Source organism: Quercus lobata, chromosome 12 (genome assembly GCF_001633185.2).
Source record: "Quercus lobata isolate SW786 chromosome 12, ValleyOak3.0 Primary Assembly, whole genome shotgun sequence".
Classification (NCBI taxonomy): Eukaryota; Viridiplantae; Streptophyta; class Magnoliopsida; order Fagales; family Fagaceae; genus Quercus; species Quercus lobata.
The window spans coordinates 17,868,151-17,938,797 of record NC_044915.1 but is presented as its reverse complement, the minus strand read 5'-3'; the positions used below and the strand labels follow the sequence as shown (position 1 = coordinate 17,938,797).

General features: G+C 36.6%; 5 protein-coding genes across 15 annotated transcripts; 3 read left to right on the top strand and 2 right to left on the bottom strand.

Moving 5' to 3' along the window:
- Positions 1–14,965: 14,965 nt before the first annotated feature.
- LOC115972107 (transcription initiation factor IIE subunit beta-like) lies at positions 14,966–21,174 on the top strand. 2 transcript variants are annotated; one of them, XM_031092269.1, is made up of 5 exons: positions 14,966–15,167; positions 17,154–17,438; positions 18,070–18,201; positions 18,323–18,439; positions 20,639–21,174. In XM_031092269.1, the coding sequence occupies exons 2-5, from the start codon at positions 17,181–17,183 to the stop codon at positions 20,984–20,986; spliced, it is 855 nt and encodes a 284-aa protein (XP_030948129.1). In that variant the 5' UTR covers positions 14,966–15,167; positions 17,154–17,180; the 3' UTR covers positions 20,987–21,174. The 2 variants fall into 2 exon arrangements, with proteins under 2 accessions (XP_030948129.1, XP_030948128.1); XM_031092268.1 differs by having other exon boundaries at positions 14,967–15,167; positions 17,181–17,438.
- Positions 21,175–21,951: 777 nt separating this feature from the next.
- LOC115971940 (stress-response A/B barrel domain-containing protein UP3) lies at positions 21,952–26,158 on the top strand. 8 transcript variants are annotated; one of them, XM_031092053.1, is made up of 11 exons: positions 21,952–22,114; positions 22,218–22,335; positions 22,970–23,097; positions 23,370–23,509; positions 23,634–23,702; positions 24,060–24,198; positions 24,484–24,546; positions 24,626–24,669; positions 25,230–25,331; positions 25,408–25,463; positions 25,775–26,158. In XM_031092053.1, exons 1-9 carry the CDS (start codon positions 22,030–22,032, stop codon positions 25,314–25,316), a joined length of 873 nt encoding a protein of 290 aa, XP_030947913.1. In that variant the 5' UTR covers positions 21,952–22,029; the 3' UTR covers positions 25,317–25,331; positions 25,408–25,463; positions 25,775–26,158. The 8 variants fall into 8 exon arrangements, 7 of the variants coding, with proteins under 7 accessions (XP_030947913.1, XP_030947912.1, XP_030947914.1 ...); XM_031092052.1 differs by having other exon boundaries at positions 25,769–26,158; XR_004087369.1 differs by having other exon boundaries at positions 21,978–22,114; positions 23,370–23,523; positions 25,769–26,158.
- An 11,848-nt stretch (positions 26,159–38,006) lies between these two features.
- Positions 38,007–43,733, bottom strand: LOC115971965 (probable DEAD-box ATP-dependent RNA helicase 48). The gene is made up of 10 exons (XM_031092093.1): positions 42,551–43,733; positions 42,177–42,283; positions 41,441–41,496; positions 41,130–41,354; positions 40,759–40,965; positions 40,558–40,644; positions 40,218–40,313; positions 39,891–40,106; positions 39,028–39,210; positions 38,007–38,444 (listed from the first exon to the last, which is right to left on the bottom strand). The coding sequence occupies exons 1-10, from the start codon at positions 43,612–43,614 to the stop codon at positions 38,214–38,216; spliced, it is 2,472 nt and encodes an 823-aa protein (XP_030947953.1). The 5' UTR covers positions 43,615–43,733; the 3' UTR covers positions 38,007–38,213.
- Positions 43,734–45,362: 1,629 nt separating this feature from the next.
- LOC115970955 lies at positions 45,363–55,108 on the top strand. 2 transcript variants are annotated; one of them, XM_031090596.1, is made up of 8 exons: positions 45,363–45,689; positions 46,606–46,749; positions 46,850–46,951; positions 48,122–48,247; positions 49,766–49,861; positions 50,097–50,243; positions 52,864–52,927; positions 53,061–55,108. In XM_031090596.1, exons 1-8 carry the CDS (start codon positions 45,606–45,608, stop codon positions 54,803–54,805), a joined length of 2,508 nt encoding a protein of 835 aa, XP_030946456.1. In that variant the 5' UTR covers positions 45,363–45,605; the 3' UTR covers positions 54,806–55,108. The 2 variants fall into 2 exon arrangements, with proteins under 2 accessions (XP_030946456.1, XP_030946457.1); XM_031090597.1 differs by lacking the exon at positions 50,097–50,243.
- A 1,390-nt stretch (positions 55,109–56,498) lies between these two features.
- On the bottom strand, positions 56,499–59,137 carry LOC115969971 (elicitor-responsive protein 3). Of its 2 annotated transcripts, none has more exons than XM_031089614.1 (5): positions 58,930–59,137; positions 58,184–58,249; positions 57,860–57,986; positions 56,980–57,094; positions 56,499–56,758 (listed from the first exon to the last, which is right to left on the bottom strand). In XM_031089614.1, the coding sequence occupies exons 1-5, from the start codon at positions 58,994–58,996 to the stop codon at positions 56,684–56,686; spliced, it is 450 nt and encodes a 149-aa protein (XP_030945474.1). In that variant the 5' UTR covers positions 58,997–59,137; the 3' UTR covers positions 56,499–56,683. The 2 variants fall into 2 exon arrangements, with proteins under 2 accessions (XP_030945474.1, XP_030945473.1); XM_031089613.1 differs by lacking the exon at positions 58,930–59,137 and adding an exon at positions 58,636–58,840.
- Positions 59,138–70,647: the final 11,510 nt, after the last annotated feature.

The following is a 70,647-nucleotide window of genomic DNA, read 5'->3' as shown; positions in this document are numbered from 1 at the left end:
AATGTTTTTCTCTTCAAATTATACTTCTCAATCACTATAGCATTAAACCAATCCATTGTGACTCATACTTGATTCATTAAGTCTTTACCTATTAAATCTACTCTCTAACAAATCTATTATTGTGGGCTTATTAGGCCATCACTGTCTGTTGGGCTGAGGGTCAATTTCAGTCCATACAATTGGAGCCGTTTGTGGGAAGAAGGTAAGCACCCGTGGTCTTGTTCAGTCATGGTGGGTTCAAGGCCAAATCAAGAAGAGTCTGTGGGATCTCAACACCAGGACCATTTTCTTAACTTGGAATGAAGGAGTGATCGTCAAGTAAGTTTGCACATGACTCATGCCAGTAGGAGTCACTCAAGAACTAGGAGCCATGTCTCACATGGGGAAGAGACTAGAAACGTGCAATTAGAGATTGATCATTTACATAGAAAATTACTTCGAGAGCAAAGGAGAAAGTCTCCTTCAAGCTCAAGATTCGAGTCTGGTGATGATGACAGTTATAGACCAAAATCAAGAAATACTCCTAGTGAATTCTTTTCCTATAAGGAGGAGCGTTACCATAGGCGAAGGAGTATAAGTCCGGCCCATAGGGGCTTGGGAAATGATGCAATGAGTAGAGCCCTACGCCAAATCTTAAAGTCACCATTTACATGGAGAATTGAAAAGGCAAAACTTCCTCATTGGTTCACACAACCTGCTTTTACCATTTACAATGGGAGGTCAAACCCGATGGAACATGTTAGCCATTTTAATCAAAGGATGGCTGTTCATTCGAGGAATGAGGCCTTGATATGCAAAGTATTCTCGTCTAGTTTAGGGCCTGTTGCGATGAGATGGTTTGATGGATTGGATGAAGGTTCTATCAACTCCTTTTAGGAGCTTACCAGGGCCTTTGGAGCTCAATTTGTTACATGTAGCAGAGTTCCTCATCCCCAAGATTCCTTGCTATCAATGGCAATGAAAGAAGGGGAGACTTTAAAAACTTATTCAGATAGATATTGGAAAATGTTTAATGAGATAGATGGAAACTTCGAGGTCGTGGCTATAAGGACATTTAAGGTTGGTCTCCCTACTGAGCATGAGTTGAGAAAGTCCTTGAACAAGAAGCCTGGGCAAAGCATGCGTCAGTTAATGGATCGAATTGACAAGTACAAACGGGTCGAGGAAGATCAACAGCAAGGGAAGGGTAAAATTAAGGTAACTCCTACTGACCGAAGGGATTTCAAGTCGGAGAGGTATAATAACAATAGACCTAGGAGAGATTTCCCTGGACATGCAGGGCATTCTACTCCCCAGACAGTTAACACAGTTTTCAAGGAACTAGTACACCAAATCCTTGATAAGATAAAGAACAAACCATACTTCAAATGGCCGAATAAAAAGGGGGGAGACCCTACCAAGCATAACCAAGGTCTTTATTGCTAGTATCATAAGGATCGTGGACACACTACGTAAGAATGCTAAACTTTATGAGATTATCTTGAGAAATTGGTCAAAGTCAAGAAGCTGAAGCAATTCTTGCCAACCATCTGTGTAGGGAAGTCAAGCTGGATCAATATATCAGTGAGAGAATCCCTTAAGACCTTCCTTGGGGACAATCAATGTAACCCTAGCAGCTCTGAGTTGGATGGGCATGTGCTCATCCAAGGTCATGTCGGTATCAAGTCCACACACCGAGGATCCATTCCCTGAGCCTAAATGGGGAAAGATGCAATCCGGACCTATTTTGAGCTTCTGTAACGAAGATAAGGTAGGAACTTATCAACCACATGATGATGCTTTAGTGATTACTCTTCAGATAGGAGGTTACGATATGAGGAGGGTCCTGGTAGATCAAGGCAGTGATGTTGAGATCATGTATCCTGATCTATACAAGGGACTTAAGTTAAAGTCCGAGGATTTGGTTAGATATGAATCCCCTTTGGCGGGGTTTGATGGGAAGACCGTTGTCCCAAGGGATATGATTAGACTGCCCGTTTAGGTGGGGTCAAGAGTAGTGGAGGTCAATTCCATTATGGTGGATGCTTATTCACCTTATACTGCCATCTTGGCAAGACTGTGGCTTCATGCCATGGAAGCTGTATCTTCAAATCTACATTTGAGGGTGAAGTATCCCTTTAGGGACCATGTTGAGAAGCTGATTAGAAGCCAAGTCATGGCAAGGCAGTGCTTGGTTGCTGCTATCAACTATCAAACACCAATCCGAGGTAGGGATGGCAATTTTTCCCCGCCTAGCTTGACCCACCCCTTCCCATTTCGCCCCATGCGGATTTTCCCTGCCCCACAAAGGTGGTAGGGTGGGGATGGGGCCAGATTTTTGCCACATACCACAAGGTAGGACGGGGATGGGTTTAGACTTTTTAGACCCAACCCGCCTTGCTCCGCCCTATCCCTACCGTACCTCGCATTGATAAGGGTTAAATTGTAAATTTTTCATTCCGTAAAACCCTACTATTTAAACAAACATATCATCAATTTATTTTGTTCTACCCAACAAGACTTTCTACCTCTCTTTTTTTCTCTAGCAAGGTTTGAAATAAGGTACCAATTTTAACATTTTCTTCTATCTTTATTATAAACAAAGTTATATACTATTGAATCATCGATTTTGTATTATGAGATTTTTGTTTTTTTTTTTTTTTTTTGTGATATTGTCTTGTTAAACACTTTAATAATATTATTCAATTTTTGCTAAAAATTATTTTGATTTGATGGGATAAATTTATTTGTAATGTCAAGTATATTTTTATTAACAAAATAGGTTTTATTAAAAACAATTGTAATAGTTGTGAGAAAATTAATAAGAAATAGAGTTTTACGAGGTGGGGCGGGGCTTCGTAGGGCCCCAAGGGTCGGGGATGGGGCAAGAAAAATTAGATAAAACTATGCGGGGCGGGGATGAAGACTCCATCCTTCTGACCTGCCCCATCCCATCGCCATCCCTAGTCCGAGGATGAATCCTTAGGAATCCCTGAAAAGGCTTTGTAGCAGTTAATGGAGGTGGAAGTATCCTTAGATGCCACAGATGAAGAGGTAAAGTGCAAAGAGTTAGAGAAGGTCACAATAGATACTGATGAAGAAAAGTTTTTCTAAATTGGAGTCAGTTGCCTCTTCAGGAGAAGGAGGAATTGTTAGCTTTCCTTCGAAAGAATGTGGATGTTTTTGCTTGGAGTGCTTATGAAACTCCTGGAGTGCTTATAAAGCTCCTGGAGTGGATTTGAATTTCATCTGCCATGATTTGAATAACAACCCAACCATTATCCCGAAGAAACAACCACCTCGGTGCTCTTCTAGAGAACATGCCAAGGCTGTTAAGGAAGAAGTGATAAAGCTTAAGCGTGTAGTGGTAATTAAGGAGGTTTTTTATCTCGAGTGGTTAACCAACACGGTAGTGGTGAAAAAGAAAAATGAGAAGTGGTGAGTGTGTGTAGATTTCACTGACTTAAACAAAGCTTGCCCCAAGGACCCCTTCCTGATACCTTGAATAGATCAATTGGTGGATGCAACAGTTGGTCATTCTTAGATGAGCTTTTTGGACCCCTTTCAAGGGTAACACCAAATACCACTACCATTATCGAGTTATGCCTTTTGGATTGAAGAATGCAGGGTCCACTTACCAACGAATGATGACTAGAATGTTTGAATCTTAGCTTGGCAAAAATATCGAAATTTATATTGACGATATGGTCGTAAAGAGTAAGGTGGTGTCTGAGCATTTAGGTGACCTTGGAAGTATATTTGAGGTGCTGAGGAGACATAAATTGCCTCTCAACGCTTCCAAATGTTCATTTGGTGTTAGTATTGGTAAATTTTTGGGCTACATGGTCACCCATCATGGAATTGAAGTTAATCCTAATCAGATTTGATAGGCCACAAACTGAATGACCCCTTGTGATAGAGGTTAATTAATTAATTAGCCAAGTTATTAATTAATCAATTTATCATGCAAACGCGTGGTAGCACAAACAAATCACCAATAAACTAAAGTGATTTGTTTACGAATGGGGAAAACCTAACGGCAAAAACCCCACCGGTTGATTTTCAGGTCACCACTCTCAAAACTCCACTATTATCATAACAAGCGGTTACAAGTAAAGGAATCCAAGTTCCTTACCAACCTACAGTTGAACCCTTACCCCAATACCCAATTGGACTTGTTCTATAGTGACAATTCCTCTTTCAGATGCATGACTCCCAAGTACGTGACTAACCAATTGCGCGGATCCTAGTACGTAACTTCAATCACCAACTAAGAAGGTTGTTGGTTGCAAAGTTCTTCAGTTCATTCACACGATGAAGATCAAGAAGATGCTTGGTCACAAAACCCTACGGTGCACATACACAGCAACTTCTTCAAGAGAAAGAGATGAACTAGGACAAGAATTTTGTCTTTGGTCACAATTTGCTTGAACAGAGTTTGCTCAAAACTTGTGCAACTTGTGAACTCTTTGACGGCCCTTAAACTGATCCTTTTATATGTCTAGGGTTAGGAGAAAAAAAAGCCCAAAGACACATTTACGAATCCCAAGAAAATCAGATTGGAATTTTGAGAATCTTAAATCTCGACAAATAGCAAGTGTCGAGTAGCTGTCGAGCATACCGAATGCTGAACAGCTTCCTTAAGCTCGATAGATGCAGTTGTCGAGCTTTAATGATTTTGCACTCTAAACTTGTTTTCTTGAACAGACTTGAAGGTTTCAATACTTGACCTCGAAATAAGGTTTTTTGAAGTATTTAAAGACATCTTAAATCTACCCAAATACAAGTAAAGTGCGTTTTGTCAAAGGATAAGCCAATTACATAAAATCATGACATATGTTCTTAACATGTGAAACACATATGTCCTAACAAGATTGAAGCGATCAATGATCTACAGCCTCCTCGAAATCCTAAAGAGGTGCAAAAGCTGACCAAAATGATTGCAACCTTGAATAGGTTTATCTTCCAATTAGCAAATAGATGTAGACCATTTTTCTAGCTCTTGCACAAGTGGGAAGGGTTTGAATGGAATGAAGAATGCATTCTTGACTTCCAACAATTGAAGGAGTATCTTTCTCGGCCACTAATTATGTCTAGATCCAAGAAGGAAAAGGTCCTCTTCGCCTACATTGTTGTGGCCTCTCATGTAGTTAGTTTAGTTTAAGTAAGGGTGGAGAATGGAGTGCAGAAGCCAGTCTATTATGTGAGTAAGTCACTGCAAGAGGCAGAAGTTCGCTACTTATCCTTGGAAAATGCCATTTTGGCTATGGTGCATGCTACGCAAAAACTCCCCCATCATTTCCAAGCATATACGGTTGTAGTTTTCACTCAACTCCCTTTGCAATTGTTGCTTCAGAAATCCGATTATACAGGGAGGGTTACCAAATGGGGGACAATTTTAGGTGCATTTGATATAAAGTATATGTCTTGTACTGCGGTTAAAGGGCAAGTTCTTGCGGATTTGGTGGTAGAGTTTACTGAAACTCCAATAAGGGTTGGAGCCAAGGAGCAAGGGTTTGGGGGAGAACAAGTTTTAACAGTTTCTCCCCATGGACATTCACCTTGGAAGCTATATGTTAATGGTGTGGCTAATCAAAAGGGATCTGGAGTGGGAGTAGGATAGTGTCTCCAGATAGAATCACTATTGCTGGTGGGGTAGCTATGGTTAGGAAACTGGGCGGCAAGGTCATCGAGGTCTTCTCAGACTTAAGGCTGGTTGTTGGCCAAGTTAAAGGGGAATTAAAGGCTAGGGATCCGAGAATGTAGGGATATCTGGTTAAAGCTCAACAGTTACAATCTGGTTTTGAGTCTTTTTCCATACAACAAGTCTCGAGGAATAGGAATGCTCATGCAGATTCTTTGGCAACATTGGCGACCTCTGCCGGACAGGACCTTCCTCGAATTATCCTCGTTAAGGATCTGGTGAGGCTTGTCGAAGAGGACGCGAGAAAAGTTAGCGTACTTTAGATTAAGGCTGTTCCTAGTTAGATGGATCCCATAGTTTCATTTTTTAAGGAGGGGATATTATGGAAGAAAACTCCTCACTTCTGGTTGTCCGAGGAACAAAAATTGAATAAATGCTCTTTTTCAAGGCCGTACTTGCTGTGTCCATCCTAAAGCAGTGGAGCCACTCTTGGAGGAATTGCATGAAGGAATATGTGGAAGTCATACAGCAGACAGATCCTTATCGCACAGAGCTCTCACTCAGGGTTACTGGTGGCCCAGTATGCAAAAAGAAGCGCAAGTGTATGTTAAAAAGTGTGATCAATGCCAAAAATTTGCTTTGAACATTCACCAGCCTAAGGGTGTACTCAATCCTTTGTCTAGTCCATGGCCATTTGCTCAGTAGGGCTTGGATATTGTAGTGCCTGGATATTGTAGTGCCATTCCCCAGAGTTGTGGGAAATCGAAGATGGCTTCTTGTTGGAATCGATTACTTCACAAAGTGGTCGAGGCTGAACCATTGTCCAACATTAGGGATGTTGACACGAAGAAGTTTATTTGGAAGAATGTTGTCACCCGATTTAGGATTCCTCATACGCTCATTTTGGACAATAGGCTCCAGTTTGATAGTAAGAACTTCAGGAGATATTGTTGTGAACTGGGTATTGGGAACAGATATTCAACCTCGGCCTATCCGCAAAGGAATGGACAAGCAAAAGCAGTCAACAAAGTTATAGTCAGTGGGCTTAAGAAGAGGTTGGATGAAGCAAAGGGTAGGTGGGCTGAAGAGCTCCCACATGTTCTTTGGACATATCGGACAACTCCTCATCGGTCAACTGGGGAAACGCCTTTTTCTATGACGTATGGGTCCAAGGTTATGATCCCTTTGGAGACTGGGTTTCCAACATTAAGGTCAAGCTTGTTCACCCCTAATAGTTATGATTAACTGTTAGAGAGGAGTTTGGACTTAGTTGATGAACGAAGAGAAGCGACCATGGTCCAGTTGGCACACTACCAACAAAAACCCAAACAGGGGTATGATACGGGTGTGAAGGTTAGACCATTAGCATGGGGGGATTTGGTGCTAAGAAAAGTAGTGGGAAATGCAAAGAACCCATCTTGGGGGAAATTAGGACCTAGCTGGGAGAGGCCATACCACATCACTTCGGTGGCCGAGATAGGAGCTTATTTTCTGTAAGATTTAAATGAAAATGTTATACCATGTTCGTGGAATGTAAATAATCTTCGAAGGTACTATTATTAATGAAAGGCAATCTAGCCATCTTTTGTCTTTACGATTACATGCCCCAATTTTATTTGTTTAAGTGTTAAACAAAACCTTGGTCATGCCTGGTTCCTCGAACCACATACCTTGGGTAAATTAATACTTCTTACTTTTCTAAGTGTTAAACAGAACCTCAGTCATGCCTGGTTCCTCAAACCACATACCTTGGGTAAATTAATGCTTCTTACTTTTCTAAGTGTTAAACAGAACCTTGGTTGTACCTAGTTCCTTGAACCATATACCTTAGGTAAATTAATGCTTTTTACTTTTCTGAGTGCTAAATAAAACCTCAGTCATGCCTGGTTCCTCGGACCACATACCTTAGGTAAATTAATACTTTTTTATTTTTCTAAGTGTTAAATGGAACCTTGGTTATGCCAGGTTCCTCGGACTACATACCTTGGGTAAATTAATGCTTCTTACTTTTCTAAGTGTTAAACAGAACCTTGGTCAGGTTTGATTCGTCGAATTACTTACCTTGGGTAAATTAACACCTAACTTATCATTGAGGGCTAAACAGAAACTTAGTCAGGTTCGATTCCACGAATCACCTACCTTGGGTAAATTAGCACTTGATTTACTAGTAATGGATAATATAGACTCTTAGCACAACACCCTAATTGAAGAAATCTCAATGAGCATCACTTAAAGTATTTAAAAGTATATTCATGAAATATTCTTTAATGATAAGCGTAATTTCAGTATGCATTGCTCCTCGGATCACACACCTTGAATGCATTAATATCGTTCATTTGATTCAATCTCAAGTACATAAGTATTTTATTAAGCATTTCTTTTGCTTTATTGCTTGGGTATTTGTGAATATACAGGAATGGTTTTGTGCCAATTAACAATCTTTGGGGACTTACAAAGTCATTTCTATACATTCAAATGTAGCCATTATTGAGATAAGGTAGATAACAAGGTGTATTATGCTTAAAAAAAAAAAAAAAAAAAAGGAATTGAAATTTTTCATTAATTAAGAACTAAGACTTTTCATTGAGTTATAGAATTTTTCCTTGCAAAAACATGGGAGTACATTACACTGTAACAAAACAAAAAAATAAAAAACAAAAAAAAAAAAATCAAAAAAGGTTGATGTTAGGACATATGTGATTCAGTGTTAGGAACATATGTCAATATTTTATGTAATTGGCTAATCCTTTGACAAAACACACTTTACTTGTAATTGGGTAGATCTAGGATGTGTATAATGCTTCAAGAAATAAGGTTTCAAGTTCAAGTGTTAAAGCCATACAAGTCTGTTCAAGAATCAAGTAATGAAGTGTTGGATTTCAAAACTCGACAGCTAGCATCTATCGAGGTTTAAAAGCTGCTGAAGCCCGTGGCTTGATAGCTAGCTTGATAGATGGCTATCTATCGAGGTTTATGAAACTCAGTTTTTCAGAACTGTTTTTCATCCAATCCATGAGTATGTGTTTAGGCTTTCTTTTCTCACAACCCTAAACATATATAAGGATTATTTTGAGGGCTGTCAAAGGTTACACAAGTTGCACAAGTGTAGAGCAAAGTCTTGTTCATGCAAATTGTGACCGGAGACAGAATTTGCCCTAGTTCATCTTTCTCTTAAAGAAGCTGTTGTGTTTGTACACCGTAGGGTTTTGTGACCAAGGAGCTTCTTGATCTTCATCGTGTGATGAACTGAAGAACTTTGCAGCCAACATTCTTCTCATGTTGGTGATTAAGTCGCGTACTGGGATTTGCGCATCTATTGGTTAGTCACGTATTGGGAACCGTGCATTGAAAAAGAGAGATTGTCACTACAAAACAAGTCTAATTGGATATTGAGGTAAGGGTTCAACTGTAGGTTAGTATAGGTACTACAATTCCTTTACTTGTAACCGCTTGTTTTGATAATAATGGATTCTCGGGAGTAGTGATCTTAAAATCACCCGGTAGAGTTTTTGCCGTGTAGGTTTTCCCCATTCGTAAACAAATCCCCATGTCGATTTAATTTTCGCTGCATTTTAGTTTATTGGTGATTTGTTTGTGCTACCACACATTTTGCATGTTAATTTGATTAATTACTAAACTTGGCTAATTAATTGATTAATTTATCACAAGTGGTCAAAATATTCTTGGCCTATCAGTTGAAGTTCATAAAAGTGGTGGGCTAGCGAGCATAATGAGGAAGAGTAGAGTCCTAATTGCCTTTGGATGGAGAAGGGTCAGCCTTAATTGTTAGTGGTGGATTTGAATGCTCAACCTCTTTCCCTTGGGAAGCCACTTTCTCTTTTGGTGCTTTTGGAGGCCTCGAGGTAGTTTTGGAAGTAACCTCTTTTCCTTGGGAAGCTTCTTTCTATTTTGAGGCTTGTGCTGGATCAGAGATAGCTTTTGTGGTACCCATGTTGGTCGGTTGAGTGGCTGTAGAAGCTTTGGCCATGGATAAAGCAATGGCAAGGGCCTTGTCAGTAGGCTGGATAGTCAGGGGAACCTTGGGGGCAGTGGTTGCCTGGGAGGCCTGAGAAGTTGCTATTCGTAGGGCTGGAGGGTAGAAAATGTTCTCCTTCTTCCTCAGATCCAAGGAAGCTTCTACTTTGGCCAAATTTAACGCCTCAGTCCACACTTGTAGGCAATAACCTCAGCAAACTCTCGTGACTTGGGCCCTGAGAGCATCCTCCATTTCCTTCACCCCTATGTCATAACCAAACTATTCAACTTGGGCGATAGCCTCTTCTTTTTTATCCAGCTCTTTCTTTTGAGCCTTGATCTACTCACAAGCAATGACCAATTGTTCCTCAGTTTGGCGAAGCTGTAGACGTTGATCCTCGGCCTACTTCTCAGTGCCAGCTAGTGCAGCTTCAACACTCTTCCTCTCTCTATTGGCCTCAATCAGCTTGGTGTTAAGGTCTTTAATTCTTTTCTCCACCACAGCTAGAGTTTGGACAATAGCTATACACCTTGCTTCCTCCTCCTTTAGCTGAGTGTGGGCATCATCCACCCACTCCTCAGCAATATTTGTTGTTTGGATGGCCTAGAAGAAGGTAACACAGTGAATCCATCAATATATATATATATATATATGATAATGAATATATGTAACGATGATAGTAGAAGAAAGATGCACATAGTAATATAAGAAATGGACTAATGGGCATACCTTGGCCAAGTCTCTTTTTAAGATCAGGAACACCTCGTGCCTTTTTAGAGTTTTCAAGTCGGCCATATCCTAAGGCAGAAGCAGGGGCTATTCTAGTGCATTGGCCACATAGCCAGCCTTGCCCTTCTGCAAGTCCCTATTGGAAGAGTCTAGGGGAAATGGGGCTTCGTCCAGCTCGAGTGGTAGGTTCCAGGTTGGAACCCTAGGGTTGCGCTCGGGTACTCTCTCTATGCCTGTACCTTCGGTCGAGGGCTTCTTTTGTGCCCCTTTTGCAATTTTTGCCCCTTTTTGGGGTTTAAGCTCCTTAAAAGGTACAACCTCGCCTTCTTTAGACATGTCCTTCCCTTTTTTATCCTTCATCCTCTTCTTGTCTGCTGGTTTGGAATAGGATATATGGGTAGGAAAAGGTGTAGGAGGGCGAGATTGAACAGCCACTTCAGGGGTAAACCCTCCAACATGTGATTCCAAGAGCTCTAGCAGATTGATGTTCTTTTTCCTTTGGAGCACCATAGCTTCAGGAATGTTAGAGGGCTCTTGGTTGCTGCTTACTTGAGCAGGAGGTAAATCGGAGAAGGAAGCTTGGAGAGATTTGATGGGGGATGACCAATCAAAGATCTTGAAGTCCTCTTCGGAATCTATAACCTCAATTACTTTGGTCACCTCTTCCTCAGGAGCTTGGTGCGAAGAGGTTGCTTCTTCCCCAGAAGTTCGTTGAATGGGTAATTCAACTAGCTGAGTGCCTACAGGAGGAGGACCGCCAAGGAAGCTGGGTACTGCAATATGGATTTGTTGCAATAGAGGAGGGTCTTTCACGGTTATGATGTACTTGGGAGATTGAAAACTTGTGGAGATCGACTTATACCCCAAGATGATGTGGGCGGCCCGTAGTTGTTTGTCCGTATGGAGGAAGATTTCGGACTTGAATATCTTGGTAAGGTCATGCTCGTTAACGAGATTGAGATTAGGGGCTGTGAAGTTTTTATCTATAAAAAAAAAAAAAATAATAATAATAAATTAAAAAATTAAAAAAAAATTCAAGAAACAAAGACATAATTAGAGAAAAGGGTTTGGTAAGCATCTAGGAATAAATTTTTGAGTTAGAAGAAGAGAAACAACAAGCTAGGAAGTTAAAGTATCCATTTTTAAAACAAGGAACCTAAGCTTAAGTACCACACCTGGTTTCCCCTCTCATGTTGGGCAATGAAGTTTATCATGCCATTCTCTCGGGATAATCAAAAAATCCTGGTCCATGCCCTTGTTAGATTCAGGGAGACACAAGTTGAGTTTGACTTCAAGGACCCTAGTTTTAAGATAGTATCTCGTACTCTTAAGGAGCTGACAATTATATACCCAATTAACATCATGAAGGGTGAGATTTACACCCATCTTTTCATTGAGGGTGTCCACACAACCTAGTATCCTAAATACGTTTAGGGAACATTGGGTCGGGCAGAGTTTATGGGCAATTAAGAAATTCCTAATCACTCTACCCATAGGGATCCTTATCCCTCCGTCTATGAAGGCAATCATAGGGATCACCACCTCCCCCTCTAACCTTAGAGCATGCCATTCTCCTTGAAGACAATGCCGAATAGAGACCCTAGGTGGTATATTGTATTGGGCCTTAGAGTTTTCTATACCCTTAAGGGTATCTACCAAACTAGCAAACCTACCTATCTAGGAAGTCAAAAAAGGGTGTTAAAAGAATGAGGCGAAAAACAAGGGGCTGAGAAAGATAGGGTCCTAACAGTCAATATGTGGGCTAAAGGGTACTTACAAAAGTATAGGAAAGGAACACCTCGGACCATTTCTTGAGAGTTTGAAGATTCAAAAAAATGGAGGATTTAGGTTCTTCGAATGTTTTATATAGGAAGAGAGAGTGAGCGGGAAAGTTCCCGCTTAAGTCCCTATAAAAAACCTCTGCCATAATATTCTCATCACACCATAGAATCTGGGGGACAAGATGCCATACGAAGTAATTAATGAGGCGTCTTAGATGCCGAAGTGTCAAGAATGTGCTCATTGTAGGTGAAAAGACACTCACATGTGAGAAGGTTCCATGAGCGTGGGAAACTCAATAACATAAAATCAAAACCCCATTTTTCTCAGAAGAGAGAAAGACTGGAGTTTCGAGGGGCTATTGTGGGGATAAGAGAACTGAGTAGGGGTATTGGGTCGTGGGCCATGCCCGAGGATGCTAAGGAGCTCGAGGACAACCAAGTACTAATTAGGGAAAGTGGGTTAGTGGGCCGAGGACAAGGGCCGGTAACAACAAACAAGTAACGTTTCCTAAGGAGCCAAACTTCCTCGGAAAGTAGAGTGGGGGTCTGAAGCTCAACCACCCAGCAAATACTAGGTAAGAGGCAACCATACTTGGGATGATAAGTTTCAAAGAGAAGAGTCAACAGTGAACTAAGAAATATCTAAAAAGAAGGCTACTACCATCACATTGAATGCTCTACACCTAATCAACTAGCCGCATTTATGTGGAAGTGATACCTGAACAGTGATATTTAGCCTTACAACTACACACAGAGACTTCAGGAAGGTTTTGATGGGACAAGCATCCAGAAGATCACTTACTTGATCAACAAGTGGAAGGCTAAGATGGGGAGAAGAGGAATGAGTATATAAGGGAAGGGATTCCTTGACAGAAAGGGGGATCTAATAAAAAAAAAAATAGAAGAACTCTGTGTATTCATGAGAATCTAAAATTTATTTAAGAACAACCTTCCTTGGATTTGACCGATGAGTGTTTTTCTCTTCAAATTATACTTCTCAATCACTATAGCACTAAACCAATCCATTGTGACTCATACTTGATTCATTAAGTCTTCACCTGTTAAATCCACTCTCTAACAAATCTATTATTGTGGGCTTATTGGGCCATCACTCACATCTGTTGGGCTGAAGGTCAATTTTAGTCCATACAACTACATTGTACTACAAATTTTACTATATAAAACTTACAAATTAACATGTAGTCAATTACAAAAAAAAATTATCCAAACATTCATTTATTAAGTTTATGTAATCCGCCAATTATATTCATTGACATTACAATATAAATTTGTAATTTTTTTAATAATAAAATTGGTATTAGAATTTCAATTTTCCTAAATGAATGTCTAAATTATTTTTTGAAAAATGTTACGGCTACTACAAATATTTTTGATGAAATTACACTTTACAAATTTTACTATATACCCCCTTCTACATTTACCTGCCTAAACTATATGAATGCATACTTACCCACTAAACTATTACTCGTGCAATACTTTGCACCTCATCACATGAGTAATTGTTTAGTGAAATAAGTGTATATTCTCAAAGTTTAGGGAGGTAAGTGTAAAATGTAGCATAGTTTAGAGAGGTAAGGGTAAAAATGAGTACAGTTTAGGAGGTAAAATGTGCATTCAAATAATTTATGTAAAATAATGTATAGTTTAAGGGATAAAATGTAATTTTCCCATTGTTTTTACAAAAAACTTACAAACTAAAGCGATAAGTACATATGATTGGTGCCATTTTATTTTTTGTGATTGGTAAATTTTTTTTTTTTTTTTTTTTGTGCGATAAGTATATGTGATTGGTGCCATTTTGTTTTTTGTGATTGGTAAATGGTTGGTGAAAGGTTATTTAGTTTGTAAGGATCTTTCATGTAACACAATTTATAGTATATATCCTTAGCATTATTATTATTATTATTTTTTTAATTTTTGTTATTGATATCATATAGTTTATAAAGGTTATGTAATAAATTAAAATGAATCTATCTCTAACTGGATGATAATAATAATAATAATAATAATAATAATTTTTAGTTTTCTTAGTCCTACTACTAAAAAAAAAATAAGGGTATTAAATTGGATATGATAGAACTTCAACTTATGATATTGTTCTATGATGATTTATATTTATTATCAGGTTAAGATTTCAATCCATTTGTTTATGTAGATGAATTGAGTTAACTGGAACTCACAAAATTAAGGGGATTGAAGAACAATTAAATAAGAATCATTTTTAAATTTTAAATACTAAAAGTGAACATTGGACGCATTGCCTATACCAATAACATCATTAGAATTTAGGACGTCTGTTTATAATTCGCTTATTTTGCTTTTACTGAAAATATTGTAGATAAAGGTAAAAATTAGTTAAAATAGTACAATGAAATCCATAAATAGTACTAAAAAGTACAGCGAAACTCATGAATAGTAATAAAAATAAACTGAATAGTAAAATAAGCTGACTTTTTAATTTGGAACCAAAGGCATAGTTAAAGTGTGCAAACTTGCCTTTACCAATTAAATTTTAAATATTAAAGTTTGCATGCTTTTGGCCAACCTCTTTTGCCCATTATTCTATTTTTACAAACATATTCATATAGGTATATATATATTGTTTTAAGTTCTGAACTCAAGTCTCATATTTCCAAATGACGTCTCATGACTGATATGTTTCATTTGAGACCACGTAAGGGATATGTTTATAAAACAAAATAATTAAAAAAAAAAAAAAAAAAAAAAAAAAAAAAAAAACCTTGGCCAATGTATTTTGGTGAATGTCATTAAAAATAATATAAATAAATAAAAGTATTTAGGACAATGTAAAGTAAAATTTTGTTTTGTTTTTTTATCCCAATAAATAAAAATTTTGCGGACTGAGAGCTGTGAAACCCGTTGAGTTGCGGATCGGACAGCCCTCCTTTCTATGTTCTCTTCAGACTTCAGCTTTGCCTTTACCAAAAATTCGAAATTCTCTCTCTCTCGCCCTTTTCCCTCACACCGTGACCTCCTTCTGCCTCCCTGCTCCGACACCGGCACTCAAACCTAAAAGGTATTCTTGCAATTTTTCTTTTCTTTTTTGTTAATTTCATTTTTCACGAATTCCGTCGAAATATTTTTCTTATTATCACTTTTGATGCTTTGATTTTCATAGTTTCTTGGGATTCATTTGCCTTATTGTTGTTGCAATGTGATCAGTGTTTATACACCCAATTAGGACTTGCAGTTAATTTTTTATTTTCATTATGTGAAATTGCAATCAATTTTCGTTCTAGAACATTGTTTTACCAAGTCAAAACTGAAATTATTAGCAAAAACAGCAACTTCCTCAGTTTGTGAGAGAGAGAGATTTGGGTCAGCTCAATAATGCTACCTTATAATATAACTATATAAGTAAGTTTTGGCCCTAAGCAGAGGGGGAAGGGTAGATTCGAACTAGTGATCTCCGTTTCATGCGGCATGGTTTATGTCCGATTGTGCTACCCCTTGGGGTTAATGCTACCTGATTAGTATATTTTTGTTCTCTTTTAACTTCATCATTGGTGCCTCTGGCCAGGGTCATTTCTATGTTGGCATGAGGTTCGTTTATTAATTCAAAGAGAACACTTTATAAGGGCTAAGTATGTTGTTGTATGGGTGTTATACAATAGATCAATGGAGATGGTTGGGATAGTAGGAACTAGGAAACCGCTGGCAAAATCCATCGAGTCCTTTCAAATGTGGAGAGAGAGGATTTCAAATATAGCCTTGCTTTATCTTCCTTTTCTTTATCATATAAAACGGGATATTATGCATATGTGCTTATTCTGCCATAATATGCTTGTCAATTGTCATACAAGGAATGAGGATTCTGAAAAAAGCAGACAACTTTCCTCCATATATGTCTTATCCCTTTCATACTTTATCACTAATGCAAATTGGTAGCCACCAAATACAACATAAGAGCTTAGGTGCTCCTATCAACATAATAGCTTTTATTCTCATTTCTGTGATTTAGTTCTTGCCAACTTGCCAGAGATTTTCTGGCAATAATTCTGCAAGAAATTTGTTTGTAGTTATGCCTATAAATGAACCATTTAGGGGCTTCTGCTAGTCATTTCTTGGTTGGAGAGTGAATTTTGATTTCCCAAACTAGGGTTTTGGTTATTGGCATTTTGTGTATGCATATGAATTTTTTTGTTGATTTATTGTCTCATATTTGTCTTTGGAAAATAGATTTTGATTTCCCAATACTCAATTTTTGATTCTTCCATTTGAGGAGCTCAGAAAAGGTTTGTTATGGTTTAAGCATATGTTTAGAAAATGTTAATCAAAGAGAAGAAATTTAGCTTTTAAATTTTCAACTTTAGAGAGGAATCATTGGAAAAATGTTGATTTTATCCTAATCGTTGATCAAATACTAGAGCTTAATTGATCAAATACTAGAACAACAATTAGTTTTTTGATCTCTAATTGTTGTGTAGCATGGTCGTTGGAAACTCAATTTCTTATTTGTCCTTTATTCTTCTAATACTGCACTTGGTAGTGAAATTGTTGCACATGTCATTGCATTAAGCCATTAGAAGATCAGATGAAAATAATTGTTATTGCATTATCTATGAATGACAAAAAAGGATCAGAGGTTTAATGTAGGGAGACTATTGAAGTTTTTTGTCATTCATAGTTAGGTTTCCAGCGAGACATGTTGATTCAACTGTGGATCTGTGATTAAAAGTTCTAAAAATATTGTCCATGAACGGCCTCATCACTTCCATTAGTGTTCTGTTAAGAAGAAATTGGAATTTTTGGAATTACTTGTGTTGCTAGTAGACTTGTGCTTGCATGATATTGTAGTATGAAGCCTTCTTAGTAACTTTTAGCTATGTCTTGATTTCTAGCTGTTTATTCTTCCTGCATTTTTCATGTTATGACTTGATTTAAGTTTCGAAGTCATTGTGGTGATTTAGTCAGTTAATTTAAACTCTGACCAATATTACAATCTTGCACTTTAAAGCACTTCTTTATCATATTTTTACATTTTATTGGTGGGTTTGAGCAGCCTTAAAGAAAATAATTTTATTTCTAGATGGCATTACAAGAGCAATTAGATAGATTCAAGAAGCAGCAAGAGAAGTGCCAGTCAACCCTCACAAGCATTGCTGCATCTAATAAGGTGACAAGTCATAAATTTACGCCAGCGCCAGCAGCACCGTCAGTCAGTGCAAGAGCCCCCGCTCCTGCTGTCAAATTTTCAAATGATACAGAGAGACTTCAACATATCAACAGTATCCGGAAAGCCCCTGTAGGAGCCCAAATCAAGCGTGTTATAGATCTCCTGCTGGAGGTTTGTACTTGATTATCCTATCCCTTATATATACATATATGTTCCCTGATGCAAGTATTTGTTTTGTTGTCATATTTACAATGCTGAATGCTCCTCATGAATGATGTTTATTCGTAATTCTCTTTATGCCAATATCTCAATTACTTCGTCAACCAGGGACCTGAGTTGGAAAAAATTCAGATTTTAATGTCTTATTTTGTGCAGTCATCAGGTTAAAGTTAATTTGGAAAAGAGCAAGATGGTCGAGTTTAGAATTGTGTTATTATCTGTGATTCTACTAATCTTTTTAAAAGAGGTATCATATCACTATGCACCTTCACTAAACTGGCCTACTTTTTCTCAATTAATTGTTGAAATTTAAACCTTGTTTGCATGGCATTGATTTTACTGGAAAACTGATACTACTTAATTAACAGATGTACTTCCAGTTGAAGGTAAGTATAAATTATAGATGCTTGTGGGAAATTTGTAGTTGTGTTTTAGTTTACTGTAATAATCGAGTATATAACTCGTCTCCCTTCTTGTTTTTTGTGACAATTTTAGAGGTCAATGTGATTTACTGACTTACAGTAGCCTGGTAGGACCAGATGAATGCTACTAACCACCAGTTGAATGCTCTCTATGTTTGCAGACAAGGCTAGCCTATACACCTGAACAAATAAATGATGCCGTTTATGTTGATATCAATTCCAACAAAGCTGTATTTGATAGTTTGAGGAATAACCTGAAAGTCCACTATGATGGAAAACGTTTCTCTTACAAGGTAAGTTTAAACTTGTTTAGCTGCAGATTGTCACGGTCTCATAGCATTTTATTTGCACTTAGTCATCTCATTTATAACTCTTTCATGGTAAATGACTTTTTGACTTATTGTTTATCTGCAGTCCAAGCATGATTTGAAGGACAAGAGCCAGCTTCTTTACTTAGTAAGGAAATTTCCAGAGGGCATTGCTGTCATTGATCTTAAGGACGCTTATCCAACTGTGATGGAAGACTTGCAGGTAAATGCAATATGTGGATGTCTCATCTTGTTAGATCAACTTTTATATTATGGTATTCATGTCTTGATAAGAGCACAAGAAATTCATCAAAGGGGTTGAGAATCGACAAGAACAAGAAAAAAACAAAAGATAAACCAAGGAATTAACACTTAGGTTTGCTTGGAATCAATACCAATCAAGAAAAAGAACAAAACCTAGGAATTAATGCCGAGGGTTACCTAGAATCAGTTTTGGAAAAATTCCATTAGGAAATTTTAGTACTGAAGCATAGTAGCAAACCTTAATACTGACCTCCAGGTTCTTGAAATAGAGTTTCGAACTTATTATCATAGTAAGGAAAGGAAACAATTATAACCGATGGCATTAATTCTATGAATCTAGTGAAAAAAAGGAATTAAATCCCCTAAACTTAGTAGGAAAAGGAAAATATGTTTAACTAATTAAGTAAAGTAAATAGAATTAATTGTAAAAATTAATTGATTAGGCCTTAGGCCCAAGTGGTAGCATATTTCTTCCATAAGGGTCACTGATTGGACGTCTTCTTGTGTCATCATCTATGAGTATGTGAAATTGCAAGCCTATGCATATGTCATTGACCTTCCACCTGATTATGGCATTAACTACTTTTCATATAGGTGTGGTTAGGATGAGTATCAATTATATTTGAATCACTCAAGATGAGTTACAGAAGATTGATCCATACTTGCTTGAAATTATATCCTTTTACTACTTGGTTTAGGGATTTAATTTATTTTCTTACTAAGTTGGTAGAATTAGTATCATTAATTAGAATTGATTCCTTACCTTATTCAAATAATAAGTTTGGAACTCTATTTAAAGAACCTAGAGCTCAATATTGTTTACAGTTTGCTTCAATAGTAAAATTTCCTATTAGAATTTTTTTCAAAGGCTCAGAGTTGATTCTTAGGTTTTGTTCTTTTTTTGCTTGGTGTTGATTCCTAAGCCTTTTCCCCCTGTACTTGTTGATTCCCAATCTCTTTGAGAATTTTTGCTGCATAACTATCCCTCATTGTGGCCCCTAGTAAAATGTTTCATGTTGCATTGAAGGCCACTAAACAAACCTTTGAATTTTATTGTTTTGATTCTGTGTGTTCGACTCACCTAATATTGTTCAAAGGTGACTGCTAATTTTGTGTATTTCTGGGATTTGAAAAAGGCCCGAAGTAGTGATTGAGACCCTTCCCTTTGACCTTTGGCGTTAGAATGGCTAATAAGTTGGAACAAGGAACTCTATTGTTCAATAACCCGTCAAGGTGTAGACTAGTGGTTAGAGGATTGGGATGAGCTTTAAACCCAAACATCCTAGGTTTGAATCCTCACAAGGAATGCCACTGGATTACTTGATACATGGTTTTGGTAGGTGGAATCATGTATCCATGGTTCAATCCTCAGGGATGGGTCCAAAGGGCCTTGCCTTGGTGAGGTTCCACGCCATCAAAAAAAAAAAAGGGAACTCTTTTTCTCAATAAAATAAAGCAAAAAGCTATAGGACTGATGAGTTTTGGTTTAAATGGCACCTCCTCTTGTAAGAGTAAGGTGAAGGGTGAGCTCGCAACTCGTGAGCACAAAAAGCATCTGGTGCATGTGTAATTTACCAATAAAAAAAGGTGTTTGAATGGCCATAATTTAATAGGATACACATGTGCAATATAGTCGGATGTGATAAAGTTGACCTTGAATATTTAGGCAGAAATTTGTTGTGTTTGAAAGAAGCCATTGAAGCCTCTGTATGTTTTCTGGCTTTGGATGCTTAAGTCAGTTTTCTCAAAAGTTTTTATTTGCAAAAGCAGGAGTGGTGGCTTTGGAGGTGTATACAAGGAATGGTTTGATTACTCAATGGTGTTTGTTTGCCCCTTTATTCTGTGACTTTGTTTTTCCTTTTCTTTATTGGCTTTCTCTCTCTTGCTTGCTCATTGCCTGCTTGGTCTTTGTTTTAGCTTTGTGGAAAATCTTACCTCTGTAATGATTTTCTTGTACCTTAAAAAAATGAAGTTTATGACCATCTTCGTTTTCCAACAAAAAGTTGAGTGGTAGTAATGTGCCATTGTCTGCTGTGAGATCATCTTGCCATACAAATCATATGACTTCATTCTTCTTCTGACTTTGAAAGCTGCGGCCCAATTAAATCAATTGCTTGTTTCTGTTGCCATAAAATTTTATGAATTCATTTTTCTTCAGGCATTGAAAGCTGCTGGTCAGATTTGGCTGCTATCAAACTTTGATTCACAGGAAGACATTGCCTACCCAAATGACCCCAGGGTACCCATCAAGGTGGATGATGACCTTAAACTGCTGTTTCGGGGGATTGAATTGCCTCGTGATATGATTGACATTGAAAGGGATCTCCAGAAGAATGGGATGAAGCCTGCCACCAACACTGCTCAGAGGAGAGCCAGGTCAGAGGTTCAAGGCATGTCCTCCAAGCCCAAGCCAAAGAAGAAGAAGCACGAGATCACCAAGAGGACAAAGCTGACCAATGCCCATCTTCCAGAGCTTTTCCGGAACCTTACTGACAATAAATCTTGATGTTAGGACTTAGGATGACCCTTTATTTAGCTATGGGTTGAAGGTATAGGGAATGATACAACATGCTCTAATGCTAGTAGCATTGGGTTTATATAGATTGGAAGTGTTCTAGCAGCTTAAATCCGTATTGATGACTCTTGCCAGATTTGCGCATAACAGTTCATTTCTGTTTTATATCTGTTCTTGTAGGATTTTTGTTTTTTTCATATTGCTGAATCTCTTGTACCATTACTTAATGAAAAAAAGAAAGAAAGAAAGAAAGAGGCCAAATTTGCAACCAAAAAAAAAAAAAATTTTAAATTAGTGGTTTTATTTTATGATTTCTGTGGAAGATTAATTCCAAAGAATTGACACGTCTCATTAATGCATTAGACAGACATGTGGCAGTGAAAAATTGAATTAAAATAAAATAAAATGGTGCGGTATTAGTATTACTCACTGTACTTAGCGAGGGGAGATTTTGATTAGTTTGAAGTTTGAAGTCTGAAGTTTGAAGCTATCCTTGTGTTGTTTGGGATGATTTTGGGTATAATAAGTTGCAAATGGCTAGCCTATATTTGAATGCTCTAGATTCACTCTGACTCTAGGCTGAAGGCCTTCAGTAGTCAGTATTGAGTAACAGTAAGTGCCTCAGCTCAATATTGGTCCACGTAAACATTATCCAAAAACGTTCTAAAATCTTAAAGCTACGATGACAAATTTAACAAATAAATCTTATTAGTCTTGTAATAGATAAATTGGGTAACATTAACAATATTAGAATTTAGAAGGGTAATAAATTTTCAATAATATTTGTACCGATAATTTTTTTTTTTTTTTTTTTTGAGAAAAAAAAGCGGCAATAAACGGCTATTTTACAGATCGTTTTTCCTAGTCCACCCATTTTCTTTTCTTAAAAAAAAAAAAGAAAAAGAAAAAAGAAAAGAAAAGAGGAACACACAGTCACACACACAGAGAGAAAGTGAATAACCGGAGAAGCAAAAGAAAAAGAGAGAAGAAAGTGAAAGGGTAGAGCCACAAAGAAAAGATCGAGAGTCGAGAAAATGCTGATTCAAGCTCCAACCCCGTCTCCCACTTCCACTTTTCTCATCCACCAACCATTATTCCCGCGCTCCGCTTCTTTAAACGGTGCGTTTCATTCCTCTCTCTCTCTTACATTTTTATTTATTTATTTATTTTTAAAAAATTGTATGAATATTATTTTATTCTATTCTATTCTATTATATTCCAGTTTCTCGAGTGAATGGAGTGATGAACACGTGGTCTTCAAGGCGGGAACTGAGTCGGCGAATGGTGGTTTCCGCTGCGGACGACCAAAGTAACTCAACCGCCAATTCGGAGCGGAAAAGGTTCATTCATACCCAATCCCTTTTTAATTCTTCTCCTTAATTTTTTTGGTGTCTGAATTACAAACAAACAATTGTCTCTATCAAATGAACCTAACCATTGAACAGATTAAGGATCAATCTTATGTCCCTCAAAATTTGATTACTTTTAAATGTTGCTTAGACCTTATAGTACCTCCAATTCTTACACTATTACACTTACAAACACACACACATAGGATAAATGGTGGGTGGCCTTTGTGTTTCCAAGGCTCCTTTTTATATGCCAATCGACAATGACGGTTATGATTGATTGGAATTACCTGTGTGAAAAAATGACACAAAGAAATGGTTTTTATTTTTTATACAACCCTTAATCCAGGAAATCATTGCAAATTGATTTATTCACCCCATATCAATCTGTTATAGTTGCAAGACCATTCCCTTTAGCATTATGATATAATTCAATTGGCTGTTTCTGTTTATTTTGTTTAGATTTTTGTGTGACATTATTACTTGGTACCATAAGCATTGCGTTAGCTAGGTTCTTTGTTGAACTTCAGCTTTCCAGTTTGGAGCATATGGTTCTTCTTGTTTGCAAATGCAAATGCAGTGTCTTATTGCCCTGGTTAAATTTGGATTGTTCTATTTTCTACAGAAAAGTTGTGGAACATATATGTCTGCTCAAAACCAAGGAGAATTTAACTGATGAGGAAGAGAAGGATATGTTGGATTATCTTTATACAACCCAATATCAAATGAGAGGCATTGTTGCAATATCATTAGGTGAGTCATATTGAATGCAATGCAAGGGCACATAAGGAATAGCTAGCATTCCTTGCCTGAATCAGGCATTATATTCTTTTCAAAGAATCTGAAGTGTAAATTCAGTTGTCCGGTCATCCCATCTATGCTGAAATGTCGGCCTACGTGCATAACCTATCAATTAATTTGCAATTTTGATTAGGTGCACAGACATGCACACTGGCACTCACACTCAGACAAGCCTACATGTTTATTGATTTATCTTTAAATATATGTTCTAATTGCTGCTGCAGGACGTATCTCAGAAGAAAATCTTGAAAATTACACCCATGCTGTCTACATGCGTTTCCAAATAAAAGAAGATCTTGCAAAGTTTTATGAGAACCCTTTCTACTTGGGAGTTCTCAAAAAGCATGTTATGCCTTACTGTCATGTATGGCTTGACATGTAAACACTGACACTCTGTTCATACTTCTCTTTCTTCTTTTGAATAAACTGTATCTCAGATTTTCATACTTGTTCAACATATTGGACTGTCTTTTTCTGTTTATATAAAGGGTCTAATCAATGTGGATTACGAAGCTGAAGTAGAAGATGATATCCTTCCCATCTTTAGGAAAGGAGAGGTAAGCAGTGATGTGCTTTTAACTCTCTGGCAGATGCTATGGCAATTCTTTAAATTTTGATTCCCCTGTAGTTATTTGTCTATAGCTCAATGCTAATCATGTAAATGCAGCAATGCTGTTGAAATGCTTGGAAATGATATTCTATATTGCCAATCATGCAAATGCGGCAAAGGCATTGAAATGCTTGGAAATGGAATATATCTGGCTATTGGCATTTATGTCTTTATTAACAAATTTGAACCAAAAAAATATTTTGAGTTTCTATTATCAGTTGAACATGTGGCAATATGGTTTTTGTCCCTGGTTACTGGTATCTAATAGTTACTTCTAAAGAGATTCATATTACTTTTGTGGCAGGAGTTCAATTATGGTGTAGAGTTTGTGCTTTTGATTTCATTTGTTGATAATGCATTTGGTGTACCCGTACAACATGCATTGGCTTCTCTGGCAAGGCTGACACATGGATTTCCGTCATTAATTGTCCAATCTACTCAAGGTGTGTGTTTGAGGTGAAACTCATTAGTTGTTATGCTGCTTAGTGGTTTTCCCTGAGCAGGCTACTGCAGATTAAGAAGTTAATTTGATCTGTAAAGAGGTTATAAATAAATGTTTTTTTTTTTTTTTTTTAAACCAAATTTCATAGCAGCTATACAGTTAACTCTTTACAGCTTGGATCAGATTTCTTTTTTCTCTATTTTTGGGCTTGTATGAAGAATTATTCTTATATATGCAATTATTTAACGATATATCGTTTCTTACTAGTATCTGACTGATTGGTCAGGTTTGAATTGTAATCCCAGCAATAAGGAATTTACACATGGAGTAGTGATACGATTTCGGTCCCGTGAGCTCTCTCTTGTGTTTAATATCTGAATATATGGCATCTCCATTTGTTGACTGCTGTGTACTGGCATGTTTTGCAGTCGAGGCCTTTGAGATATTTGTGGGCAGCTCAGAATACAAAGAAGTAAGCAGCCTAATCTATAAATTATAGATTTGTGTTTTTAAGATTTTGTTTGTTGTTCACGTTTTATGGTATCAAATGAAAATCATTTTCTTATCAAATTTTACACACCCTTGTGGTGCAGAACTTCTTGATGAATATATGCTTTTTCTACCCTATCAAATGGTTAAGGATTTCCAAGTTTTACCATTATTATAGATATTATATTACAGAATTCTTTGGCTTACTTATTTGTTTCATGGTAGTTTTCTATTTATGATCCTTATCTAATGTAAGGTTCTAATCCAAGTTTTAAATTCAGTTTTGAGATTTGTTTTAGACTTCGTCAAAATTGACAAGTAATCCAAAATTTCTGGTAAATCTGGATGTTTTACTTAGGGCTGAGGCTGAACTTCTGGAATTTGAGATCTTGGAAAGCCTTTTGAGATGAGATCACGTCCCATTGAATACTCCAATTCCAAAAATTTATTTTTCCAGTTCCAAGTCAAGCTATAGCAAATTTATCTTTGTAAAAGAGATTAATCTGCAAGAGTCTGAATTATTCTTGAATTTGATAAAAACAGATGTGGAGGTCTGAGTTCCAGCCAATCACCCAGAAAACACTTTCTATTCATTTTTCTGTTGATCCACTGAGCACTGAGATCATGTAGCAAGCATCCTTCACGGTTTGTGATCCATGATAATTTAATTTGATGAGTATTTGAACGAGAACTTGTCTTTATTTTATGTCTTATGTTCCAGGTATTGAAAAGACATTCTTGCTCGGTTTGTTTTACTTTCTAAGAGTACATGTACAGGTCAGTGTTTCTTACCCCTCATCCCTAACCCCCCCCCCCCCCCCCCCCCCCAACACCTCACCTCTTTGTTTTTTGGTTGTGTTTGTTTCCTTAAAATAAAGTATATCTGCCCATTTCTTGCTGCATGTCTCTTCAACAAGGGTAATATACTTTTGAAAACTTGTTTATTGCTTGTTTGCATATATATAAAAGCATAGCATGCTCAGCATATATGCATATACAGAAGCACGAGTTTTTTGTTGAAGGTCTATTTTCCTTGTCTAGATTAAAAAAAAAAAAATTGTCATTTATGTTGTTGATGTCAGGACCAGCTCTTCTAAACTCTGATAGGAAAGCAATCTGTTGGATGATACTTCGAACCCAATTTAGTACCATTCTTGGAGAATGCTGGAGAAAAGGGTGTACCATCAGGAAGATGTCTCCCTTTTTCTTTTATCTTTTATTCTTCTTCTTCTAAAGATTTTTTTTTTTTTTTTTAATAAATTTATAAATCATGGGACACACATTTCTGTATTGGGGCCCCTCTGACTGATCATTCTGATCTGTCCTAGTGTAGATCCTTGATTGCTAACCTTCATCTTCTATGTGATTCTCCTATATAAGGAAAATATATTTTATATATGCAGTTGCATATTATTAAGACCTTTCACATTCCTGTTTGGCTTTTAGTAAAGAAGGTCACATATTGGAATTTATCCAAAAGGCAATGTTTGACCTTGCTGAGGATGAACTATAAAACATGTATAGAATTGCCAATCGATTATTGTTTCTACTATATCTTTAAATATTTAAAAATTCACTGAAAAGCCAAACTTCTGCCCCACCATTCAGGCTGACAGTAATAAAATAATAAAGCCAAAATTAGTTGGTAATAGATTGATGTGCTTGAATTTGACTTGTCTAAACCATTACACTTCTTTAGAATTGTACATACTTTTAGTCGGTGGCTGATCTCCATTCAGGTCATCTGTTGTACTTAATCCATTGTTTTTATGCCATGAAAATTCTTTATTCGACTCACTACTGACCTTTTGATAATTTGAACTGTTTTTGCCTATACTTTCTTTATTACAATCATCTCAAACTTGAACTGTTTTTGCCCATACTTTCTTAATTACAATCATCTAGCTTGTCAAGTATCCACCAGATCAGATTGCAGCTCTGCTGAAAAAACAAAACTCCAACAAACTACATGATTAAATTTCTTGTTTTATCCAAGTATGCATGCATGTTTTATTTATTGTCTTTACTATTCAATCAAGTACGATTACATTTTCTTTAAACACTACAATCAATCAAGTTCCTTCTCAACTCTATATATCATGCATCTCTGTAAAGAAAAAGAAAGGAAAAAATTACACTACAAACTGCAAAAATTGTCTTGACCGAATACACACAAGATTTTCAACAAGGCTGATCAGTTATGAAGTGGGTTTGGTCCCTGTGGAACTGTTCGAAGAGAAACTCCATATATTGGGTCGATATCATCTTTGGCGGATCCCACCAGAGCTTTAGCAGAGAAATGCCACGAATACCGAGAATAGAAGTTGTTCTTATCTCCTGGCTTGGCTTCTTCACTATTACTTTTGTAAATTTGGCGGCAATTTGATTGCTGGCTGATTGCAAGAGTGATCACAAAGATCACAAATGAAAGCCTGAGATAATGAATCCCCATGATTCTATTGTTGGCAGAGAACAGATCCGATAGATAACTAAGGCAGTAGAAGTAAGTTTTAATTATCTTTAAGTACAGGCAAATGAAGGCTGGTGAGGACTCCTTTTATAATGGTCGAGGCAACCTGTGTCGAAGATAGAGCCAAAACTCACAATAAATTCAAATGAAATGGCATCAATGTCCCACTTGTCAATGATTTTGCAATTAAATCAAAGCCGCCCCAACTCTCTTTTGAAAAACCACTGTAATTTGAATCAACATATCAAGAGTCTTATAACTCAATGACATTGCTTGGTCTCCTTGAGATCAAGACTCGAATCTCTCTCTCCAACTTGTTACAAAGTATTAAAATATATATATAAAATAAAAATCAGCATCATTTACATTATAGTATTATACTCATTTTTGTATTCCAAATGATGATTACTTGTGAAGCAGGTCATTATACAAGAACCTTGCTCGTTGGCTGACTCAAAAAACTTGGAGATTGTGATCATATAAATATAGATACATGTATCCATGCCCAACTTTATGATACAAATGTAGGTTTTGATTCGATATATAGTGTGAGATGTTGAAGGCTAATATGGTCCTTTTGTACGCAGTGGAGTGCTAACCTGAAAAACCGTTTTTCTTGGCGTTGACTCTAACATTAAATGGGTGTCTAATCGCCCATTTGTGTTGCATTATTTAACTTATATAATTATTGTTGGGGGACTTGCGGTGTTCATGGACACGTGTTGCTAGATCATAGTGACAAGTGGCACCGTATTGCACGTATGATTTGCCTCATCACATGTTCTTGCTTCTATATATATAACTCCATTGAAGAATGACAATCAAATAAGAACAAGGCTTAGGTACAATACTTAGATGCTGTTCATAAGGTTCTTCTTTTAAGATTCTGTCATTTGGATTTTTCTCATGAGATGAAAGTGTATTTTTTAAAGAACAATACATAAGGTATTGTACTTAAGTTAAATAGCCATATAATTGAATCTTAAGGGGGGGATTTAAAGACTAATACATAAGGTACTATACCTAAATTTTGTTCATCAGATAATTATGATTTTTCAGCTCGACGGTATCTGTTATTGAGTCATGGTTGTACTATTTAGATGCAACCCGGCTTGCTCCATGTTTGAGCTCTAATTGTTGTTAAACAAATAATTAATAAGACCAATAATAAAATAAGATTGTTGATAGAGACATTTCTAACTCACACAAGGATGTATTATTTAATATGTTAATTTTAAAATAATGTGAAAATATTGTGATATGACATGCATCCAGTTTTGGACATATATTTGCATTCTAATGTGTTCAGTGCATTAATGAGTCTTTGTTGCGTTCCTAACATTATTGATAAAATAAACGTATAAAATAAAGATAATTGAAACAAAAACGTTTCTTTTTTCTTTTTTTCTAATTTTTGGAATTTGGTACTAAAACTTTTGTCACAACTTTGCCACAACATATTCATATAGTGAGTTGTAAATAGTAGAGTTGTGGATCCATCACTTTTATTCCATCACTTACAACTTGTCATATAAGTAAATTATGGTAAAAATTATGACAAAAATTGCGGAAGTAGCATTTTCCATTAGGATATAGGAATTGTGATAATAGAGCATAGGTGTACTACGTCATGGAGGAAAGGATGGTTTAGTGGAGACGCAATTAAAAAGATTGAAAGATGACCGGCCTGAATATTATTTTAAGGTGTCGGTCCACAATGACGTGGTTCTAATCTAAAAAAAGTGGCTCCTAGGGAGTAGCGTGTTTGAACGTTGAAATGAAGATTGAAGAATCCATGCAAAAACAATTTCATTTTCTAGGCAACTCTGGTCCGCACCGGCCCACCTAAGTTTTTAGCCTCCTAAAATTCTACAAATTAAGTTCCCACCAATAATAATGGTAATTTTTTAGGTTGAAAATCTGGACTTTAATAAGGTTGAGTACTATCTTAAGTATATTGGTGTCGATCGGTCGGAGAGAAGTTAGGTAAAAGACTTTTCTTTTTTTATTTTCTTGACCCTCAACCTTGAAGATTCACATCATATGAGCTTGAGCTAGTTTAATTATTGGTATTCATAAAGTCATGTTTTTCAAAGATTGTACAATATATCTTGAGTCATGAAACTGGAGAAGATCACCAAGGCAATGGCTTTTCAATGAAGCAGTACTTTGGTGGGGTCATGTCCACAGCAGTCCACGAGTGATGTCGTCTGAGATATTATGCATTTGAACTTGTGACCTAATCTGGTTTCAAATTATTGAGTCATTTTGCATATTTCTTTTTCGTGACTCTAAAGTTGTCTAACATTCTGTATTGTATAATTTTTTTTTTCTCTGGCATCCTGGGAATGCCGATATATATCCTAGCAGACTAGCTTCAAAACGGCCCAACAGTACATTCTTTAATGCCTCATTATTGGTGTATGTATTTTATAGAAAAGGCTAAAGTACTAAGAATATTATATGAAAACGATAATAAATATAATTGGTAAGTTTTAATCATTTAATAAATGAATGTATGAATTATTTTTTGGTAATTCTAAAATAGAATTATTGATAGATTTTTTTTTTCTTTTTTTTAAGAATCATTTTTTTGGTAGTTGATGACATATCAATTTGTATATGACTAAATTAATCCAAAGAGGATTAGATTATTGTAAAGTCTAAATCTTAATATGCAATAGTATTTAGAACCCATAACTATTTATCCATCCATATCAACAACAAGCAAACCTAAAAAAAAAAAAAAAAAACCTACTGATCCATCGGTTAGCTTAATTGATAAAAAAATTTGTCGCTTGATAAAAGATTTAGGATCAAATTTAGCTTGCATATTAAAAGGAAATCCATTAATGTCTTGACATGATGTTAAATTGGCTAGCAAAAAATTTAAGTCTCAAAATAAGATTGAACTTATCTTGTCTATCCTGCTAACAATGTTGATTGGATTAATTTGTTATTCAACACTAATGTATTCATTTTTGGCCCTGCAGAATGATACTTAGCAGCTGCCAAAATCCTTTTTTTTTTTTTTTTTTTTAGTTGGAGAGTCAATCCTAAACATCTTCACTTAAAACACCAAGATGTGTTAGTTGATTCCAAGGATTTTGGTCGTAGTAGCCCAACTTGATAATTCTTATGCAAGATATTATTATTGGAAATGCGAAAAAGTGATTCACTTTTTTTTACAGCTTTTTCAGTTTTTCATAAAAAGTTTTCTAAAATGGATGATTAATGTATGTCCTAAGAACACATATTAACTAGATTATTATTATTATTATTATCTTCTTCTGAGTCCATCCAAAAATCCTGGTTTTTTCTTTGATAATTATCAGAAAACGATACGCTATTGTCTATTGCCTTGTCAGCTAACCATTTTATATAACAGATAAGGAATATAGAGGACATTCCAGGAGCCTCTTAGAGTCAATATTTTGATTATTTTAAACTCTAGTGAGAAAATTTTCTACGTCAAAATCTAGGAAGACAAGCAATTGCATGACGACTCGACAGACAATCAGCTACATGCTTTAAACTGTTGCAATAATAATTGTACAAGCAGCTAGATTAAATGTTGGCTTGACCATTTTATTTTGCAGAAATACGTAACTCTCATTACAGGTTAAGAGTTTAATGTGTTAATTCCAAGCTCATAACTCTGCACATCAGCTGGGGTCTAGCTTCAGGTTTTTGTCATGGATTAGGTCTGGAATATTTATGATGATTATATATGTGATGCCCTAATTTGATTGATTGTGTGATGTGTATGGGTGTGTGATAAGTCCCACATCGGGTATTTACTGGGTTGAACTGAGATTTATTGACAACTACAAGAGCCTCAGTTGTGACTAGTCCTTTTGAGGTATAGCGCAGATGTAGCTAGTGCTTTTCCTTGGGTCATTACATATAGTATCAGAGCCGGTCTGGTAATCCCGTGTGGGCTCAGAGATACTACCTTGTGGGCCCTAGTAAGAACGTTCGGGATTTAAGTGGGGGAGATTGTGATGCCCCAATTTGATTGATTGTGTGATGTGTGTGGGTGTGTGATAAGTCCTACATTAGGTATTTAATGGGTAAATCTAGGCTTTATTAAGCCGGTCTGGTAACCCCATGTGAGTTCGGAGACACTACCCCACAAAGTAGGTCCTAACGAGGACGTTAGGGATTTAAGTGGGTAGATTGTGATGCCTCAATTTGATTGATTGTGTGATGTGTGTGGGTGTGTGATAAGTCCCACATTGGGTATTTACTAGGTTGAACTGGGTTTTATTAACAACTACAAGGAGCCTCAATTGTGACTAGTCCTTTTGAGGTATAGCGCAGATGTGGCTAGCGTTTTTCCTTAAGTCGTTACATATGGTATTAGAGCCAGCCCGGTAACCCCGTGTGGGCTTAGAGACACTACCCGATAAAGTGGGCTCTAACGAGGACGTTAGAGATTAAAGTGGGGGAGATTGTAATGCCCCAATATGATTGATTGTGTGATGTATGTAGGTGTATGATGAGTCCCATATCGGATATTTGCTAGGTAAATCTGGGCTTTATTAACAACTATAAGAAATCTCAATTGTGACTAGTCATTTTGAGGTATAGTGCATATGTGGCTAGCGCTTTTCCTTGGGTCGTTTCATATGGTATCAAAGCTGGCTTGGTAACCCCATGTAGGTTCAGAGACACTACCCCACAAAGTGGACCCTAACGAGGACGTTTGGGATTTAAGTGGGGGAAATTGTGATGTCTCAATTTGATTGATTATGTGATGTGTGTGGGTGTGTGATGAGTCTCACATTGGGTATTTACTGGGTTGAACTGGGTTTTATTAACAATTACAAGGAGCCTCAATTGTGACTAGTCCTTTTGAGGTATAGCGTAGATGTGACTAGTGTTTTTCTTTGGGTCGTTATAGTATATGAGATATGAAATTGCATAATTGTGATACTAATTCATAAACTACTTTTTTATGATGATTGTATATGAGATATGAGGCTGGAATATTTGTGATATTAATTCATAAACTACTTTTTTGGCTTCTCATGTATTTGTGTGGTAGTGTAAATAATTTTCATGATGCTGAAATACGTTGAATCAAACCAAAAAAGCATTGAGATATGAGGCTTCTCATGTAAGCATTTTATGAATTAATATCACAAAGCTTTATGCATACATTAATAACCAAAGTAACATTAGAGCATTTTCATCAGGTGTGCCAAATGCCAAATATTTGGCATTTGGCACACCAAACACCAAAAACAGCCCTTCATGAGGTGTGCTAAATGTCTCAAAATTATGAGACATGCTACAGTACGCTCTCAAATATGAGAGCGTACAGACATAAATGCTATAATTCTTTTAATTATTTTATTTACTTTTCTCTCTCCTCCCAACACATATCTCTCTCCTTCTACAACACAACTCTCTCTCTCTCCTCTCTGGTCTCCATCTCTCCGTTGCTCCTTATTTCTTTCTCACTTTCATTTTTTTTTTATCTCTCACTCTTTTCCTTTCTCTCTGCATTTCGGTATTATCGCCGCAGATCCGACCTGCCTCTGCGCCTCTTTCTCTCTCTCTTTCTCTTTTTTTTTTCCTGTCATTATCTCTCTCTCTCTTTCTTTTCCTGTCATGAAGAAGAAGACGATTCCGATATGAAGAAGAGCTTGCTGATTGAAGCTCGCCAATCTGAACCTCTGCTCGCTCAGAGGCAGTCGCCGATCTTTGCTCGTTGTCCTCCACAGCTCTCACTGCCGATGGTTGGTTGAGTTTGGTCATTGATTGATCTATTGGGTTGGGGTTTTGTTGAAGATTTTGAGTTTTTTTTTTTTTTTAATATAAATTTTGTTGAGGTTTTTGGATTTGGAATTTGTTGGAGGATCCGGTGATTGTGGTTGTAGTTTATGGCGATGGTTGTAGCAGTGGTTGTTGTTGTGGCGGTGGTTGTAGCGGTGGCTGTTGGTTCTTGGGTGGTGGCAACTACCATTGGCTGTGCATTTGTATATTTGCTGGGTTTTGGGTAAGTATATTATTTTAATGTGTAGTAAATATTATTTTAATGTATAGAATTGAAGAATAAAACATTTGATAAATGGGATATTGTAAAATGATATGTTAAAATGATAAAGTAGGTTTTTGGTGTGTCAAAATGACATTTTTTATGAGAGAGCTGATGAGAATGCTCTTAGAGTAGTTGATTCCTTTCTCTGTGGAAAAGCCAATTTGAGTTGTCAGAGTTTTCCCTTAAATCGATTGGTAATATGATTGATCCTATCCTCAATCGCTCATTTTCTAGGCTACTCCAATCCACACCAACCATTATTATACTTTCTCAATGTCTTACAGAGGACCTCCAAATAGCACTTTCACACAAAATTCATTGTAAAAATATTATGGGCTTTATAAAGATTTAGAAAACAAATAGTATCTATATTTTTTAATAAATTTAGATTTAAAATAAGTATTTTGGACAAAATGGCCTTATGCCCTTTTTGAGCAAATTAATTAGCTTTATACCCTCTTTCCCAAACTAAGTAGGGAAATGCCCTTCTTTTAAAACTCAATTTACGATAAATCGAGTTAGGCTCTATAGTGGCGTTTTAAGGAGCCTATAGTGACGTTTTTTAAAACCTATAGTGACGTTTTTTAACTCGACCTCAATGAAATCGAGTTATAGGTAAAAAAAATTGCTTATAACTCGATTTCATTGAAGTCGAGTTAAAAAACGTTACTATAGGTCTTAAAAAGGTCACTATAGGCTCATTAAAACGCCACTATAAGGCTTTAGAATTTTTTTTTTTTTTTTTAACTCGGTTTATCATAAATTGAGTTTTAAAAGAGGGACATTTCCCTACTTAGTTTGGGAAATGAGGTATAAAGCTAATTAATTTGCCCGAAAATGGTAAAAGCCCATTTTGTCCTAAGTATTTTCAAGCAAAACTTGTATATTCTTATTCTCAAGTATGTGCATTGAACTTTCTCAAAAAAAAAAAAAAAAAAAGGTATGTGCATTGAAATGAATTAAATGGATTGAAATGAACTGAAGTTGAACAAAATAAATCAAAATACTACAAGAGTATAGTAACAATAATGTTACCATTTAGTTTTTAAATATTATATAGATGAATATGTTCCATGAATAACTCATGGAAATAACTCTTTTTGGGCTCCTCTAGTGTCGACTCCATACGAAGGTGCATTTGGCATGTTAGCTGAGGTGCATAGTTATAGACCACCGAAAAATCCAAACCGGAGGAAACAATAAAGCAGGTAAAAGTTCACACTAATTGAGACATGACAGGAAAGCAGAAACAAATTGAGGCACCTTGTTCCCACCAAACAACGTAGATCGTTATTAAAGGCTATAAGTAATAAATCATCCAGCAGGCAGAGGGAAACATTGTCACTTATTTTTATGGGTCTCGTTAATGTGTGCCCTCTTATATTTGGAAATATTTTCTTAAAAATTGAAAAAGTATTGACAGTTTTTTCAATTTTCAAGAAAATATTTTCAAAAATTGATGATTTAATGTGTGCTCTTAGGACACATATTAGTAAAATCAAGTATAGGATCCTTAAGTTGAAATATAGGGACATGAAGAATGACAGAAGTATCCAAAATGGATGCTCAATGAAAAATACAGAAATATTATTTATTTCATGCACTTAAATGTTCACCATTTAGAATAATTGAGTAATACACAGTTATTCAGGCTTTTCTCTATAACCAAGAGACTCAGATAACAAGTTTGACTTGAAGAGATAATGCCTAGTCAAGAAACATCGTTAGTGAAAATTGTAGTTCAGAGTCTTCTGGCCCCCTTAGTTAAATATGCAGTAAAATTATTAGTAAATTACCTATTTATCTCAATTATGTGATTCACGAGATTATTATTACTAACCACAACTCAACAACTCACCAAATCATAAAGTAATACACACAAGATTTGGTGACAAATTGGGAAACCGATTAGGAACCTCTTCATAGGAAAACCAGGAAATTTACTATAAAATAACAAGTTTACAAGCTGGGAATAGAACTTTTCTGACTAGACTCTACAATCAAAGAGAAAACCTTTGTGCACAACAGCTTCAAAATCTCTGAACTTTTTTGATATGGATCCCTACAAATAATACATCTGCTTCATTAAAAAAAAACCTCCAAGGCACGTTCTTGAAGATTTAATCTATCATAAACTCACTAGAAAAAAAAAAAAAAAAAAACTCTGTTGTTTCAAGCACCCAAGAACTTTGATCACAAGCACATCTAATAAGCTAGCACGGTTTTCTCATGAGGGCACAAGAGAAGGAGGCATGGATTTTTCTCTCAATAGCTGTGGCCCTTCTATGGGTCTCTAACTCAATGAAAATCTTGTTTAATGTGCTCTATATAGATTCTCTAAGTAGAGTTTTGAATGACAGCTGCAACTAAGAATAAACAAAATCAGGATTATGGTTTCCGAGATCTTGCTCCAACCGATCCTCGAGCAAGGGGTCTGTGTACTAGCATGAGCAAGTTTTCATCTCGCCTGAGCAAGTTCTTATGCTGCTCGAGCGAGCTTCATCATCTCACAATTAGTCGAGCATAACAAAATTTCACACTAAATATAAAAACATCAAGACTTGAATTTGATGAAAAGAAAATGTTATGAAATGACAAACCTAACAATTAACTTTTCCTGCACAATGTAGGACCTAATACAAAACCAATAAACCAAGGAAGTAGGAAGAGAGTGCATGACATCATGGTTCTATTTAGCTTTATAACACAGCTCTACGGCCCAGCCTATGCAAACAAAGCCTGGAAGGAGATTACTTCACTTTCTCTACACACTAAAAGTCATGCTGATGGTGTCCAATCTGCTTGTGATGGTGCATCCAGCATGTAAAAGTATGATAAATCGAAGTTCTTTCTATACGTAATTTTTCTCATGACATTTCAAATTCTATTTTCATTTGGTGATGTTTGCAATTAACAAATTCATAACATCACAGTCATCTAAACTGATAAACTAGATCAAATGAAGAAATATATATATATATATATATATAAATATATCTTTCTTCATTTAGGTGACGTTTTCAAAGATAATAACCATTTTAAGAAATCTGAATCTCATGTAATGAATTTCTATTCAAAGAACTCAAGAATTTACTTTTACGAAGATTTAAGACCATATTGTCGAAATTATAAGAATGAAAGACAAAAGCAATAACTAAGTCTACTAGTCTAGTAATAATGTACTACGCTGAATGATGGGGTGACAGTCTTATAGTGAAGTTGACTGATGGAATAAATCTTCTGAAACCAATTGCCCTAAAAAATGCCAAATACAAATAGAGAAGAAAATCATGGTCATGTCCTTTTAAGGACATCACAACATTTACGTGCATGAACTAAATAAATTAAGGGGCTACTCCATCCACCAATTCCACTTATGCCTATTTAATTTCCACCATTTTTTTTGCTATGGCATTTGTGTATATGGATATATGTAATTGAGTGTGTAAAATAGATACTATCCTTTTTTGAATACGACGTACACTTTAAATACGTAACATATCTAAGTCTAAAGTCAATGTCAAAACTCATAATACTAAATGATTTTGATTATATATATATATATATATATATAACTGGGTGTGTACCGTGTGTATAAAGTGAGTGTATGCAATAAGTTGAATAAGAGATTTGAGATTTAATCCCTGCCTATACCCAAAATTAATTGGTATTTTGGTTTGATAATAAAGATCATCAAGAGCGGACGCTATAGATTGAAAGTTGAAACTCTCTAAAAAAAAGAAAAAAAAAGTGAGTGTATGTAATTGACATTTCTCTTATACTATATACTATCAGTGGCTGATATCTGGAGTTTTGAGAACGATAAGACTGCCCCCATTTATTTTGATTTCGTGACTGCTAAAGATCACAGGGGCACTGAAAAAGAATGAATGTTCAAACCCATACACAAGGACAAAAGAGTCACCGAAGGACGGGATATGTAGACGCTTGGGTTTTCAAAATAAGATAATCGTCAAAAAGAAGAAATGGGCCTCACGATTAGAAATTTAATTAGAAGCTAGTCCATTCATCACATAGATGCAGTGATACAATTCCTCAAAAAAAAAAGAAAAAAAAGATGCAGTTATACAATGATTTTCTTTTGATCTTGATTAATATACAACGTTCAATGTTATTATGGAAACTAGGGCAAATACACTTCAAACCATATGTTTTAAGGATGGCTTCAAATTTAATCCTATATTTCCAGAAGTCTCAAACTAAGCCCCTAAGTTTAAAATATTAGAAATTAAACAGTATTTGCGGTTATAGGTGAGTTGCAGGTCCTGTATTTTGCCATATTGGGCCTATTTCCAAGCCTAAATACTTCAGTATTTCACTTTTGCAAATTCCATCTTTACATTAGTACTTCCAAATTGAAAAAAAAAAAAAAAAAAAAAAAAAAAAAAAACCTTGCTTTCCAGATAATGAGTGAATCACCACTGGGCGAAAAGCTCCCGAGTGAGCTCAGACTAGAAAACAAAATTAAAGTCAACTGAATCTGTAGCATATAAATAGACCGTACAACAAAGTGAAAATTTGATGCATCATGAATGATAGCCACAAGCTGGCTCTCAAGTTTTTTCAAATTCAAGATTTTGAGTGATTCAATATTTCAGATAAGTTACTGATGCTTTCTATAATCCCCTTTCAGAGCATTGTTCCTGTCCAAGTTACTAATAATAAAACATGCATTATTTGCTGACGATAGCAATCACACAAAAATCCATCCTAAATGTTAATTAGCGTAGTCCAACGTGGTCTAGGAGATAGGAAGACAAATAAGAACCAAGACATTGCACCAAAATAAAACAAAGCTTGTGGATCATAATCACCTTGTTGCTTACAAATATCTACACAAGAAATATATTGGTTTTGGTATATATTTTGAGCTATGCCATGGGTTTTCGGGGAATTGCAACCTAATGAAGAGAGAAAGACGGAGATTTGGGAGGGGGGGAAAAAGACAAACTGTTATGCCAGATATTACCGGGAAGCTTTTGAGACATTACTTCCTAATTCTGATGCCAGGGATGTCTTTCAAGCCCATTTTAAGAGCTGTCTTCCTGAAGAGGGCAGGAGGTTTCTGTAAACCAATTGACTGACAAAATTGATTGGCTAATTTGACAAGAGTGGTTTTATCCCTGCCAATTTCCCTGATTGAGTTATAATAGCCAAGCCAAGCATGATATGCAGATTCTTTTACACTAGTATCAATCTTTGCCAATGAATCTTCCATCTGCAAGTTAAACAGATCCCAAACATTACATTTAGGAATAGAAGTTGGAAATCATCACTTCAAACTAAAAGCCTATAACCTAGCACCACACACTTCACAAACATCATAACGGTGAAGTCATAGAAGTTGGGAATCATCACTTGAAATTGGAATGGAAAATATAAGTTTAAGTTTCTGCCATCTATGGAGCTAGATGCTGTGCATCCTGCATCCACAGTGGCCATATATTCCATAAATCTGAAATGTAGCAGGGGCTAAGCCATAAAGAATCAAAAATTGCTGGAATACGATTTGATGACACATAGCTCAATGAACTTCAGCATGTAAATTACAAATACTCCAAAAGAGAGGACGACCCAAGTTCCAAACTAGTGACTTCTGCTTCATAAGTCCCTAGGTGACAGCACTACCCTTGGATGCTTGTAAACAACAACAACAATAACAATAACTACATTGCCATTTATAAGGATGTTTTGTTATAATTACATTTCACATTATATATGACTAATAATCTAGTTCAATCCAGTATGAATAGATAAGTATGGAAAATGCCACTAAATCAAGCCTTGAGTTGGTTACTAACCTGTAGCTTTATGTTTGGATCTAAATGCGGTAAAGGAATTTTCTCAAGAGGCAGGTCTCTAATTTCATCTAAAAAATATTCTTCCCATGGTGCCAGCAACAATATGCCTTCCCCTTCTTTGCCTTCCCGTCCAGTTCTTCCAAGGCGATGTATATACTGTTCTCGGTCAGAAGGAATTCCTATCTGGTAACAATCAGACCTTCACATTAGCTTTCCTCAGTAAAAGGTAACAGGAAAAATTAATAGTTCCATGGGCCTATTTGACATCTACTTCAACATTAAATGACCATAAACATCTTATAATTTTCCATGTTGCTCTTTATCCATCCAGATGATTTCCAGATTTAAATACAGATAACTGCAACAGGACATTTGCTGACACTGAATGAGTAAATTTATTATCGCAGCAAAAAAATAAGACTAAAATGTTTTGATCAAGTCCATGTGGTTCTAATAGAAATAAATTTGAATTTTTATTCTTTTCCTTTTGATAATGATTATTCTTTCTGTTTGATGAAGAGAAAGTAGACTAACTCAAATTCTATACAGAACAAAGCTGGGCATATTGAATATTGTACAAAGAATTGAGATATTACCATAATCATTAAAAATAAGAGAATGCAAACTCGAGCTCATTGGCACCCCAAGTATATTAGTTAGAACGCACATGCCTTGTTTTCCCAATATCATTCTTCCACAGAATGTAAATATACACATTATTTTCGGATGTGCATATCTATTAAGGGGCAAAGAAGTTGCTAAGGGATGCAAAGTCAATAATACATTTGAGGTTGCATACATATGCAGATCATGAATTAATACATATGCAGATCATGAATTAATATCTCAAGCTTTATGCATACCTGAGTGACCAATGTAACATCAGGGTAATTCATTCCACGTGCTGAAACATCAGATGAAACAAGAATCAGTCGTTTGGATTCCCTGAACTCATCAGATATGCGAGTTCGGTAAAGTTGAGGCTTTCTTGAATGTATCTCCCTAACATTCATTTTCATTTCCCGGAGAAGTAGACACATGAGAGATGTTACCATCCCAGTCGTACAAAAGACAATAACCTGAATGCAAAGAAGTGTTTTAAGCCTTGAGAAGCAGTTCAATTTCCCTTAAAAAGTGAGGACATACATACTAAGAAAAGGAAAAGAAGAAGCTACAAATCAAATTCTTACCTTGTAGTCGGGTGTTTGTGAGACATGTTCCTTCAAGAGATGGTGCACTATTTGAAAATGTAATTCATGGGAAGCAATCAGACAAGACTGCCTAATCTGCATTTAGCAAGCCAAAATGAGCATTAAAGCTTGTTGCTTCCCATGTCTGGCTTAGAAACAACCATAACATCCATTACTAAACAATTTACAAGAGTTGTATGCACCTAAAAGAACATCAAGACAGAATCAAATAAAATAGTGTCTACCACAATGGTATTAAATATTTTTATTGATAAGGACAATGGTACTAGTTCAAGAGCGCTAGTAATTTTCTTTTCTGATTACCAGAATAATAATATACCTTAGCAGGAGTTTCTACACAACCAAGACCCACTGTATCAATAAAAGCATGTTCTCTTCTCAAAACAAGTTGAGATATTCGGCGAACCTGCATAATTGTGGTCCACAATGTAAAATTTTTAGTTGTTTCATACAGAAAAATATAAACTGCCAAAAGTTAAATGGTTTTAGAACTTGAGATGAAAAAACAAGAGAATGTAACCTCTTTTGGGACAGTTGCAGAAAACAGCAAAGACTGTCTCTGACGAGGCAAGCAATCAACAATTTTTTCCATGTCCTTCCGGAATCCCAGGTCTAATAAGTGATCGGCTTCATCAAGTACAAGCATCTTCAATCCCATCAAACGCAAGGACAAGCTGGACTTGTTTTCAATGTGATCTAACAACCTACCTGGAGTTGCCACTATTATCTGCAAAAAGTTCAAACAAAAAACAGGAAATCATTATTCATCTTGCACTAATGTTGTAAGACACAAAAACAGGAGCATTTGAATGTTTGTAATTTAACTTTTCACTCTCTTAGTAACCATGCTCCAAGAGCACAAAATTCAACATGCATAACATATAAGTATACCTGGCATGGATCTGATTCTAGGCGCCTCTGGTCATCTTTGAAACGTGTACCCCCAACCAGTGTTTGCACACATACGCCATCGTGGTACTTTAGCATAGCATTTGCTTCTGCAGCAAGCTGACTTGCCAGTTCTCTTGTGGGGCAGAGAATAAGAACATAAATTGGAGGCACCCGTTGAATGGTACTATTACTTGAAGCTTTTAGAACTGTTTCAATAGCAGGAAGCTGTTTGTGTTTAACAACAGCAGTTGATGGGGAAAAAAACAATTACTCACAAAATTCACAACAATATAAAGGAATCAGTGATGTACCAAAAAAGCTGCACTTTTGCCTGTACCAGTTTTAGCTTTGACCAAAGCATCCTTGTCTGCACCCGCAATATAATGGAAACCATCAATTATAATCTTGCTTCTAGAATCAATAAAATAAATAAATAAATAAACATGTTTAGGCAATACATATTGACTCAGACTGTAGCTACAAGAACATAACACTTTTGCATGGAATTAGCATTCAAGCACAACAACTAATCAAGTAAATATCAATAAACCATCTTAAAGATGAATGCATCAGAAACAAGGATAATAAAGACGAACTACACATGCTGTGAGATCCAAATGGGACCCAGATGGATCCCACAAATTGAATGGTCTGGTTTTCAGCAACTCGAGGAAATTTTAGAATACTGGAAATATGAACCCTCAAAATGCATGAATGCATCATAGAGATCTACCATATGAATGTAGCACTGTCAGAATCCAGAGAAAAGCTAATGAGTTCATAGGAGATTTAATGGCTGTATGATTTTCATTTATATCTAGGAGGATGTGATTATTAATTTTGGCATGTTTGACACTGCAAAACATGATATCAATTATAAAAACATGACTACATGGTAATTGAGAGTTTTGAAGCCTACCACACACACAGTTTCACACGCATCCCATGCATCTTGAACCCACAAAGTCACATACTAAGCAATTGGCAAAGTAAACATAAAAACGGATGCAAAATACAACAAAAAGGGCAATGAAGAAGCCAGCATACCCTCAAGGCAAGCAGATAGAGTAGCCTCCTGTACTCGTGTCATTTGAACATACCCAGCAGCAGAGAGTGCCTTGACTGTCAATGGAGATATACCACACTCATCAAATCTGGATAAACAAAAACCCACAAAATTACCAATTAACACAAAGAAATTCTCCAAATTCAAAACCATATTAACTATACATCCAAAACTAAAGCTATCATTTTACACACTCCACAATGAATGCTAGGAATCAGTCACAAATGAAAAGTGAACAAACGAAGTCATTATCTCATAATTTACACTTTCTAACATTTATTTAGCAACCAAACATACAAAGCATACAGGTATCAAAACTCCCAATTCTTGTACGAAAACCAAAAAAGCCTTATACCTTTTTTGACTAAGAATTGATTCCTCCCCTCTCTTCTTCTCTCCTCCATTCTCATCCACCAAACTCTTCTTGCTAAGCTGATGCCTTATCAACTCAACCTGAAGCGGAAAATTAACCTCCTCCTCCAAAGACTGAAGCGGCACCCGTTTCTTTATCTTCACATCATACTTCCCCAAAGAAGCACTACTCCCCACCTTCCTCGCTCCTCTCTCTCTCCCTCTACCTCTCATTATTCCCTCATTCTCTTCCTCCTCTCCTCCACCAACACTAAGCCTCGGCCACCTCGAACTCCCCGCAAAATACTTCACCGACTCTCCCTCGAAATCCGAATTCTCCTCCTTAGAGAGCCTTGGCCTTTGACCCGAAATTTTCGGGATTTTTTCCGAATTCGTATCTCTCCGATTTCCGGCCAAATTTCGGGCAAAGGGCTTCGGCGATTCGTTTGATGGACCGTAATCCTCGTCATTGTCCTCGCTCTCTGAGCTCTCATTTCGCCGAAATCTTCTCCAGCTTTGCCCCGAATAATTCCTTCCATTTACGTAACTGCCACTCGGATTTGTGAAATTCACATTTTCCCGCCCTTCTGGGATCAGCTTCCTCAAATCGATCGGCGATCGGATTGATCCTCGCCGCCCGTTCGGTCCGACAAATCCTGGCCGTTCATTCGTTCCCCTCGGCGGTGGCGACTTTAAAGGTCCATCGTCTTCGTTCCACAAGTCTTCAGCTCCTTCTTTCATGAAGCGACTGGCTAGAGCTTTAATGTGGTCAGTGGGGCTCATTGGGCCGTGAACCATTGACGGGTCCGGGTTCGAATACGGGTCAGGCTTGCCGGCGAGTTTGGCCCGGACTTGTGAGCGGATTCGGGCCTGGTAGAGCTGCTTCTCTTGCTCGAGAAGTCGCTTTTCTTTCTCTCTAGCTCGTTTCTCGTGCATGCGCTTCCATTGCCACTTGTTTACGCCGCCGGGGAAGGTCCGAGGCCCGCCGCCCATGTCTCGAGTGAAGATGAGATTGCAGAGGAGCTTCGAGAGAGCTCTGGGACGTTCTAGAAGGATCCAAGGGGACATGGGTTTGTGTCAGAAATGATTGATTCGTGAAATGGGGTTTGAATTTTTGAATATTTGGAGATAGAGAAAGTGAGGGGTCTAGGGTTTAAGGAGGAGGAAGAAGATGATGGGTTTTAGGGTTTAACGAGACTTGCAGTTGAGAATATGGGCTTTTTTTGGGCCCAAAAGGCCTTGAGTTTCTTTGTGACTCAGATTTCAGGCCCTTGCTAAAATTCAAACCCGGATGGGTGATGGTTTATGTGGGGGAAGAGAAAAGGGTGTTTTTCGTTCCATTACCAAAATTAGAAGCAATTTACATGTCTCCTATCCTAAGGGAATATCCAAGTTTAATAAATCTCCCTTACTTTCAACTATGCCTAGTAAGAAAAAAAAAAATTGCCTAGTATGCAATAAATATGCTTTTAGTGGTTAATATTTTAGAGTAATTCTTAGGTACTTCTAGAGTACGAAAAATGATGCTCCATTCTCTTATATTCATATTGAAGTCCATTCATTAAAATCATGGTAGGGTACACCACGAATGTGAGAGGAGGAAACATCATTTCTTCATACTCCGGAAATACCTAAGAATTTTCCAACATCTTGTGATTATAGTAAAAGATTGCTATTATAGTAATAGATTCCTTCATGTAATAAATTGATGGTGTAAAATGAACAGTTACACACACTACACGTACCCCTCATAATAATCAATGCATAGTATTTTTGCTCCATAAAGTATCACATCACACTACACGTACCCCTTATAATATTCAATGCATAGTGTTTTCGCTCCATACAGTATCACATTCATAATGTATGGAGCCCCACACATAGGGTTGTAGCCATGCTTGGACTGGACCCCCATTTAAAAGATACTAGTTTATTTACAGTCACTAATTTTAACAATTTGATTCAATAAAAATATACTTGACCCATCTTAACAATATCATTTGTCCTTTCAATGGTGACAAAAAAAAAAATTATAATACTAAAATCAACAACAAAATTAACAAGCCCAAAAAAAATTACCCAACAACAAAAATTATCAATAACAAAACTAAAAAAAAAAATTCAATAACAAATTTTACTCAAAACAAACAACCTAACCCTTTAAAAAATTTTAAACAAAATAAATTTGCCTTACCTAGCCATAGATGCATGTCAAATTCCCTTTTTTTTATAAATAATTGGATTGTAAAGTATTAAAAAAGCAATGATTTTATGTCTTTATTGATAATATGTTAATACTAAATGTATGTTTATTTGAAATTCTATAATGATTTTTTTATATATATACTTTTGCTTTCGTGATTGTGATGTTATATAAAGCGGAAACATAATAAACTCTTAGAAGAAAAAAAAAAGAGATCATTTTAATTTGATATAAATATTTGTAGCGAAAAACTAAGGGCTAAAAAACACTTTAAAAAAAAATTAAATGAGAAAATTACAACTGAGTTTATAGATAATGAGGGTCATTTAAATTACAAGATTGTTGAGACGTTGAAAATAGGTAAAATAAATATGTCTATATTAGGTAAACAATAAAAAAAAAAAAAGAAAAAAGAAAAAAAAGAAAAAGGAAAGTAAACCTACTATTGTTGACCCGCGAAACTCTCAACACCGCGACTCAATCCAATCCCAAACTCCAATATTTGACCAAGTTATTATTCTTCACCGAGGGCTCTTTAACTGTAGTAGTAGACTAGACTCTTGAGCTTTGCCTTCTTTCTTATAATCCATAATCATTCTCTTAACAACACGTGGCCTTTTCTTCACACTAATTGCGGTCCAATTAATTTAATACTACTACTATACCATCTCTCTCTCTCTCTCTCATGTTATTACTCCTTCCCATTTCACTATCTCTCTCACTCTCCCAACCCATTTTCACGAACCTGAAAAAACCTCAAACCACTCACTGACTTTTTCCATCCAAGATACTCATCGTCGGAGAAAACCCTCAGATTCCCCTCCACTTCTCACCGGAGGCCTTATATTCCGGCGTCATGGTGGCCCGGAACTCCTCCGATTGGCTTCCTTCCGGCTGGACCGTCGACCTCAAAGTCCAAAAATCCGGTCGCGAAATTAGGGTAATCTCTTACATTTCACCTTAATTTTGGGATTTTCTTTCGCACTTAATTTGTATGATATGTAGCTTTTGTAGCTGTATATGCAGATTCAAGTGCAGTTATACTCACAGCATATGAACTTAAAGACGAGGATATTAGCTTCTGAATGATCAAATATTTGTGTTTTTTATTGCTAATATTTGTTACTTTTAGACCTAATGTTATTTTAGTATGGTGGTATGGACTATAGTGCTTTGCCATCTTTTAAATATTTTTTTTTTTTAAATTTAATTTTTAGGGATTGCATGTAGCTTAGAGCATTATTTAGGACATAATTAGAGGGTTTTTTTAAAATAATAATAATAATAATAATAATAATTAGAGTTTTTTAGGACATATACTAATTGTGGGCCATAGTGTATGTGTTAATTTAGGGGATAAAGCTGTTTCTGAATTTGGATTTTGGGTTAAATTAACCAATTAATGATGATCATAGTCTGGTTATTCAATTACATGAGATAGATATATTGTTAGTTGCTAGTTGCATGGCATAGAAAATCCAGACATGCACACGTACACATTCACGCGATTGGTAGGAAGTGGAGACCCTAATTACCGTGGAAGCTTTCTTTAGCAGCGTGTCACTTGATTTCATATCAGTTATGGTTGTTCACATCTTGTTAGAAGCTGCTACCTTGCATATAGTATGGCTACCAGAAACTGACTAAAAATGGTATACATTTCATTATGATTACCATGTTTGGACATGATCTTATAGAACCATCATGTACAAATTAATGTCTCTACACTAGTAATTCAAGTTATAGTCTTGTGAATCATTACCATGTTTGGACAAAAGAAAGATTAAGAACAGCAGAAGCAATTATCTGGTCATAGGGCTGCACTAATGCTTATGATATTTATTTTGCTTTTATAGTCATACAAGAATTTGGAAACTGGGCAGAAGTTCTTCTCCAAAGAAGATGTTCTAAACTATATAAAATCCAGAAGAAGTGACAGTGGAAAGCCTCAACCAACTAATAGACGCATCAAAAGGCACTCTAAAGTCAGTTCTAAGACAGTAAGTATGAAATTTGAACATCCTATCTTCACCGACCATTTACCACTCCAATTTGCCTATGTGTAGTCAATGATATATATTTTTTTCATCATTTTAACAGATTGTGGTAAAAACAAATGAACATCCTGACTGGTTACCTAATGATTGGAATGTGGAGGTTAGGACCCGTCACAGTGGTTCAAAAATTGGAGCAAAATACAAGGTATGATATACATTTATTGGGTGATCTTCTTGTATATTCATTGAAAGGAATTTTTCCAATTTATATTTAACACTCCCCCCATGCCATGGTTATACGTGTTCTGTTGGGGAATTCCAGGTTTTCCACTAATAATGATTTAGCTGTTAGTCTGGAGTGCATGACTACTGTCTGGTGACTGGCATGACACATGAGCTGCTAGTGATTTTTGATCCTCTGAAATTACTATCTTTGGTATTTAAATACAAAATTAGTGGAATTTTTTCCTTTATGTCACCTTTGTGTTGGTTGTAATGGGAACTTCTAGGCTGCTGCTAATAATGTACTCATTTCCTTTCTCTTTTTTATGTATATTGGTCTCTTGTAGACTTTTAATATCACTTCAATTGGAAACTTTTAACATTTTATACCTTCTATTTCCTGCTATGTTATTTATTCTTATGAATTGAATAAGATGATTACATGACATACAAAAATCAAGGTATGATTAGTTCCTGTTTTAAAATAGGTATAAACTGAGACCCATTAGGGTGCAATCTAGTGGTTGGAGGCTAGAGATGAGATGTAGACCTAGACATCCTGGGTTCAATCCCCATTAAGAGTTACCCTGGATTACCTAATACACGGTTTTGGTAGGTGGGGTCGTGTATCTGTGGTTTATTCTGCAAGGGTGGGTCCAAAGGGCCCTGTCTAGGTGAGGTTCCATGTCATCAACAAAAAAAAAAGGTTTAAACTGAGTTCTAGGAAATGTCCTCTAGCTGTTTTGATAATTGCTTATAGAAAAGCTGGATTCTTGATTGTGACGCAATTACATACTCTTTGATGTGGGAAGCCGGGAACTAAATTATATCTCATGTCATGATTCTTGTTGTGTTATATTGTACTAAGTTTCCTCCTTAACACTGTTTTGTTCAATCCCCATTCTCTTAAAAAAATACAATATTTTTCTTGTTCTATCAAACAACTCTATCGTTTGATTTTTGACTTTAGAAATTTAATTGTCTGATTAGAGGGGAAAAAATTGGTCCTTCTAATGATATGAAAATACTCTTCAGTTAATATAGTGAAAATGATTACATATTAAGAAAATTATGGACTTAGATTTATATTTTGCCCACCAACATAATGCATTTATTATTATTATTATTTTTTATGACTGTATTCTTGTTGCAGTGTTACATTGATCCCTTGGCTGGATGTAGATTCTATTCCAAGCCAGAGGTATTGCGATATCTCAAAACTATAAAGCGCAAAACCTCTACGTCCAATAAGAGGAAGACAGATAATGGCATATCTTCGGTGAGCAAAGTTTATTCTTTTAAACTTTATTATTCTTTCTTGTATTAAAAAAATAAAAAATAAATAAAAATTTATTATTCTTTAAATTAATTGTCTTATTTTTTGGGTGTCCCCCCCCCCTTTAGTTTAATTAATGGACTTTTGGCTCTCTCTCTCTCTCTCTCTCTCAATAACAATGAATTTTCAAATTTGGGTAGTTTTTGTACCTTAAAAGGTTATAAAGTTATTTCATGTTTAGTAATAGATAATAGGGCCATTTTTCCTCAGTTTTGGTTTTTTTTTTTTTTTTTAATGGATAAGATATCAGAAAATTTGTGAATACAAAAGTCACAACCAACTGAAAGATACAAGAATAAAAAGTATAACTAAGCAAATATGCTTGGTGAAACCCTATAACAAAATTTGTATGATCTCAGAAAAGCTGGGCAGCAGAGCCCAAAGGAAAATATAATCCAAACTCAGTTTAAAGTTTAAACATCAAACCACCAAAAAACAAAACATTCTCATGAAGAGAATTATATGGCTTTCTTGTGAGCTTCCACTGTATTTTCCTCTTGTCTTTTCCAGGAGGTCTCTCTCCAGTTCTTCTCAGCTAATCCAGAATATTTCTGCTTAATTTGACTACTTTGTAATAACAAATATGTTCAATGACTCCAGAAAATACGTGCAGAAAGCAGAATTGAGATTAAATTTGTATTTTCTTGTTAGCCTCTTGCTGCCTGGATTCCTCTGGACCCTGGTTTGTTTTTGGAGTTGATTGGAAAGTTATCTTGAATTGGGTTGCCTTCTGTATCTTTAAATCTAGTAATTTGGTTTTCCCCGCTCCTGATGGAAGTTTTGGTGTGAAAGAAACTGTTTTGGTGATACACAAAAGCAAGCCAACATAACTTCTTCATTGTTATAACTTATGGATCAATATCAGATCATCAAGATGAAAGTCAACCTGCCAAAAAGCTAAATAATGTTATCACCAAACCTTTAACTCCTTACTGCAAGGATTTTAGGTGTGGGACAGTGGAGATCTTACCACAGAACTTCTCTCACTTCTCTGAATAACTACCAGTGACTCAGGAAACCTCTCATAAAATATGTTATACAACTACATAGAATCTCTATTTTTTCAATTTCTATGGAGTTACAGTAGAAGAAACTGACCACAAAAAAATATGTTAAGACAACAAACGGAAGCAGATGGTTGATGCTTGGTAAAATTTTGATAAACTTTGGTGATTGAATATTAATCTTGGAGATGAAACATTTCCCAAGGCATTCCTTTGCACCCTCATGGGTGGACATCAAAAGTAAAAAGCTTTGTTTCATATCTGGAGAAAAGTCAATAATCATTTATGCACCATTAGTGAGAAACATTTGTTCCATAATATACTGAAGTAATGGTATAATTTTGTTTTGTACGCATGGATTATGTTTGTGCCATTAGTTTTATCAGATATACATCTACTTCTAAGATAAAATAAAAGTTTTATCAGATATACATCTAATAACTAAAGTATTATGTAGGTTGCGGTTGAGAAGCATAAGGTGGAGGATTTACCACGTGGGTGGATAAAGGAAATCAAGATTAAAAAGAATGCACATGGAATTAGAAGGGATCCGGTATGGAATTTGTTATGTTACTGTTTGATCCAGTTGCAGTGCTTTTCTTCCCCCTCCCCTCTTCCTTCTTCACACCTGCACACACATAAAGACAAGTGTGTATCTATGCCAAATGTGCACCCTATCTAGCGTAGACAGTTGTCAATTATGTGCAATTTATTTAACGAGTTATGTTTTAATGTTTTCAAAATATTACCACTATATATGAAATTTGATTGGTACCTACTTGCTACAGTATTACACGGATCCCAAAAGTGGATATGTTTTCCGCTCCAAAAAGGATGTTTTGCGCTATCTAGAAAGTGGAGAGATTAGTAGACATGCATTGAAACCAAAGAAAAGTTGCATTAACAATGCAGAGTTGATTAACAGTGAAATATCAGTAAGTCTGCACCTTATTTGGTGCTTCAGTAAATGAATACTGTGTTGTGCTGTTTTCAGCATTATTGTTCTCTCTGTCATTCCTTCTTTCCTTTGACAGTAAACATGCCCAGTTACCTTCATGTACTAAGTTATCAGTATTAGTATGCATACTATGTCTAAAAATTTTGAATTAATATTCATATTCTGTAAGTTTTCAGGATGTTAGAAAGGGATGATGCCCCGTGTTTACTTAGAAAAGAAAAATACCATTGACCAAAATAAGTTTGAAATATGACTAATGTAACTAAAATTTTTGTAGTAGAAATCTAAAAGGTATTCTTTTATGGTAATACTGAACTAGCAAACATGGAAATGCCATAAAGAGGTCAGGAGCATTTCAAATCAAACCATAGAGGACTTATCAGGGAAAAAATCAAACCAGAGAAGACTAAGAGTAAACTGAATTGAACATTGAATTTCATAGCTAATGTTCTGATACACATTACTTGTAGCTTATTTATTGATGTGCTGCTGAAATTTAAGGACAGATGATACCCAATGATTGCATTTAATAGCTGAATCTGTAGCATTATAACATTGGATTAAATTTTAGTTTCATATAAACTATAGAAAATGAAGGGTGAAAAAACCATCTTTACACTTAGAAACAGGAGGAATACAATGTATGTAAAACTTCTTTCTCCATCTTCAAAATTTTTACTACAATTTGGTTAAAGAATCAGAATTTCAAAAAGAATCATATATATGTATATGGACAAGCATTATTGTCATACACACCTTAGGCATTTGGTGTCAAATGTTCATTTTACGGTATTTTTCAAACAAAAACTGAGCCAAGAAGCTCTAAGTCAAATGGTTCTGCCTTCCATTGTAATAATGAGGCAGATGATGAGATCATGGGTTCAAGACTTTTTAAGTGCATATGTAGCTTACCCATAAAAATTCAAACAATAATTGAGATCAAGTTTGATGGATCTAAAATAGTATAATACATCATTACATAACACCATTGCACCTATGCATCCAATATTTGGTTAGCAAACCCTTCCTAAGTGGTTGAAGCTGATGCTGTTGCTTCAAATAACGTTTACAAAAGTAACAAGTAATGTATTAAGTTTGCCAGATCATGCCATTATTTAATTTATGCAATGAATTCCCCCATATTTTAACTCAATTTTATATGAAATTCTTAAAACTTGTCATACAATGCTCAGTTTTATAACCTACCAATAATAATATGTTTCTCAAACAATGAGACAACATACTAATTATCATTGATTAACGACCACTTCCAGTCCCAAAAAGAATAACAACCTCTTTTCTTCCTTAAGGCTGTGCAAAAACTATATGCATTACCATTTTCCATTTTTACTGTATTATTCTTTGAACAACTCTCCATTCATCCTGTGTAAAACTAATCTCTAATTCTTTCTTTGTTTTAAATTGAGGCTGCATTTGTTACACCTGAAAATATTAGGTGTTTGGTTTGATTGCAAATGCTGGTCAACTTGAAAATATCTTCAGGTTGACTGAAAATTTTGGGCATTTTACCGTAAATCATTTTAAATCCCTATTTTCAGTCCAAATGCCCTCTCTCTACAGTTAGATCAAAGGCCTAGACCAAACCCTTCTTTCTTTCTCTCTCTCTCTCTCTCTCCAGCAGCGGCTCTAGGGGGCCCACAGAGACAACCAGGCAAACGGCAACTCATGAGGTTGATGGCGGTGGCATGTGAAGCGGCCCAGCAAAGTTACGGCTGAAATCTTGGTGACAACACAGCAACTATACTGACAGCAAGGTTGTGTCAGCAATGTACTTTGGGTTCGCTGGTGTGATGGGCTTCAATTGTGGGGTTTTGGGTGATCAAGCTTGGGATCTGCAGCATCTGAAATCCTGATCTCACCCTCTCTCTCTCTCTCTTTCTCATTATTCATTTCAAATTATAGCTTCTCTTTTTTACTATTATTCTTTTTTTCTTTTTTTTCGATTGTTTGTGTTGTAATGTGTTTATTTTTTATCTGTTGGGGAGCAAAGAAAACTTGAGAAAGTAGTTGAAAATATGTTTTCCAAAGCATTTTTCAAGAATGCAACCAAACACTTGAAAATATTTCTTTTCTGGGAAATATTTTTTAAGGTCGGAAATTATTTTCAGGTGAAACAAATGGAGCCTTCTTTTGTGCTTTTAGATTTTGTTCTTTGGTATCATCACAGGTTCAATTTCAAGCATGCCAACTTTATATCCTCATAGCAAATGATGGAAAAACCATCCATGTAGTAAACAGTTGGCTCACCTCTAATGCATCCTCTTTTACCTGCCTCCACAAACACCAATGGTTATTTGCCAAAGTTCCGTTATTAAAAATATTCTGAATACTAAAATCCCCCAAATCAAGCCTGATTCTCATAGAATGCAACTATAACCATGTAGATATGGCTACTACCTTGGGAAATCATATTTATTGGATGCTAACAATGTTATAAAACCACACACACAAAATCTTGGAAAATCATACTGGGTTTGTTAGACTTTTCCATTATTTTTTGCAGTTGCAACATTACTAGGGAGGATGATTTATATTTATAATTTTGTTTTCTTCTTTTCTTTTTGCCCATTTTATAGCCATCATCTGCAGCTAAAAGGCAGAAATTAAATCACCCAGCAACCAGACGGAGGCTTTTTGCAGGTGAGAGGTCATAGATGATGAACAATTCTCATAACATGATTGTCCAAATATATTAGTCAGTCCAAGTCAGAGTGGTCCAATAATGAATCAATTATTTCTAAGCTGCATTGCTTTCTGTTAAATTTTACTGCAGGTAAGGGTAGTTCTGCTCTATCATTAGAAGGTAAGGGAACTTCTGCTCTATCAAAAAAAGGTAAGGGAACTTCAGCTCTATCAAAAAAAGGTAAGGGAAGTTCTGATAAGAGCAGCTTAGAAGCAGCTGAAGGCAAGAGCACAAACAGAGGGCAAGGAAATAAAGTATCTGCTGAACAGGAAGATGCTTTTGCTCCCACAACTCAGATTGTCCAAGACAAGAATTTGATAGGGAACACAAATGAGTTTGCTGAAATCAAGGAAAATTCAAATCCGGGCAGGTCAGCATTGCCTAAAGCTAATGGATCCCAGAGAAAAGGTCAACCAGAAAGTCTCCCTGCTAAATCTGAGCCTGTTTTAACTCCTACAGCTAATACCCTGCAAGAGAAGAATGGCTTTGAGAATGTGAAGGAAAAGAGAAGCACTAGGAAAAATCTGATTAACTCGAGCAAATCCAGGAAGAAGAAAGAGTTTAATTTGCCTTTTCGGTCTTCGAAACGACTTGCTGGGCTTGAACCTGAGCAGATTGTCAACTCAGTTTCCAGTCACCAAGCTTTTCAAGTTTCAAGTACGAATTTTGGTGAAAGTGGAACCAGTCCAGATGCATGTTTGGCCACAAATAGTTTGTCAAATGAAGCATCTCAGCAGTTCAAGGATGAGCAAGGAACAATGAATGCACCTCAATCTTCTCTGGACATGAATGATGGATTACATGGAGAGCCATCAGAAAAGAGCAAAGAGCCTCATAAAAAAAACCAAGCTGCTAACATAGAGCAACTGGAGATGCTGGAAACTGAAAAAGTGGATGAGGAGAAACTAGAAGAACAGTGCTGTCTGGTTGAGAATTCTTGGTCAGACCCATGCCTAGAATTTGCAATCAAGACTCTTACAGGTGCATTACCACTGGAGAGCACTTCTAATGATGGGCATGTTTTGATGCCTTCAGCTGACATCCCGCAAATAGAAAACTCCCTTGAGGATGGAATAAAAAAGAGCAGCAATAGAAAAACTCAGGTCAACTTGAAGAAATCCATGAATAAGAAAGAGCTTAACTTGCCTTGTCGGTCTTCAAAACGAGTTTCTGGATTTGAACTTGAGATAATGGCAAACACCATTTCCAGTGAACAAGCTCTTCAAAATACAAGTAGAGAGAATTGTGAAAGTGAAGCCACTGTACCTTTGGTTTTGGCAGATGGAGCATCTCAGCAGCTTGAGGCTGGACTTCACATGGAGTTTTCACATCATGCTTCTACCATCATAGACACTCCATTACTTGGAGATTCATCAAACAAGAGCGAAAAGCCTCCTGCAGTTGAAGTCCAAGTTGTTCCTGAAGAGCAACTGCAGTTGCCTGAAACTGAAATAATGCCAGAACCACAGGAGCTACCCTTTCCCTTCAGTGATTCTTGGTCTGACCCATGCCTAGAATTTGCATTCAAGACTCTCACAGGTGCAATACCTGTGGAAGATAATTTGGCACAAGGATACTTCCAGGAAGAACTTGACATCTCTCACACGAGGAGGGATAGTGGTTTGGCATTGCCAGATTTTGGCTCACACAACTTTTTCCAAAATGATATTACTTCTCATTTTGATCTACCAGAAAAATCTGAGACAGGACATCAACCATCCATGAGTTCTTCACTCTCAACCCCAGGAACTGTGAGCTTGCCGAGTTGCAGTGGAATTGGTTCTCAGCCTTGCTTGGAGGGCAAGAAGGACCTTCATGGAAAGGTTAACTCTTAGAAAAAAAGACACCTACTTCGTTGGGGTAATCAGCAGTACTCTACTTTTTGAATCCCAGCGAAGTGCCCCTCGCAATTTGTCTTTTGTAATGTTTGTAATTAGACCAAGATGGTCTGTTTTATATGCTTAGAAGATCTAGGAGCCATAAAAAAGAAAGAAAGAATTTGAGTCACTCTTAACTGTTGTAAGAATTTTTCTTTCGTTTTTTTCTTTGGGCCAAATGGATCATCAAGTTATTAACTCATTATTTAAATGTTACTGACAAATTCTGAATCTGAATGAAAATTAGAGTGTGTTTGAATATTGTTTATTTTGCTGAAACTTAAAAAAGGCACCTACTTCGTTGGGGTAATCAGCAGTACTCTACTTTTTGAATCCCAGTGAAGTGCCCACGATGGTCTGTTTTATATGCTTAGAAGATCTAGGAGCCATAAAAAAGAAAGAAAGAATTTGAGTCACTCTTAACTGTTGTAAGAATTATTCTTTCGTTTTTTTCTTTGGGCCAAATGGATCATCAGGTTATTAACTTATTATTCAAATGTAATTGACAAATTCTGAATCTGAATAAGAATTAGGATGTATTTAGATATTGTTTATTTTGTCGAAACTTAAAAATTATTGCTGAAAGTTCTGTAGATAAAGGTAAAAGTTGAAATAGTATAATGGAGCTCATGAATAGTGTTAAAAAGTACCGTGGGCTTATGAATAGTAATAAAAATAAGCTGAATAATGAAATAATTTTAATTTTTAATCCTTATCTAAATGCACACTTAGGCACCTAATTTGAACGCCTAGCAACTATGCTGTCTATGGTTCCAAACACAGAGCCCACTAGGACACAATCAAGTTATTAAAATGAATATTGACCAAAGTTGTATGAATGTGAAAGGGTTACAAAATGAGCACATTGGCGTCCCATGTTAACATCAATAGAGCTGAGTTATTCGTGACTTCAGCTCCGTCGTTCATATTCCAGTGCATTTTGAAGGTATGTTGGATAGACCAAGACAATTGTAATTCTAGTACACAAGGACAGTTCATTCACACTTTGATCGTAATTGGCTTGGAGTAAAGGCGATTTTTGTAATTGTAATAGCTTCGTGTAATGCATTTAGCAAGAGATTTATGCATTTATTTAATCTATAATTTGCCTAGCTGCAAGATTTGAACCTTACACTGAGCTTACCCATCTAGATGCATCCACCACCATATGCTTACATGGGTTTAATTAGTTATCTAAAAAATCTTAATTTCGTGGGTTCTAATTTGTTCAACTAGTAAAATTTCTAATGATTGAATAAGAGATTTTGGGTTCAATTTCCGCCTACATCAAAAACTGATTGATGTCTTGATATGATGATAAAGAATTATCGGTTATAATAAATTGAAACTCTTTTAAAAAAATAAAAAAAAATTCTGAGGTGTCCCGCTCCATGGGCATATTTATTTTTATCTCTCTTGACCTATTTGGATGGAGGGGGGAAGGAGGGAGAGTGAGGGAGAGTAGAGTAGAGTTAGCTAAAAATAAGTTAACTTTATGCTAAATCTGCTCTACTTTACTCTACTCACCTTCCCTCTCCCTTAATCTAAACGGACCATTAGTTTGAGAAGATCCAAATCTAGGACTATTCCATCCCCATCCCCTACCAGCATAAGCATATTAATTCAACTTGATTTGACAAAATTAGTGCAATCACAAAACACGGCAACATAATGGTTAATCACATAGTTCAAACCAAATAACTTACTCAATCCCACCATGATAGAAAACGTTCTTGAATTACAACACATTAATAAGGGAAAGGGAAAACTGAAATCAATTGAACAGCATCTATTTATTTCAATCCCCAGATCATAAAGCTGCTAAATAAGACTTGATCAGTCTGTATATGCAGACTGTTTCCATCCACCGTAGGTTTCCTCTTCCACACGGAACTCCCGGTCATGACGTTCCTATAATGAACAGGCAATCAAAGCTTCGATTAGCTTGTTAATATTATTATCATCATGCTTTTACGTTTAAGTTAAGAAAATTTTTAGTATACATTGTACTAACAATGTGAATATTACATTGTAAACTAAACAAATGTGCACAATATTGTATACATTTGCAAAAAGAAAACAGTCCTACAGGGCACCTGTGATCAATTAAACTATAAAAAACAGAGGATTACCTCAGGAGTGAAAGTGAGGCCCACCCTAATCTCTCCACGAAACTCTTGGTCCTTAACTACATTGTATGCTGTTGGAGGGAGGCTTCCTTCCAAAAACAACGGCTCTAGTGGAACGCTGCAAGGATCATAAAGCAAATAATATTTGGTTCTGAAGTGTTTTTCAAGAAAACCCATTTAATATCATCAAAATATCATAACAATGTCAAATTTTGATGATCAATGCTTCTGTCTATATCTCCATTTTCACCTACTATGTGGGCAGCAGTTAGTATCTATGCTCCAAAACAAAATTTGGTTCTTTCTAACTCTAAAACAAAGGAGCCTGAATATATCCAATCTACTTCTCAGTGCTACAAGCATTTTTTTTTTTTTTTTTGGCACGGTGATGCATTCAGATGTTCCCGAAATATTTTTATTTTTATTTTTTGCACAAGATTGATGAGTCCACTGCAGTCTTCTGTAACTTGAAGAATTTCTTACCTATTTTTTCTAGCACTTGCTAAACCAACAGTATTTAGAATTTAAGGAATTGCTCACATTATATATTGCCTGTGATTACGTTGATACAAACACAAACTACTAACTTTATTCATTCAAAACCTATTTAAAATCAAATGCAGTGACTTTTGAGTAATATCCAGGGTCAATACTAACCAAGTTTTCCTAGGGGATGCAACTCTCTGTTTTCCTATTTAAAATCAAGTTTTCCTAGGTCAATATTAATTTAATTAATACATAAATATTAAAAAAAAAAAAATGCACCATTTTAGTTCTTGCCCAACCCCAAAGTGTTTAGTGTCAGCCCTGGTAAGTACAAGAGGGAGAGCAGAACATATCACAAACTTAGATCAAAGAAAATTCTGCAGATTGGGATACTCACGTTGCTTCTCCTACAATATCGTCTGCAGAACCAGTATCACTGTCCATTATTTTCAGTGTGAGTTCTGAAGCACCATCCGAAATGGTAAAGACAAAACTCTCGTTCCACTCTGGCTGTGTCCCTTTTCCTGCACAAATCATATGTCAAAAACAGAGAGGATTACCTAGCCCATCTTCTCTATAATAAAAGAACATGAACATAACATCTGATTCTGTAAACATATCACTACAGGAATTTTTTTTGGGTAGAAATTATGTCCAGTATCTGTTCCATCAAGATGAAATGTAGACATATAAAAATCAGAGCTAAATAGAGAGAGCTTACCTGATGCGACACTGCTTTTTTGCTCCTGACTGCGGCAAATGAGAATGACATAAGGATCCATGTCATCTGCCCATATTCATTTGAAGTTTTAAACCTCATCAATTCAAACAGGAACCCACTCATTGAAAAAAAACAAACAAACAGGAAAACCAAGAAACAATTATGGCTATTGGCAAGCATATTTTAATTAGGTATGATGAGCTATATTCATCAGGATATTTGGATTGGTTTGATTGTCCGATCATGATAACTTACGTAAAGAAATTATTTCACACAAACATCATTTACAATGCTACATTTTCTTTAATTTCCTCCAGTTTCTTAGCTACCAAACAGAGCCCCAGATCTTAAAGAAGACAATATATCAAAAGGGTCCAATCCAAACCGATCAAAATTGAATATTCAAAAGAGAAAACGATGGGAAATTGAGAATTGAGAAGAAAAAAACATACTGAGAAAGTCGGTGTTTTCAAGTCCCTTAGCACTAACAAGAAGAACTTCAATTGTCCCTCGAGGCATTTCTGGAAATCGAAAAGGACAGATTCCAAAAACAGAAAAGAGATCAAAAGATTTGAGGAATAATTCTTGGATCTCTTTCTCGATCGTTTTCTTTCTGGGAACCTTTTAGTTTTACGAGGAACACGAACAAAAAAAAGACAAATAAGGGTCCAATCCAAACCGATCAAAATTGAATATTCAAAAGAGAAAACGATGGGAAATTGAGAATTGAGAAGAAAAAAACATACTGAGAAAGTCGGTGTTTTCAAGTCCCTTAGCACTAACAAGAAGAACTTCAATTGTCCCTCGAGGCATTTCTGGAAATCGAAAAGGACAGATTCCAAAAACAGAAAAGAGATCAAAAGATTTGAGGAATAATTCTTGGATCTCTTTCTCGATCGTTTTCTTTCTGGGAACCTTTTAGTTTTACGAGGAACACGAACAAAAAAAAGACAAAAATGGTATTTATGTACAGTACATGTGCGCAGCAAAACGGTCCGAGTAAAACCGGATCGGACAAGGCCCCGGGTTCATAGCCGAGGAATTAGGACGCGGTTTCTTTCATCCGCGTTAAAGTTGAAAAGCGATGGACGGTGGGGATGAGCACATGTTTGGATTGTGGGAGCCACAAGCCACAAGCGCAGGAAATGTTGTAATCGACAACTGATTGTGGAGCCACATGTTGTCCATGTGGGTCGCGTATGGTAATCACCCTAAAAAAATATTGAACACTCTACCTTAAAGATTAGAATAATTTTGGTTAAGCAAAAATAAGAGTAATGCTATATTTTTAATATTTTTAAAATAATTTTACAATAAATTATTAGTAGTAAGTTGTTATTAATTTTAATTTGGATAATTCTCTAAAAATAATTATGGCCTTCCAAACATAATTTTTAACCCCTTAAACAAAAAAGAAACTGCCTTAAATAACAACAATAAAATTAGCCAATAACAACAAAAATAATTCAAACAACAAGAAGTGAAAAATTATTCAACATAAAGCCTGTTCAAAAATAAATAATTAAATAAATAAATATTTCTAATTATTCAAGTTTGTTACTTGTTCAAACCATTACTTAAAAATAATCTATAATTTCATTTTTCCTTAAAAAATGGTATTAAAAGATAACATTGTGACTACTCTTAAAAAATTCCAAGAGTCTATTGTTGAGTTTTCCAAAAAAAAAAAAACTATGGAGGACTTTAATCCAATTTTTAGTTCCCCAACCCCCCCCCCCCCCCCCCCCAAAAAAAAAAAAAAAAAAAACTATGGAGGATTTTAGTTTTGTAAATATGAAAATTATTGTGTGGGTAGGATTGATTACGATTACTCAAATAAAAATTTAATTAGGGAGGGTTTGAAAGAATTTTTTGCAATGATGGATACTCAATCTTGCTTGTCCAAAAAACACTACAGGTGATTTTTTTAAAAATAAAAAAATAAAAAGCTTACTCTAACTTAATTTAAGTGTGTTTTTGTGTGAAACTTTTTTTTAAAAACTTGAATCTTGCCTCTTTCCCTACAAAAACTCGTACTTGTACTTAAAAATTATTATTTTCATCATTTTAAAATAATAATGTTCTGTTAAAAAAAATTTCTATAATTTGTTACTGGTTAACTTTTCGTGAGATGGATTTTCTTAGAACAAGACAGCAAGGCTGCAAAGGGGGGAATCTTCATACGGAAATGGGCTTGAGAGCAGATTGGGGTTTTCATTTTTGGGTGAGGATGAAAAAATTATAGAAATAGGAATAAATTAAAGAGGGCACTCAAAAAGCCCATCTCCGAAGCAGGCCGGCCTAAAACCTTGATGAGCTACAAAAGCTCTAAACTCTAAAGCAGTCGTCAGACTCATTACCAAAGCCCGCAACCTAATGAATTGTCATCCTTTAATTTTTTAGAAAACTAACGCAATATCCGTGCTGTACATGGATTAAACAAAAAATCATAACGTAAGTTTTTTGTTTTTTGTTTTTTTGTTTTTTTTTTTTTGAGGGTGATCATAACGTAAGTTAATGAAAATAGTTTAGTAATATAACTAAGAATAAAAATACCTAAAAAAAAAAAAACTAAGATTAAAAATAAAATACATACGAAAAATAATAAAAATGATTAAAAATTTTAAATTAAATGGTTGTATAAAATATCGTGTAAGACAAAATATTTATCAAAATGAAAAATTATAATATAATTATTATTCAAATTTAAATTTAAATAAAATATTGAAACTTCCACTAAATACTTTAAGTAATTAAGTTTTAAGATAAATAATCGTTTCATTTTTTTTTAAGTCGGTACTAGAGCTTCACTTAGAGTTGTTAATGATTTTAATATACTTATAATATATTACTATAACACCCATGACACAAGAAAGAGTGTTAGATGTATCTACGCTAGTTATACCCCAAAGCAACTAGTATAATTACTGTAGGGACACAAAATTCCCCCCCCCCCCCCCCGAGGGTCTCACAATTCTACTTTAGTAATTCACACAGCTTAAATACAAATAAACAACAAGGAATTAACACTCTACAATGGGAAACACAAGCAGCGGAATTCTTTGGCCATTCATGTAGTGATTACAATTACAGATATTAACATAGGAAACTTTTTCGTTCTTGTGACCACATCCTTAGTGTTACTCTCTCTTTCTTTCTATTTTTCTCTCCCTAGGTAGATTTTTCTGATCCCCTTTTACTTTACCTCTCCTCTCCCTTTTATAATTTCAATCCTTGCTCCTATCACCATATCTATCTTGTTGCCTACCAGAGCCTCAGGAATATTTTTCTCAACTTTATCGGATTCCTCCCCTCCCTTATCCTGGAACTCTGACTTTTGGGGGTTGCTGCCACTGTTCAGGCTATCTAACTTGCACTTAATGTGGCAGGGGTGAGGTAAGAACCTCATCACTAATGCGGAGGTAAAGATCTTTAACCTTCTTGTATGTACCTGAACCTTCCCATGGTTCCAAGAATTTTCTGGTAATCACACGTGGTCAAGGTTTTAAAAACCAGTACGGAAAAAGAACCGAAAAAGGAGCTAATTATCGGTTTTCTGGTTGGATTGGGGTCCGACCGATGGTCGAACCGATGACGTCATAAATAATTTAATTAAAATATTAAAGTAATTTTTATTTAAATTTTAAAATTTAATATTTTTAATTAAGAAAATATAAAAATAATAAATAAAAAGTGTTTTTTCCATACCACCTTTCTTTTCTTGTCAGTAATAGTTCACAAAGAATAAACTATTTAGCATTTAAGCTTCATCTTTTAGTTTGTACAAACAATAGTATAACTTTAACTATTTAATTATTCAAGAAAATTTAAATTAAAAAAAAAATAAAAAACTCAAAGTCAGATGACTTGACAAGTCACTGACTTATTACTCCTTTATAAATCCACTTTCCCACTCCACCCCTCCTAGCCACACGTTTACTCTTTCTTTAATTTTTTTTTCTCTAATACACGGTATACACCTCATAAATCTAGCACTCCACTGCGTACACTCCCCACTTTACTTACCATCAAAAGACTATTTTTCCAGTCTTCTATCCTCCACAAAATCCATATCTCCCTCTCTCTCTCTCTCTCTCTCTCTCTCTCTCTCTCTCTCTCAGGAAGTTAGATCTATTGCTTATCTCTACAATATCATCATCTGTTCCTCTCTTCCTCACTGAAGATCTGTATATACCACTCCAAGATGCTAATTTCAACGCCAAGCATGAACATTCAGTCATTTTCTCTCTCTCAAGCATAGCCAATCTTAAGAAAAAAGACTTTATTGCAAAAAAATGTCCTCACCATCAACAGATCTAAGAAAAAAGAGGATTTTTACTGCAAAAAAAGCTCCATTGCAGATCTGTTTTAGCAATATTGCAAAACCGATTCAACCTTTTTGGTTTTCGGTTCTCAGGTTGAACCGGCCGGTTTGCACTATTTACCAGTTTTAAAGCTATTTCCGGTTTTTTGCTATAACCGAACCAACCGGTTCCTGATTGAACGGGTCAAACCGGACGGTCTGGTCCGGTTTTTAAAACCATGCACGTGATCACAGCCAATCTTAAGAAAAAAGACTTTATTGCAAAAAAATGTCCTCACCATCAGCAGATCTAAGAAAAAAGAAGATTTTTACTGCAAAAAAAAGCTCCATTGCAGATCTGTTTCAACAATATTGCAAAACCGGTTCAACCTTTCTGGTTTTCGGTTCTCAGGTTGAACCGGCCGGTTTGCACTATTTACCGATTTTAAAGTTATTTTCGGTTTTTTGCTATAACCGGACCAGATTGAAGGCTGGTTCCTGATTGAACGGGTCGAACCGGCTAGTCTGGTCCGATTTTTAAAACCATGCACGTGGTCCACCCACACCCCATACCTTGGGTAAAGTGGCACTTTACCATCTCCACAGGAACTAATCTTTTGCATCACTCATTTTTTCCGTGATACTTGGGTGATCCAGCTATTCTCTTTTTATGGCCCAATTTTTTCCATGATACACAGGCCAAGCCCAATCCTTTCTCGTGGCCCATTTCATTTTTGGGCTTTAATCTGAACGGGGATCTTTCCACTCCCCACATTAACCCCCCACGATCTCCAGGTCATTATTACTGAAGTGGGGATCATGGTTCAAAAAAAATAAAATAGACCAATCATTAGCTGGCATTTATGAATAGTGGCGGCGTTAGGTAATTAATGCCATGGACATGCAAGAGTTCCGCGCCCCACGATCATTGGCATGCGTCATTAAATGGACAGTTAGAAAAGGACTTCGGAAAACAGAAAAATGAGCAAGAAAAGGAGGGTTTATGTCCGTCCTTTACCCTCCCCTCTCCCTCTATTCTCCCTTGGACCTCTTCTTCACCAACCCACTGCCACAAATTCTTAGAAAAGAAAAATATCTCTACTCTGGGTTTCTCTTCGGCGACCTTCAATGCATTCCTGCTTTCACTTTGTGTTTGTAAGTCCATCTCCTGTAATCTTTTAAGAACTTTGCTTCGTCTCACATACTCTTTTCCTAGTTTTCTCTTTTTGTTCCTTCCCTTGTTATAGAAAATTCCTTCATTTTATTTATTTATTTATTTAAATGGGGAAATTCAAACCTATGGTTGATACTCCTGAGAGTCTTAGAAGAAGGGAGTACAACTTCCTCAAGGATGTTGAGGTTGAGTATTGCCCGGAATCCAAGGCAATACTATCATAGGGAGAGGGCAAAGTGGTGATTCCACTTGTCATTGTAGAGGGGGGAGTGAGGATCCCTATGAGTGATTTGCTTACCAACTTTCTCAGTCACTTCAAGATTTGTCCCGACCAATGTACCCCCAATGTGTTTGGATAGTCAATAGTGAGATACCCTGAACCAAATGCTCGGGTTGAAGCTTACCGAGCACGACATCAACTACATTTATAGCTTTCAGGACAGTGAAACCTCTGGGTACTATTTTAAAATTTGGCACGGGGAAGTGAGACTTATTTCTGGCCTACTAGACTCCGACAAAGAGACTGAGGGGGACTACTTAATCGTCTCGAGGAACTGGTACCCTAGAGGAATCCACTGCCCCACTAGTGCGGGTAAAGCAGGTGGGTTAGCCTAATAGGATCCCCCCCTTTTTTCTATTTTCTACTGCCTCGAACCAGACTTTTCCCGAGTATCTATACTTATTTCATATGTATAACCTTTGCTTGTTTCTTTTTCAAAGGATCACGCTTTCAAGAAGGAAAGGCAGCTAATCAACTCTACAGATCTGAATAGGTTGCTAAGATCCCTGATCTACCCCCACACTGATGGTCAATTGTGTGTGGCCTACCTTATTCTTGGATACACCTCCTTGTACCGTAGTTTCCAAGCTACTGGAAAAACTATCACTCTAAGGCATCCCCTACTTCCTTACATAGACATTTGGTACAAGGGGTATATTCTATCCCTTTCCGAGCGTGTTCACTGAGAAGAAGGGAGGTATCACAGTAACTCCCCTTCTCCTTTCACTCACGAGGATTTAGGAGTGACCACTACCTTTCCTATCCCGGTTGAACACCTTCGCCGCCAATGGAAAAAGAAGACAAGCCATGTTCCAGCTCGTAGCCCCTTTCCACCCCGAGTAGAGCTCAACGTTCAAACTGCCATTCCGTTGGATGATTCTTTTACCAAGATGTTGATTCAAAGGAGTGGGGTCACACTTACACAGCTCCTGGCTACTCCAATTATCCTAAGGACTCAGACTCCTCCAGCCACTGCCCCCACTACCAATGTTCTCAAAACTACCTAAGCTACTCCAATTGCCGCAGTAGCAGCAACTCCTACCCGTGAAACTAGGACTGGAAGGAAACGCCCCTCGAGAGCGGGCCATACTTCAATTGCTCTTAACTCAGAAAACTCCCCCCCCCCTCCCCTTCCCCGACCTTGGGGATGCTCGTGTCAATGTCGCGAGGGCTCCTGCCTATACACACTCCTTCTCAGTGGATGGAGTTCCCCTTCTTGCGACTGACAGGGTCAGACCATGGAGGGATGGTTACGGGGGGAAGGATGCCGAGAGTGTTGGTAAGACTGTCCTGTTGCCCGAGGATATAAAGCATTGGGCTAAATGGGATTATAACTCCCTCATTCTAAATGTGAAAAGAGAAGCCATCATGGTAATGAACTTTTGCCCCTCTTTGATTTTTTACTTTTCTCCACAAGTAGATACTAACTTTATTATATGCTAGGGGTATCAATACTCCATGGTGATTGAGGAGAGGTACCAGGCTGCCAAGGCCAAGGCTGAGGAATTGTGCAATGATAATGGGGATCTTCTCAAGAATATCTCAGATGTCATGAACAAAGTCTTAGAATCAAAGAGGCTACGATCTGAGGCGGAAGAGAACACCAAGACCATCATAGAAAGAGTAGAGACGCTGGAGAAGAAGCTACAAGAAGCCAGGAAGATGCTGGCAGACAAAGATGCTGAGCTGAAAGGCTATAAAGTAGTTGATGATGCTAAGCTCCAGGAAGCCTACTACCAAGGTTAGTATGACTGTATTGCTACTGTTAAACCCGAGGTTCAGCATAAGCTTTCAACCTACTTCTCCAAAGGATGGACTGCTGCCCTGGACAAGTTGCAAGTAAAGGCTTCCTCTTCCCTTAGGGTTGAGAGCAATATACCAATCCCCGAGGAGTTGGTCATCATTCCAAATCCTGAGATCCAAGCAATCATTAATGACGAATCTCCCGTCTGTGAGGTTGAAGGAGCTGGACCTGTTGCATCTCTAGGAAAGGGAACTATCTCTGCAGCTTTATCTTCAACCGAGGAACCTCCGTGTCCTTAATTTTTTCTTTTTTTTAAGTCTTTTTATGTGTCAAGACAATTCTACAATTTTGCCCAGTTTTTGGGGTTTTTGTTTTAATACTTAGCATTTGAAATATGTGCTTGATAATACTTATGCTTCTCTTTCATTCATCCATGTTATACATTTGCATTTCCCAAGTTTATTTAAACATCTAATGGCTATTTTCCATAATTTCTTCCCATAGAGAGAATGTTCTTGCTCTTCATTCACATTTGCAATTTGCTAAATTGTGATAATATTTTATAATTGATTAATAAACCAAATGACAAATTTTTTCAACCACTTACTTGGAATGTTTACCTTAAGATTATTTTCACTTGAGGTTTACGAAAGTTTAGTCTGAGGTAACACCAAGGCTTCACAACGCGGGATTTACATCCAATAAAGCTTTAATTCTGTTGTGTTAGTGACCTTGAGGCTAGGTTAAGGCAGGGAACTTAGCTTAAAATTTACCTAAGGTAAAGACATGGTCTAGCACCGCAGAGTTTTCATTGAAGGAAGTTTTAATTTTGTTTTCTGTTAGTGACCTTGAAGTTTAACTAAGGTAGAAAACTCAGCTTAAAACCTACCCAAGGCAAAGACAGGGTCTAGTACTGTGGGGTTTGTTTCTATAGAAGTTTTAATTTTGCTTTTTGTTAGTGGCCCTGGGGTCTAACTAAGACAGAAAACTCAGTTTAAAATCCACCTGAGGTAAAGACAGGGTCTAGTACTGCGGGGTTTATATTGAAGGAAGTTTTAATTTTGTTTTCTGTTAGTAACCTTGAAGCCTAACTAAGGCAAAAAACTCAGTTTAAAACTTAACCAAGGCAAAAACAGGGTCTAGTACCGCAGGGTTTGTTTCTATGGAAGTTTTAATTTTGCTTTTTGTTAGTGACCCTAGAGTCTAACTAAGGCAAAAAACTCAGTTTAAAACCCACTCGAGGCAAAGACAGGGTCTAGTACCATAGGATTTGTTTCTATGGAAGTTTTAATTTTGCTTTCTGTTAGTGACCCTAGAGTCTAACTAAGGCAGAAAACTCAGTTTAAAACCCATTTGAGGCAAAGACAGGGTCTAGTACCGCAGGGTTTGTTTTTGCGCTCTTAAATTTTCCAACCGTGCCTTTGTAGGACTTGTTACTATTTACTGAACTTTGACAAAATAGCATTATGATTCATACACACCTTACATTATAATCAAAAGTAATACTTCTTCTAATTAAAAACATTCCATGGCCTTGCCATAGGTCTTTCATCCAAATCTTCTAGCCAATAAGCACCAACCCCAGCAATGGATATGATCCTATAAGGCCTCTCCCAAGTCGGGCCTAGCTTTCCCGTAGCTAGATCTCGGGTATTTCCCAAAACTTTCCTCAACACCAATCTCCTGGAATGAATTCCCTATTTTTGATTCCTTTATTGTCTCCTCGACAGATTTTCTATTGATAGTTAGCCAACCTTACCAATGCCACATTTAGGCTTTCTTCTATTAGATCCAGATGCTTGCAGAGTAATAGATCATTTTCTTTCACTTGAAACACGTTAGTCCAAGAAGTAGGGAGCCCAATTTCCACGGGTATTACTACTTCTGCTCCATATGTCATCGAGAAAGGAGTTTCTCCTGTGGAGTGCCGTGGGGTGGTCTAATACGCCCATAGCACACTCAGAAGCTCTTCTATCCATTGACCCTTTGAGTCATCTAGCCTTTTCTTCAGACCATTTACTATGGATTTGTTGGTCACTTTTGCTTGACCATTGCTCTATGGATAAGAAGGAGTAGAATACCTATTGATAATCCCCAATTCTGAGCAATAGCACTGAAAGGCTTTGTTATCAAATTGCAATCCATTATCTGATATAAGGACCCTTGGCACACCAAACCGCGTCACAGTATTCTTCTAACGAACCTCTTCACGTCAGTATCCCTGAAATTGGCAAGTGGGTCTACTTCCACCCACTTGGTGAAATAATCAGTTCCAACCAGGAGCCATCTTCTACTTCTCGTAGCCTTTGGAAAAGTTCCCACTATGTCTAGCCCCCACTAGACAAAAGGCCATAGACTGGATATAGGGTTAAGAGGACCCCCAAGCTAATGAATGCTTGATGCAAACCTTTGACATTGATCGCATTTTTTGGAGTACTCCAATGATTGTCTCTGCATATTTGACCACCAATACCCCGGAGTAAGGGCTCCATGAGCCAGTGATCGACCTCCCGTGTGACTTCCGCATATTCCTTCATGCAACTCATCCAGAAGTATTTCAACTGCCTCGGGATGCATGCATAGCAGGTAGGGCCCTAAATACGATCTCTTATATAACTTCCCTTCCTCGGATACCCAATACTATGGAGACCTACATCTCATCCACTCAGACTTTCTTTCTTATCCTCGGGCAAAATCCCATTTTAGAGATAAGCTATTATTGGATCCATCTAGCTTACAGACGAATGTATGCTCAACACTAAGTTCTTGTCAGAAGGAGTTAGACTAGAGAAAGGTAAAATTTCAACTGTCACCATCCTCGGAAGGGGATCTTCCACTGAAGAAGCTAGAGTAGCCAGAGAGTCTACATGACTGTTATTACGCCTTGAGATATGCAATATCTCTAGTCTCTTGAATTGACATTTTAGCTTCTCGACCTCCCTCAAGTAACTCATCATTCTTTGGTCCTTAGCTTTGAACTTGCCTATGATCTGACTAACAACTAACGACGAATCACAGTACAACTTTACCCAGGTTGCCCCTAGTTGCCTAGACATTTTGAGTCCCGTAAGGAGAGCTTCATACTCTGCCTCAGTGTTGGATGCAGGAAAACCCAGTCTGAATGAATTTTCCAGTCTGATTCCTTCCAGAGAAATAAGTATAATTCCAACTCCTGCTTCTCGGTAGTTCGACGCTCCATCCATATATACCTGCCATATGTCTTCTCGAGGTCCCACTGTCCCACTTCCCTCTATTTGCAAAACTTTGAGTTGCTTAGGTGTGAATTCCGCAACGAAGTTTGCTAAGACTTGCCCTTTGATAGAGGTTCGAGGCCTATACTAAATATTAAAAGCTCCCAAAGAAGCCCCCCACCTAGCTAATCCTCCCCATGAAATCTGACCTTCTGAGCAACGCTTGTAAGGGGTGCTCAGTCAGCACAATTACCGTAAAGGTCTAAAAATAGTGGGATAATCTCCATACAGCATGAATTACTGCCAGCACAGCTTTTTCTAAAGGGAGATACCATGTTTTTGCTTCCACAAGAGTCTTAATGACATAAAAGATTGGCTTTTGCACTCCCTGATCCAATCTCAACAGAACAACACTCATTGCATGATTAGTCACAGCCAAATACATATATAACGTTTCTTCGGGCACTGGCCTTGACAAAATGGGAGCCCGGTCTAGGTACAACTTTAGCTCCTCAAATACCTGCTAGCACTCATCTATCCACTGAAAACCTTTCCATTTCTTCAACAACTGAAAAAAAGGGTTGACATCTATCTGCTAACCACGAAATGAACCAATTAAGAGCCGCGGTCATCCTAGTAAGTCATTGGACCTCTTTAGGGCTCTAAGGTGATTTCAGACTCTACAAGCTACAATATGATCCGGATTAACTTCTATACCCCGATGGGTCACCAAGTAGTCTAGAAATTTTCCCGAGCTGACCCCAAAGGCACACTTTGAGGCATTCAACTTCAAGCGGTGCTTCCGCAATGTCTCAAAGGTTTCCATGAGATCAGTGAGGTGATTCCCCACGGCCTTACTCTTTACTACTATGTCATCAATGTATGCTTCCATATTCCTGCCCAATTACTCTTTAAACATTTTGGTTACCATTCTCTGATAGGTAGATCCTACATTCTTCAACCCAAATGGCATGACTTTATAATGGAAATTACCAATAGGGTTTATAAAAGAAGTTTTCTCCTAGTCCTTAGGGGCCAGAGCTATCTGGTGGTATCCTTGGAAAGCGTTAAGAAAACTCATCCTGGTATGCCTAAATGTTGCGTCAACAAGTTGGTCCATCTTTGGCACTGGAAAAGGATCTTTAGGATATGCCTTGTTTAGGTTTGTGAAGTCTACACATGCTCTCCACTTACTATTCTTTTTCTTTACTACCACCATATTAGCTAGCCACTTAGGATAATAAACCTCCTTGATTGCCCTAGCCTCTTTAAGTTTTTCCACTTCTTCCCTTACTGCTTTAACATGTATATTTGAGGACCTCCGATGTTTTTGTTTCTTTGGTGGACAATGAGGGTCAACATTAAGTCAATGACAAATAAAGTCCAGATCCACCCCAGGTGCTTCATATGGACTCCATGCAAACACATCTAAATTGTTTATTAAAAACAAGATTAATTCAACTTTTTCCAACATAGGAAGATTAGCTCCTACCTGGAAATATTTATTCCCGAGGTCAATATGTATCTTCTCCAGTTGCTCACAGGTATCCTCGGGTAGGGTCTGTAGCTACTACAAGGGCTTTGTTGACCCAAACTCTGCCTCCTGCTTATGCCCCACAGTAGCTATCTGGCATTTTCGAGCCATACATTGGTCTCCGCGTACTTCCACAATGCCCTGCTCAGTTGGAAATTTCACTTTTTGATGGAATGGATCCAAGGACGCCTGAGGATTGCTGTATACGGGGAGTATGAATGCACCACTATAAAGTGGA

Coding starts and splice junctions, on each gene's coding strand:
- LOC115972107 (XM_031092269.1), top strand. CDS start 17,181: ATGGCATTACAAGAGCAATTAGATAGATTCAAGAAGCAGCAAGAGAAG. Junction 17,439..18,069: donor TTATAGATCTCCTGCTGGAG/GTTTGTACTTGA, acceptor CTATGTTTGCAG/ACAAGGCTAGCCTATACACC. Junction 18,440..20,638: donor CTGTGATGGAAGACTTGCAG/GTAAATGCAATA, acceptor ATTTTTCTTCAG/GCATTGAAAGCTGCTGGTCA.
- LOC115969971 (XM_031089614.1), bottom strand. CDS start 58,996: ATGCCTCGAGGGACAATTGAAGTTCTTCTTGTTAGTGCTAAGGGACTT. Junction 57,987..58,183: donor AAAAAGCAGTGTCGCATCAG/GTAAGCTCTCTC, acceptor TGATTTGTGCAG/GAAAAGGGACACAGCCAGAG. Junction 57,095..57,859: donor GATATTGTAGGAGAAGCAAC/GTGAGTATCCCA, acceptor TGATCCTTGCAG/CGTTCCACTAGAGCCGTTGT.
- LOC115971965 (XM_031092093.1), bottom strand. CDS start 43,614: ATGTCCCCTTGGATCCTTCTAGAACGTCCCAGAGCTCTCTCGAAGCTC. Junction 42,284..42,550: donor TCAATTCTTAGTCAAAAAAG/GTATAAGGCTTT, acceptor TTGTTTATCCAG/ATTTGATGAGTGTGGTATAT. Junction 40,314..40,557: donor GTGTAGAAACTCCTGCTAAG/GTATATTATTAT, acceptor TGCTAAATGCAG/ATTAGGCAGTCTTGTCTGAT.
- LOC115970955 (XM_031090596.1), top strand. CDS start 45,606: ATGGTGGCCCGGAACTCCTCCGATTGGCTTCCTTCCGGCTGGACCGTC. Junction 45,690..46,605: donor AATCCGGTCGCGAAATTAGG/GTAATCTCTTAC, acceptor TTGCTTTTATAG/TCATACAAGAATTTGGAAAC. Junction 46,750..46,849: donor CTAAAGTCAGTTCTAAGACA/GTAAGTATGAAA, acceptor TCATTTTAACAG/ATTGTGGTAAAAACAAATGA.
- LOC115971940 (XM_031092053.1), top strand. CDS start 22,030: ATGCTGATTCAAGCTCCAACCCCGTCTCCCACTTCCACTTTTCTCATC. Junction 23,510..23,633: donor ATGTTATGCCTTACTGTCAT/GTATGGCTTGAC, acceptor GTTTATATAAAG/GGTCTAATCAATGTGGATTA. Junction 24,199..24,483: donor AATTGTCCAATCTACTCAAG/GTGTGTGTTTGA, acceptor CTGATTGGTCAG/GTTTGAATTGTAATCCCAGC.